Genomic DNA, 72,089 nt, shown 5'->3' with positions numbered 1-72,089 from the left:
TTATTTCACATGACCTTTAACTTCTGGTTGCTAGCGTCGTACATTATAACAGTAAAAATTATACCTGGAAACAATTGCATCAGCAATTTCTTAAATGTAAGCGAGTTTCTTATCTATACAACTCATTTAAGCAATCTTTAGTTGCTAGTAATATCTACTTGGAACCATAGGTAAAATGTTGTTTTAATCTGTTATATCAATATTAATGCTTACAAGAACAGTTGTTAAAAAAACTTAAAGAATAGAGTATCAAATGAAATTAATATGATGATACCTTACTTTAAGGTTAAGTTTTGTACAATAGCTCAAATCATTTCTGCGTCACTAAAAACCCCAATTTAAAGTCAAAACTGTCACAGACAAGAAAAATATGTGTGCACTACTGCATTACAGAGCTTCATTGACGACATTGCTTTTGAATTAATTAAACGTTAGTAGTAGAGAATAGCCTGCTATGCAAAGTATGATCTATCTTAAAATATGGAATGATATTTTCATAGCAGAAACTTGACGCAGACAACTTTTAAAAGTAATACTTTAGAAGCGAAGCAATCTAAGAGTTAGGATTTTTTTACAATATGAGACGATAGTACATTTTAGAGACCCAAGCCTCTTCCTCATTTTCTGTATAGCGGATAATAATTCTATTTCTATTATAAAATACGAAGATAAAAAGATAATACCTATTGAATAGCTTTAGTAGTTATGAAGATACTACAATAGATATTACGGCAATTTAAAATTGAGATTGTCGAGATTAGCATACTGACTCATCATAGTAGCCAGTGCATAGACTATTTCTGAATGCATTGATGAAGGAAAAAATAAAACAATTGTTAATAGTATCACAGTTAATTTAATGTCTACTTTGCCATTAACATATTTTTTATCATATTTTAATCTATATTGTATATCTGAATAATATATACATGTTTGGTTATAGCGACTAAAGCAGTAAGACCATCTTGTAACTGATGTCAGCTCATACTTCTAATTAATAATTGAAACTAATCTTAATTATTTATCCTTCGAAGATGAAAGCTAATCTTGATAGATTGAATCAACGACATTAAAGTTTAGCCAGTTAATATTGAATATAATTGTTATTTTATCATAAATATCAATTTTATAGCAATTCAACTTTCTAAAATAACAAGTACTTTCCTTAATTCTATACTACTTGATCAGTTCAACAGATAAGTCAGTTAATACCCTTTTCATTTTAGTTATTCAAGTGTAATTTTTCTTATTCACGTCATTTAGCAGTAGCTGTAAATAGAGCCATATCACTTCCAGTTTTCAAATAGGAATAGAGGAAATGTAATGTCCTGATGATTAGATGAAAGAAAAATTCTTCTTAACACAGCTAAACGATAAATTATAACTAAGAAATTTGTACCATGAGCTGAAGTAACGATGATAAACGTATGGCAAAGCAAGTCTAATTAGGGAATTCTAACAGAAAATTGAATTTCCCCTCGGAGGTTCCTGATCTAACATACATTCCATTTACCAAGCACTGTAGATTAACCAATAACATGGACTGTACTACAATAAACCACATCAATAAAGGTAAATACTAACATAAAGGCTTTTACGTCGAAGAATTGTCCTAACTGTAGGCCATTTTTAGTACACATTTTAAGAGCATTTCATACATCTAAACCTGATCAAGTATCGCGCATGGTCAACAATAATTAATCACCCATGCAGTAAAAGAGGCCATGTTTAACGTAAACATTAATTTTTCATCCTTTCTATTGACCAAAGTACTGACTAAGCTATAAAATAGAGGGAAAAATAAGACTTATTCGTGAAGTATACAATCAAAGATTTTTTCTTTTATATCAATATTTGTGATTTCAATTCTATAGAATCGAAGCAACATGATTTCCAAGAAAGCTTATCAATCTCAGCTGAATAAATAAGCCACCGAAGTAAATGCAAGATCTTCAGTAGCAAGTTAGTAAGGTTAAAGTTATTGATTCTAACGATAACAATAACGTTAAATAGTTTCAATTGAAGTTAGATCAATATAAAAAATTTAATGTCGTAACTATAACAGTATCTAGCTTCGATAGCGACGGTGCTATTGTGACATTAAATTAAATTTGATATGAAAGTAATAGCTGCTATTCTGCTTATTTAGTAATAAAATCATGCTTTCATACGGTGTCAATCCCTTTGGTGCTGTAAATTATGAAACTAAAATAGACCTTAATTATTTAGAATACTGTGATAACGACAATCCTTTTATTGTATCTGTGAACGAAAAAGTTCACAAGAAACAAAATCTCCATGGTATCTCCATTGATGTTAATGTCGGTAGTTTTATTCATTCAATACTAATATTTAATCATAAACCATCTATGTCTTCGTACTATTATTAAAATTCTTGTGTTAATAACAGTCTTATAATTAATGAATAATGATAGCTAGAATTGTAGTTGCGGTAACACTGAAGGTAGACCCACAATTTAATTAAATCTTTGATATTGGATAAGCAAATGTTTTCTCAGTAAATTTATCTCTTGCTAATAATATTATGCTTGATAACTTATATCTCGTTGTTACAATACCGTTAGTATTATAAAGTATAAACTTTATAACTTTGGGGTATTAAAATGCACATAAGTAAGAATAGGTCTTAAAATAGGATATTTATGTTTTTATAAGATCCTTATGCATTTGCTGATATACCGATACCTTACTGATACTAAATTTAGTAAAACTATTATTAGAGTATTTTGATATCATGATTACGATTGCATGGTTAATATTATAGTCGCCGAACGTTGTTCTAGACAAGAGTTCTAGAAAAAGTGGGATACGATAGGAAAATGTGTTTATATATTTACTAGGGTGATGAACACTAAATTAAGAGATAGAGATGGCAATAATAACATTTTTGCGCATAGATGCTTTCTATATAACCAGAGTTTCTCTTAAAATAAAGATAACTGTTGTTAACGACTTTCGTTCAAAAACTTGACTTTGTGTCTTAAGATGACTTGTATTTTTCTTATTCCAACTAGTGAGTTGTGACACTCGTCTATATAGAACGGCATTTATGCAACTGGTATGATTATAGCCTATCATTGAAAATCATTAGAAATAATTGTATTCCATTTAAATTTATTCAGCTGGGGCTAGATTAGTCAAAAGCAATCATTTCGCAATTAATGATATTAAATATTAGTATAAGAATTCAAACGCTAATTTAACACCATAATTTAATCTACGAAACACACTGTTTACACTTATACTTTACAGGCAATTATAAAGGCAGAACCTAAGAGCGAAAATGTTGGAAAGTACCGTTGTAATTATTTCAGCTAATTAAAGTAGTATAGTAGGTGGGTGGCTAATAGGATGAGACGGCACACTTGTACAGTGTCTACTATAAGACTGTCACATTAGGGAATTACTCAATTTTTGTTAATTTAAATTTTAGGTTACGTTAGTGAACCTATAGTAATAGCAGGAGACTGTTACTCGGTCATTACAACCGTATTTAATCATATTCATTTCTGACATTACTTAGGTACTTATACTTCTATTGAAATATTTTGATCGTGTCTAGTTGAATTTACAGTTTAAATTATAATTACAGATACCATTTACTTAGTGAATCTAATTGTGCTCAACACCTACGTTATTAATGGCTCAATATTGAACGTAATCAGAATGTAGTCCAAAAGAAATCAGCTTTAGTATAGATACAGGTGTATAAATGCCCTTCTTCCGTTATTCACAGGGCTTAATGATGACGATGAATTCGGATAATAATGAATTTATATACGCCCAATCTAGATAATAAAAATTAATTACTGCTGCCTAGCACGATATTTACTTAATTCATACTTAAACTCACAGGTGGATTCCTGATGTATGTACTCGTATAAAGTTATAAACTTGCTCCGCTATAGACGATATTAATACTGAGGTAAAGATTTTCATCATAATAAGATACACATTTTCGATTCTATGATACGGAAATAATAGCTAGAACTGAAACTATGTGCTCACTAAAATTACGATACTTCTTCGGATGCTAGCCGTTTAAATAACCAAGGCATTAAAAGATATGAATAAATTCTAAGCATGATCATAAAATGGAAGTATCGCTACTATTTATACTGAAATATCTAGCGTTAACAATTCATAACTTACATAATAAGATAAATTTCATCGATCAACGGAAGTTCACAATATTATATATACGATAATTCACATGATAATCCTATATAATCTAGAGATTAAAGTAAGTTATAAATCAAATTTAGCACACAATTTGGAAACTTAAGGAAAATTGCTCCTTTAGAATACCACATTGATTGACAGCTAATCTACTCATAAGACGTGGGATAATTCTAAAACTTGTAATCTGAACTGCAATAACTCAAATTTCTGAAATTGAAATGACACAATTTTTTATACAATCAAGGAAGGAACTATCAAATACACTTACAACACATAATAGTGAAGGTCTAAAACTGAAGAATGTTACCTCCATAACTCATGACAGACACAATTTTAATATTATGTAGCGGGCACGATGACTGCATATCTAATTTTAAAGTATTGGTAGTTAAGGCTTGGCTATCAAGAGTGGCGGTTGATCAATAATTATGTCGTGTTTATTTTGCCAGATGTATTCGTTCCACTATGAATAATTTTATTGCCATTACCATTGGAGACGGCACCAGCACTCATTGTCAATAAGAGGATTGGATTAACTGCAGCATTTAAGTACAGTAGAATAACCAGTGTTGGAAACAACTGGCCGGAGTTGAAGCCAGGAATATAACGACCAAGTATAGAAATTAGTGTGATTGGTAGGTACGTGAAAACATTAGTAAATACCACGGACGCCAAAATAATGCTAATTCGCTTCTCAATACGATTAGATGAATCGGATCTAAACTGTTTTGATTGCTTTAATTTGACACATATTATGATATATAATATCATTGCTGTAACATACATGCTACACCCAAGAAATAACTCGAAAAAAGTAATTACAAAAACAACAAAACTTCGACTTGAATCGGTAAGGCAAAGTTGAGCAAGAATATCACGTCGAGTCCTAGGGCGGGATGCCACACTTTCCAATGAATAAGCAATGGCCACGATAGCGATAACTAGTGCAAACAGCCAACAGACAAGAGAAATAATGCGCGCACCTTTAACTGTTATCTTGCGACGACTGTGCGGATAAACAACTAAAATAAATCGATCAACAGCAACCACAAAAGTCATCAGTATTGATATCAGTAGGGCAATCTGACTGAGAATTCTTTCGAAAGTGCAAGTAGAACTAAGAACCCAATCGTTGGTGATGTTAGAATAATCAGGGTATAATCCGTATTTGTTTCGATAATAATCAGTGTAATAAACGTCGCTAAAGGCTAAGATTAGTAGATATAAACTACTGACAAGATCGCTTAGAGTTAAATTAAACAGCAAAAAGATAGATGGATTACGACTAATAGCAAATCGATGATGACGGAGAGAAAAAGCCGATTTTTTAGAAGTCGTTTTAGAATATCGATAATTAAAATAGAGCAATCGAATAATAACAATAAGGTTGCATGGCATACTGATGATGGCTAAAGACCAACATACTCCACGAACTATATCCTGATCAAGAAATGTCGAATAAGAACTGTAATTAGACATTTTTGTTTCTTCGTCGATGGATATAAGAATTAACACCGTGACGATACAGTAAGAAGTAAAAAAAGCAGAAGCGCTTGATTTAATATCTTCGTATTTCTCACGCTATTCTCTTATAGTAGTCTTTCTTTAATGGGCGGGAAGTACGATGCGCTCTTAACCGTCAATTGCAATAAATTAAAGTCAAAATATAACTTGAACTCTTAAATAATTTATTTTATTCAAATGTCTCAAAGGCTTAGAATGCACAGTAGATGAAGTGTTGAGATGTTCTTATGTAACTTAGACTTCACGACTAGAAATAAATCGATGAAAATAAACAGCTCGTCGGATAATCAAGAAATTTAAAGGATTCTATTTGCTAGTGAGGCAGTCAAGACCGACCAATAGAATTGGTGCTATTCAACTTTATGCAACGAATTGAAGACAAATCTAGAGTTACCATATTACAAAACTCATCTAGATAGAACAATAACTTCAATTAATTAAGGTATTCGACCGATCTAAAACTAATATTGTTATCAAAATAAAAAATTGTTTTGCACTTAAACAATTAAAATCTAATCGATGAATTTACTCATCACTTATTTAGATTCTATCTTTAGCTATTGATTATTAAAATTTAGCCGATCAAAAGCAAAAGTGACGGCAAACATAAATTAAATTAAATAATGGCAACCGAAAAGCTGTCGAAGAGTGCATTGTTTTCATGTACCGTTGAGCTCTTTAGCCATGTTTCAATCACAGAAATCCAAAATTAAACTTATTTACTTTTACCGGTTATTTGATCTCGATTTTCTTTCACTGATTACAATGAAACTTATGAATAATACGTTGATGAATCAGTAATTCTCTCGCCCTGATGGTAGAATTATGTGTCATAAAACAATATAATGATATGCTTAGATTAAATCGATTATTCTATTTACACTATAAACAGACCATCCAGCTTGAAATATAAAATGTTTCTTAATTATTTTATTCTTATTTCTATCCTTAATGATTCATATTCTGATTCTACAGTTACAGTACTAGGAAAATGTGTTAACAATAAAGTGGCCGTCAAATATACTTAATTTTAGGTGCTTCTGTTTCATATTTGCCAAACCAATTACGTATGATACCGAGATTAGATCGCATCAATTTTCTGTTTTAAAATTAATATTTGGACTTTCAAATCAGAATTTTCATTATATCAATATAATCATCTCAGTAATAGCAACGCAATCAAATTAATATTTTATAACTCTTTATCGATGCAAATTTAATTTAAGACATGCAAATAAGAAAGTCTGGCTATCAAATACAATCTATTCTAAAAATGCGATTAAACAGGGAAGCTAATCTGACCAATAATAATATACTATATCACTTGAGATCCAACTAAACTATTTGTTAATTTAATATTGTAGCTGATATTGTTAAATTTCAATTAATTACTGCATTGGTACTAGTATGTCAGTTAAGTAGCAATAGTATATTATAATAATCTGTCTTTTTAATACGGTAAGTTCGTTTCTTATTTGATACATAACTTCCCTTTAATTTATAAAAGCGATAAATAATAAAATGAACGCTTTAAATGATCTTGCTGTTTATATCAATACATATATAAGTTTGCGCGCTTTATTCTTTTATTTTATTTCATTTATAACCTCAATTTCAGTTTATTATAAGGATGGGTAAATAATAAAATTGACTTCTTAATTAACCGATAATTCTGGTCAGTAAAATTATGCATTGTGACAAATAGCCCAATACACCAAATTAATCAGAAACGACTAAAATATGAGAACGTAATGAAGCTTTCATTCGTACAAGCTACGAAAATCATATTGCTAATCTTTTAGCTAGAAGTTATATTAGCTTCGTAGCAAATTTTTATCAATTTCTACCTATTTTATCCGCTTATTATTTTGATCCATAACGCCTTCTATTCCCATAAAAATGCGTATACTGTACAATCAAATTGCTTAATAAATGCATGTCCATTTTGATAGTTTAATTGTACTATATACTATAATGATATGTATGCTGATTTAGATCTTATTGAATAGGCTGCTAAATGTAATCTAAGAGATGAATATTTGCGATTTTTAAGTTTATTAATAAACGAATATGCCAGTTTAAAAGCATATAAATAGCAGATAGAACTTGAATGCTCTTCTGCTCTGGAAAATGAAATTGCCTTGCATTCTGTTACCAAACTGCAATGCTAACTCTAAGTTATTAACAAGGTCTAAACTACTAAAATGTTTTTATCTTTTCAAAATATGTCCATGATGATCACATTGATATAGCATCAGTATGTAATAAAAAGTGATAAAATTGCGCTTTTCATATTTAGCTTGGCACGCGCCAGCATAGGAAGAGTCTAAGTTATTCCAATCTTAGAGATAACAAGAAGATCAATAGTTCATGCAGTCATTAATGCAATCGATGAATTAAGTAGTGGAAAAATCTTTCATGTTGAAAAAGAATAAGCAAATTACACACGTACGCATATAGATTTAATTCTATAACTCTTTCAAAGGATAATCTTACAAGAAAAGATATTTTCAAGAATCACATCAGTTGCAAAGCGGCGGATAACACGGCTACGGATTTCTATTGTTGCAGCTAAATTTAGGAAGGAAATGAAGAAATAATGAAGTTTATGACATAAAAGTAATCCATCTAGTGAATGTGAAGTTGATATATAAATCGATTGACGATTATAATAAAAAATCATATTGTTTCTTTTAGCAAATTTCAACGTAGTATAATAATGTACACTCTCTTAATAAATAACAAAAATGTAAACTAAATCGACTACTGGTACCACGAATTGCGCTACTAAGATACTATGGAGCAGATACAATGAGGCAAAAGCTTAGGTTTAATTGATGATTAGTCGTTCTTGACCTTGTTTTTACAGCAATAGGCACAAGTAACTACATTTATACTTATAAATACGATTATACTGTATCGTTGATCAGTAGTGCATGGTATTTTTCATGATGAATACTGAAAATTTTGTAGCTATGACGTGGACAGTCGAATAAGTGCTAAGTAAAAAATATTTTTAATAAGTGATTGTCCTGAAAAAAAGTTCTTCATTTAATTCTGTGAGATGAAATTACTAAGCAGATTGAATTTCACGGATTACACAATAGGGAGATCAGATGAAATACTATATAATAATTTAATGAGAATATCCTTTTAATTTAGTATGCGATACAATACGGTAATTAGCAGAAGGCTTAATTTTAAAATAATTTTCTGTTGTTGCTCCATTCGTAAATAAAGTATTAATTTCATGAGAATTCCTCACGAAGGAAATTGGATTCCTTTTAGATCACAATAAATAGTCGCTCGAATACTTGCTAGTTGGTAAAAAATTTCAATACTAAAGTATAACGGAAGTTCCTTTTCAATTACTGTGGTGATCGATTTGACCTTAATAAAACTTGTGTAAATAAAAAAAGTTTATTACACGACGCTATTGAATCTCGAAAGTAATTCAAGTTTTAGAGATCAACGTCACACACGTATGTTTTAAATTTATCTATATAATACCTAAATATACTTGTGACGCCAATTGAATAAAATGATCATATTGCGATATCAATATATGTAATTCCAAATAATCATAACTAATCCCAAGTTAATGTGGTCAAGTCCATAACGATTACTTGAGCTACCATAGGATGGCATTATTAGCAATTTAAGATATTTAATGTTGAAAATGAAATAAATTAAAGGTATTAAAGCGCACTTTGTGAAGCTATCGATTATAAACCAGGTATCACCGTAGATACCATACCATTAAAAATCACTGATATACACTACCTTAGTGAAAAATTCACGATAACGAGATTAAGTTCTCTGATTAACTATAACGCGTATTCATCTATAGGAAATAAGCACACTTATGAATTGAAACGACATTTGAGATCATATTATATTTACTCCCTGAAGTTAGGATCGAATTACTTAATGTACTGTACTAAAAAATTTATGGCATAAGGCTTAAGTATGATATTTTAGGCTAATTTAAATGCACTGCAATATCTTACATTTCTACCTTACCTAAGATATACTAGTATATTGCGCCTAATACTTCACAGCGGATATCTTTTACTTAGTCTAAATTAAAGCAAGCTAGAACAATTAATTACGTATTGAGCGATTACATTAATGTGGCTAACTGTAGATTTTAGGATTGTTGGGTGTTGTTCTCTCTATATATATAAGAAATTCGTGTGCAAAATTTAAACCTGAAAGAAGTCGGGGAAATTGTTAATATAAGACTCCTCTCAAGTATTTTATGGTGTTTGAATATTGAGATACCAAAAAAATCTCAGCGGACGCACAAGAATACATGAATTTATCGAATCAGTATTTTCATGTAAGCGCCGTATCGTATTATATTATATTATATTATCAATACTTGGTAATTATAGATAAAAGTGTTATTTCTTTTCCGAAATTCTTTTGCTCTAAGACAAATCGTAAAATTAGCGAAAATGTAATATCTAACTATAACAGAAATAGTCACACAATTTTGTGAAGAAGACGGTATCATATCAACTCAAAAGAGTATTAATAATACGTAGTATATGTGCGTGAAAATACTGACAAACAAACCCCATTGCAAGGTTTTCTACAATACCTTAGTATACGTTGTAATTCTGTCATTAATTTTGGAGTCGGTTGACCTCTTTTAGAATATATGGCCTGTTACAATTCGGCAGCAATTTAGAATTCAACCGTAAAAAGATATGAAATAGATCTACTTCAGAGAGTGTTACTGAATGATATCTGCATTTTACAGTTTATTCTAATGCTTTGTATTTGATTTACTACTACTGTTGATACGTTATATCTCTAATTAATTCTAGGCACCAAGACCTACAAGGAAAATATGCGCATTGGTTAAATACGGTACATAGGATCACGTCAAAAGTGTAGCTAAGAATTTCTATTTAAATAATTTTCTAGGTCAAATCCGAGTAACCTTTGGAAATATTACTCTAAAAGGTTCAATTAAATTTCTGAAGAGATAGTCGTTAAGTATGTAATAAATACACTTCACAGGATTGTTAGAAACGATCACGTTATCTTAGCGTTTCATTTTAGCCTATTTAGCTTATTACTGTCTGTGTATTAAGCCCCTACTCTATGGGCCATGGCTAGCATCAGATTGGCATTTGCACTTATTTGTATACTCTTCTACGATATAGCTTAGATCAACAGTAGCATTTTTATAGTAGCATTTTTATATACTACTACCTGAATTATGGTAGATGGATATAGTTAATTAATACGCTCTTTTTATCGATGACCCTTCCCATGAAAAGTTGTTCGCATGATATCAGCTTAAAAGAGATAATGAACTTTGGCTTACAGCGTTTTATATTTAAATTGTCGTATCAAGCAATTGAGTAATATCGCCGGCTCCTTATTAAGTAAACATTAGAATAGTTCCATTTCGCCCCTTTCCTTTGATCTTCACGAAGATATCGGTACCATGCCGTAAGCCGATATAAAATGAAGGCGAATTATTGTTAATGCTCCTTTAGATTTAGTTGAAGTCGATTGGAGTAAATAAACATATGATATACCACTTGTACATCGATCGACAACTAGAATACACTAAGCAATTTAAGGATAAATTATAAAGTCTTGTAAAGGCTAATTTTGAAATTAGTATCGTATATAATTATCTTATCTATCATATCGTTCAATTGAAAATGATAATTTCTAGTTTTTAACAAATTTATTTTGGTATGATGAAAGCCATAAGCGTATCAAATCCGGGCCAATTCATGGCAGAAATTATGCATCAAGCCTGCTAGAAACATTTCATTGAAGTCGGGGCTGAATAATATAATTTAAGACATGCTAATACGAGAGCCATATCAATTATAGGCATATAGATTCCCTTCGTGAAAATACTGTATGTCTATATTAAACCTAGATTTATAACCTTAGATTACAAATAAATAAGAGTGATATTGGCATTATTACGTAAATTTGACGGGAATATAGGCGTTGTTGCATTCTAGATTCTTTACTAGCAGCATACAGGGAGTTCATTTTTATAACGAGTGTTTTTATATTTTTCATGATCTTTTCGATTTTCATATGTAAGCAGACCTAGCAAGAGTGCTGTAATGTTTCAAAGTGGAACTGCGTTATAAAGATTTTTCAGCTTTGGCTTTTCGGAGACGTTTCTTTTATCATTGCAACGTCTACAAACTCGTTGATTACTCAGAAGCGTTTAGTCAGTTTCTTTTATAACTTAATCTACGTGAACATATGATAGTTAGCTAAAGTGTAGTAATGGTGACAACTATATTTCAAGAAGATAGGCCATTAATTATTGATGATGGTTGTATCATCGATCAAAATTATGGCTTAGTTACTTCCAAAAGAGCTTATACAAGTATACGTATAGAAAATCATATTCAAAGGAAATCTCCTTCTGAAGCTGGATTATATTAAATATAAAACTATAACCGTCGAATAAGTGCTAAGTAAAAAATAATTTTTAATTAGTGATTGTCCTGTAAAAAGGTTCTTCATTTATTTTTTGAGATGAAATTACTAGGCAGATTGAATTTCACGGGTTACATAATGGGGAGATCTGATGAAATATTATATAATAGTTTGGAGAGGATATCCTCTTAATTTAGTATGTGATACAATACAGTAACCAGTAGATAGCTAAATTAAAAAATTTTCTGTTGCTCCATTCGTAAATAAAAAATTAATTTCATGAGAATTCCTCACGAAGAAAATTGGATTCCTTTTAGATCATGGTAAATAGCCGTCCGAATGCTTGCTAGTTGGTAAAAAATTTCAATACTATAGTATAACAGAAGTTCCTCTTTTATTGCCGTGGTGACCTATAATGACCTTAGTAAATCTTGTGTAAATAAAAAAGTTTATTACACGATGCTATTGAATCTCGAAAGTAATTCAAGTTTTAGGGATTAAAGTCATATGATCGTATCGTTTATATTTATCAATTTAACACCTAAATAGGAGTATACTTATGATGCCAATTGAATAAAATGATCGTACTGTGATATTGGGATACGTAATTCCTAATAATTGTAATTGATTTAAGTTAAATGTGGTCAAGTCCATTACGATTCATTGCACTAGCTTAGAATGACCTTATTAGCAATTTATGACATTTGATAATGACAGTGAAATAGATAAAAAGCATTAAAGCACATTTTATAAATCAGGTATTACTGTAGATACTATATCATTAATAAAAGCCGCTGTTATACACAACCGTACATTTAAAACTCTCGATAATGAATTGAATAGATAATTAACTATGACACGTATTTGTCTATCGGTAATATACACACTCACGAATGAAAAGGATTTTTGAGATCATATTATACTTACTGTCTAAAGTTAGGATCGAACTACTTAAGGTACTGTTTTAAAAGATCTAAGGCACAAGACTTAAGAATGATGTTTTAATGGTTTTATAAATGCTCTACAATGTCTTAAGTTTCTATCATACCTAAGAATACTCGCATGTTACTCTTAAGTTTCCACAGCAGATATCTTTTACTTATAGTTTAAATTAAAGCAAGGTAAAGCTATTAATTACGAATCAAGCGATAAAATTAATATAGTTAACCGTAATTACAAACATTATTGGGTGCTACACTCTGTAGATTTAAAAGAAATCGAATACAAAACTGAAATCTAAGTGAAATCACGGAAATCATTGATATAATACTTCTCTCAGCAGAATAAAAGGCAAAGTATATTGTATGTCCGAATACTATGAGTACCTTATATATCACCATGTTGATACGATCCTCATGGATTTTGAGAGCTATCTGTGTCGGAAACTTAGTTAGTTAAAGTTTATTTACGACCGCATAATTTGTACTAATGACAAGTTGCTATGGTACGATTCCAGTGAAGATGTGTAATAAAATTTTGGTAACGACTGCAAAGTATTTTCGGGCGTATAGTATCTTACCTTTATGAGTACATTACATTTTAGATTTCAATTAAATACTTTTCATATATATATGCAGGTATCTGAGGAGAATATGTGTCTATAGTATAATTTATTATTGCCGAAGTACAGTTAGTACATGCACATAAACAAACTCGGACAGGCATTTATCCTTAGGTAGTTACGAAGCAATATGACACTTAATTAATGCCATACGACTAAAAATTATCACCAGTGCTCTTAATAGCTACCGTAAGCTATAGATGCTTTCTTTCTTAGTGCTCGTATCAGCAATTAATTTATAGGACAAGATATGAATTTATCCTAGTTTAAATTAAATATTAGTAGTCCACCATGACACACAGTACAGTCAATAAGACTTTAAATTATTGCCATAGAAGATTAAATATTGATCGATGACAACTAATTTGGTAATACAATATGTATGTTTTCACTGGTATTAATAGGCAATAACTGCAATATACGCTAATAAAATAGTTATTCTTAAATAGTTAAAATTAATACTAACCCGACGGTTAGAAAAGTCTATGGCTCGATGATAATTTATTACCTGCCCGTATTTTATATGTGTTTGAATGTACGGACACCAAACAGATATCAGCGGATGAATAAGAATACATGAATTTATGAAATCAGTATTTTAGGCAAGTGCAGTATCATATTATGCTATTTAATTATCAATACTAGGCAATTGTAGATATAATTGTAGATATAAGTGTCGTTTCTTTCGGTATTCTTTTGGTCTTTGGTATATCGTAAAATAGCCGAAAATGCAACATCTAAATATAACAAAAATGCTGGTAGTCCACAGTTTTGAGAAGAAGACAGCATTATACTTATCAACTCAGTAGAATACTAATAATACGTATTATGTGTGCGTTAAAATGCTGAAAACATATTCCATTGTAAGGTTTTTTACTACATCGTAGTATACGTTGTAATTTTGCCATTAATTTTGGAGTAAGCTGACCTCTTTTAGAATTTATGGCCTAAACTGTTAAATTTGGCCGTAATTTAGAATTAAACTGTACAAAGTTATGAAATAGATCTACTTCAGAGAGTGTGTTATATATGGAGCAATTACATATATACGTCGTATATACACCGTTTACCACGAACATAATAGAGTGTTACTGACTGATATATGCATTTTACAGTTTATTCTAATGATTTGCATTTGATTAACTACTGTTGATACGTCTATCTCTAATTATTTCTAGGTGGCTTAGACATTTCTACTTAAATAATTTTCTACGTCAAATTCGAGTAGTCTTTGGAAATATTATTCTGAAAGGTTTTTAATTTCTGAAGAGATAGTCGTTATGTACTAGTATGTAATGGATATTTACGTTTCACTGAGGTTGTAAGAAACGATCATGTTTTCTCAGCGTTTCTTTTAACATATTTAGCTTACTACTATCTGTATATTAAGTCCCTACTCTCTATGAGCCATGGCTAACATCAGATTGACGTTTGTATTTATTTGTATATCCTTCTGCGATGTAGATTAGTTTAACAGCATCATATTTATATCCTGCTACCTGAATTATGGCAAATTGCTTTAATAATCCTCCTCTTGAAAAGTTATTCGCATGATATCTACTTAAAAGATAATGAACTTTGGTTAACAATATTTTATCTTTAATAAACTACCATATCAAGCGATTGAATACGATCGCCGGAGCCTTATTAAGTAAAATCTAATATAATTTCCATTTCATTCTTTCGCTCTGATCTACGGGAAGATACCGGTACCATACTGTAAACCGATACAAAATGAAGACGAATTACTGCTAATGCTCATGTAGATTTAATTGAAATCAATTGGAGTAAACATACATTTGATAGACCATTCATACATTAACTTCTAGAATACACAGAGCGATTTAATGACAAATTATCGAAATATTATAAAGGTTTATTCTAAAACTATTATCTTATCTATTTTATAGTTCAATTGAAAATAGGATAGTTTCTAGTTTTATTAATTTATTATGGTGTAATGAAAGCAATCGGCGTATTAAGGCCGGGCAAGTCCATGACGGAAATTATGCATCAATGCTACTAGAAGCATTTCATTGAAATCGGGGCTGAATAAGATAATTTAAGATCTGCTAATACAAGTGCCATATCAATTACCTACATATAGATTCTCTACGAGAAAATATGTCCATATCACACTCTGATTTATAACTTACGATTTCAAGTAAATAAGACAGGATGGGCATAACTACGTTAAAAAATATCGGGAATATAGGCATTATTTCATTTAAGATCTTTACTACCAGCATACAGAGAATTCATTTTTACAACGAGTGTTTTATATTTTTCATGATCTTTTGATTTTCATCTGTAAGCAGAACTAGCCAGAGTAATGAAATGTTTCAAAGTGAGACTATTTTGCTCAGATTTTTCAGCTTCGGCTTTTCGGAGACGTTTCTTTTATCATTGCAACGTCTACAAACTCGCTGATTACCCTGAAGCGTGTAGTCAATTTCTTTCATAACATGATCTCAAGTAAGTGAGAGCATAAAAAGCTAGCTAAAGTGTAGCAATGGTGATAAACTGTATTTCAAGAGGATAGGTCAATATTGTTAATCGTTGCACCATCGATCAAAATTATGACTTTATTACTTCCAGAAGAGCTTATACAAGTATACATGTCGAAAATCGTATTCAAAGGAAATCTCATTCTGAAGCTGGACTAATAGTAAATTTAAAACTGTTACGCTATTTTATTAGCATGAGAGAGAATATCAATTACCTGCAACAAACTGTAGTCAAAACAATGTTATCAAGCACTCTATCGACTATGACGGCCATAACGTTTGACTCGGTGTACTGTATTGTGCTGCTACGGACTACAAAATATTCCCTTAGTAGTCTATGGAACTACATTTCTAGGCAATTTTACTTATTTACTATATCGAGACTGGCTACGCTATGCCGTCTGAGTTCACAATCTCCTTCTGAAGCTGGATTATAATAAATGTAAAACAGTTACGCTTTTATTATTAGCATGACGGAGAATATCAATTACCTATACTGTAGTCGAAACAATGTTATCAAGCGCTCTATCAATTATGTCGGCGATAACATTCGATTCGGTGTATTGTGCTGCTATGAACTACCAAATATACCCTTAGTAGTCTATGGCTGCATTTCAAGGCAATTTTACTCTTCCACGATATCGAGACTGACTACGTTATGGCGTTTGAGTACTGCAGTGTACGTATCGCAGCAAGCAACATAAATTGCAAACTTCGCCAATAACAAAACCAGTACAACTCGCAAACCTCAGTAAATAACTACTAGAAAAGTATCAGAAAGCTACTGAAAGGCGACTGTCGATGAAAAATATCCTACGCCCATCGACACCGTAAAGACTTATTCCATACGCGCAGACTCAACTTTAGCAAAACTTTGCCTGATCGACACATGGTACTGTACATACACATTGTCATACTGTATCGTAGTGCTAGATATCGTGATTAATTAAGTAGTAAAAGCGTAATAAGATGCGATCAAACCATCAAGTTTAGAAAAAAACATACCAAATCAACAGTAATGGCGGCGTTGCTACTTTAGCGGAATTAGCTTTTAATCTGATCAAGCATCGTGTATACGAATACGTATATATCATATATATATGTATATTACACAGGACAACGTTAACATAGAACGAAAACCTAGCGATGTACAAGAGGTAACAATCCTAAGTCAGGCTATAATGCAAGGTACCATACTTTAGTTTAGAAATAGTATTTCAATATGTAAATAATAAAACAACTCGTTTTCAAAATAACTCCTTCTCCTGGTGAAAGTTACGATGTATTTCTACAACTAACATACGAAATAAAATTCTAGTAACCAATTGCATGGTACAGCACCTTTTTGCCAATTTTACTATACTTTTTCTAGTAATAAACGGTGTTAAGGCACTAAATTTGTAACATTAGCGGATAGAAAATCAAACGCTACTGTAGGCAATTATGACTGCAAATCAATCACGCTATACGCTTACCTACGATCTATGCTTAATAATGAAGAATAATTGTGTTCTCTTATGTATTAGAGACTGAGTAAGAACACTACGTTTCTATAGTCGAAATCTTGACATTGTAAAATAACTTATACAGTACAACAAATAAGCAAGATTACAGGATCAGTAAAGTCAATTTCAAACTATTACAGTACTAACATCGATTTCTTTACTAGTACAGACACTACAACAGACGATTTACAGTATTATCTGTTATGACAATTTTTTGCTTTCTACTCATCAAAATAGGGCTAAAGATTGTTAACAAATCAACGTTCCCAAACCAACCAGTCAATGATCTATCTCAATGGAAATTATCGCTATATGGTAAGGAAGATGTCTATTAGTTATTCATGGCTAAGCAGCAACATAACAAAGCCATACAACAGGCAAGATTACAGCAATCTTCGGCTTCTTGTTGGCGTCGTGCATCATAATCATCGACAACATAGACAGTTTGTTGAGCAGGCGGCTGAACGTAGACCGTTGTATTTTGTGGAGGAGGAGCACCTTGTTGATATTGAGGATAGTATCCAGGTTGTTGGCCGGGCCCATACGCTGGTGGCGGTGGTGGTGCTTGACCGTAAGGTGGTTGGGGTGGATATCCGCTCATTTTGATACTTTTTGGATAGATTTCTCCGACAAGAAAGGCAATTTCTCACTAAGCAACCGACAAACGCAGCTTAGTAATAAGTAAGTCCGTGGTGGCAGGCGTACTGTATTATTACCCAGGATCGGTTTTTTACCGTATTGTACACAGTACAGTACAGTACGGTAGTCGTAGTTGTTCAGAAAAATGCTTTTTCTGAACACTACAGTACACAGTGTACAGTACTGTACTGTACTGTATGATGGCAGTTCTTCATTCTCACAATGACGTCAAAGCTCATTTGCGTTAAAAGGGTCCGCTGTTGAAGATGGAATAATCGTTATACAGTACTGTACTGTAGTGTACTGTACTGTACACTGTACAGTACAGTACAGTATGGATGGCATGGTACCGTCTACAGTGCTAACTATTCAGTGATATACAGTACTGTACTGTAGTGTACAGTACTGTAGTCCATACTGTACAGTACAGTATTTCTTCAACCTTACAAATGCGTATTGTACTGTACATACAGTAAATTAGAAAAATTTGATGATGTCATGTTTTTGATTGAAATAGAAGTTGTGCAAAGCTCATTTGCGTTAAGGGTCCACTGTTGAAGATGGAATAATCGTTACTGTACACTGTACGGTACGGTACTGTACTGTACTGTACAGTACTGTACAGTACATGCGTACAGTACAGTATGGATGGCAATGGTACCGTCTACAGTGCTAACTATTCAGTGATACAGTCCATACTGTACAGTGTACAGTACTGTACAGTACAGTATTTCTTCCAAACGTCTGAAAAGCTGTTACAGTACTGTACATAAATTGGAAAAATTTCATGATGTAATGTTTTTAATTGAAATCCAAGTTGTGCACAGTACAGTACTGTGAGGGTAATTATTGACCGATCGCTAAATGTAAAAAAAGCAGTATTGGATACCGACGGTATAATTTCAATCCTCTGTACTGTAGTACTGTACAGTACAGTTCTTTCCATATTTTCCACGTGCAAAATGAATACACGGTACTGTCCTGTAGTCCCGTGACTGGGTCATGTCATCAAATGACTGAAATGACATGGACAGTACTGTACATTCTTTGAAAGATGACGTACTGTACTGTACAGTAATAATGTTCCAAATCCGCAACATTCAGTCAAAACAATGTTCAACTCGCCCTGTCCTATACACTATATATTGTATTGTACAGTTTAGCATTTTTGACATAATTTGCAGTCCATGTTTACTTGCCGCCTGCCCGCAACAAAACCGAATGAATTGTATTCTAAGCCTGCCTAGTGAAAACATTGATCTACAGTACGAGGATTTTATATGATGAGTTGTACTGTACACTGTACAGTACTGTCGAAAGAGACTGGAGAGAAGTCGTTCAGTTGAAAAGAAATGAACTGCAACCATCCACTATACTGTACTGTCAGGGACTTTGAAGAGCAATTTCTTCTCTTTCATACAGTAAAAATGATACCGTAGTCCTTCAAAAAGTCCCTGCTAACTGCTGTTGATTAGTACCATTACACAGTACAGTATATCCGATATGAACTGGACAACTGTACTGCACACTGCACAGTGTGTCAACAAGAAGCTAGATTGATTTAGTACAGACTGTGCACACTGTACTGTACAGTGTACTGTACACTACAGTGGACACTGAGTGGACAATTTCAATGGTGCAGTACAGTAAAGTAGAATGAGCAGAAAAATAATATGCTTCTGCATGTGGATATCGTATAGTAAACTGTGGTATTACAGTATACTGTCATGGTTGAAAGAAAACAATTTTAGCTATGGTGTAGCCTTGAATTATATCTTTACATTTTTTAAAAATAGACTTTAAATTTGACTCAAATTTCACGCAGGCAGATCAGTCCAACCTTGAGTAATTTGCTCTGGATGTCTCTTTTTATTAATTATTATTATTATTATTATTTTATTGCTGTATTGAGTAGTTTTATTCCTTTCAACTTTCGAATACAAACTATCAGTCACTACTCACTAGTACTGTACACTGTATTGTACACTGTACAGTACATGACATCCGGTCGATTCAACCATTTTTCAACTCACTTGATGTTACGGTGTAATATATTGTACTGCGGTGAAATACTGTACACTGTACACTGTGCTGTACGATACTGTACTGGACGTCAAAGCTGAATTTGAAATCGATCGATTAAAAAAAAAAAAATTTGTGTTTTTGTCCCCAAAACACAAAGTTCAATATGACTTCTAGTAGCCAAGACTTTGGAAATAGATGGACACCAATTAATGATGATGGTAACGATGATGTTCATTCCGAGCGATCGTTAAGCGATCCTCTATTACAATCCAAGATCGTGCAGGATAGTGCTTCTGGCTTAGAAGACAGAGTCAACTCCAAATCCATTTTAACAACGACAAATGGCGTAACCATGAGTTATGATGATATTCTGCAAGCCATCGGCTATGGTAAATTCCATTATATTCTACTGCTAGTTTGCGGTTTAGCTGTAGCAGCAGATGCTGTAGAAATTCAAGCCATTAGCTTTGTTCTACCCTCTGCTTGCGACTTAAAACTCAACGATATCGAAAAAGGCTGGTTAACAGCTATTATCTTTATTGGCATGATGGTTGGTGGTTACGTTTGGGGCGGCTTAGCCGATGTCCAAGGAAGACGAAATATCTTACGCTATGCTCTCTTTGTCAATGGTTTATTTGGATTAATTTCCGCTTTCTCGCCAAACTTTGGATTCTTTGCTTTTTGTCGATTTATGAGTGGACTAGGGTAACTACACTCCTCCTTTAATTCTGTAACATTACTAAACTCTACCATGCCCTCCTTCCTATGCAACTTGCAATCAAACACTTGACTAATCGTACTCGCTAAGAACAAAAGAAATACCTTTCAATGTTTGATTTTGATAATATCACAGCAGAGAGATTTTATACCCATGCCTAGCATTCATATTTAGTAAAGGATAATTAATACTCCACTTCTTACAGTACTTAGTATTAATACCACGAATACACAAAGCAAAGACCCCTTTTTGCACGAATTCCACGGCAATCAAATTGCCATGAAAATTCTTGAAAGTAGTTAAATTAAAACACCCAAATTCAACCGTCTAGTATTTGCTGTGGATGTTTTATTTACTGCGTTACATATACAGTGTTGCAAAATGACATTTTGGTTAAGTGTCCTTTTATTGTACACTCATAACTGAGTATCCCCGTCATTGCATATAGTATAGTATTTATCCATCAGAATAATTAATTAATTATTGATAGTAATTTCTCTATATCTACTCAGTAATAGCGCTTGTTATATCGCACAGTATTTATCTATCAGACTATTTCCAGTAAGTCTTTGTATATGAGTACCCAGATTCTAATTCTATCCAGTCAATTGTAGTGTGCTAGTAATCATCGACTGCATAATTTAAAGTCTTCACTATGATAGAATCAAGTTTTAAGGCTAAATACCACATATTTTATAATCGAAAATTTTCTCAAAGTCTAGAAAACTATAAATCTAGTCTTTCTTTATAGTTACTTTAGAAATATTGTTATAGAATATATCTTTAGTGAAGCTCAATGAATCATTCAGTTCAATTCACCGAGAAATAATTAGTATTAATCTGTATCGAAATTAAACAAGAAATTATTACATAATGACTACTGTACAGTACTTGTATTCTTTACTCTATCGTAAAGAATTTTAAAGCTGTAACTGCTCCATAGCTCTTTGATGAAATTTTCAATTCTAAGTTATGTAGGTAATAATCTCTTGTACGTATGCTGTCTTATAGTGTTGGTGGCTCGATGCCGGTCGTCTTTTCCTACTTTACAGAATTTCAACCTAGATCTCATCGTGGGTCTATGATAACTATATTGGCCTGTTTTTGGATGCTAGGTACTATTATCGCTGCAGGTTTAGCATGGCTCATTATTCCTCATGATATCGGTGGCCCACTGGGTTCGATTTTCTTCGGTAGTTGGAGGATATTTCTCTGTATAGCTACGTTTCCTTGTTTCACAGTTGCGTTAGCTTTACTTTTCCTTCCTGAAAGTCCAAGATTTTACCTTGAGGTAAATGATAATGAAACTATTTCTTCTAAATTAGGATGATTTTACGGAGATAACTTTCTCGCTCCTTGATAAAATCTAGCTCTGTCCAAACTGTACTTCTGTAAATACTAGAGGGTACACCTCGAATTCTTCGCTCTATGCTTAGGTTGGTGAACGCCGTAAAGCGATCAAGAGTTTGCAAACTGTTGAAAGATTTAATAGGGGTGCTCTTAGATCAACCTTACATGTAAGTCACATTGTTGCCATAAGAGATGGAAAGATAGTATCTACGTATTATACAGTCCTGTAATCATGACGCACAAGAATTTAGAAATAATCCTGATACTAAATTCTTATTTTATAGTTACAAGATCCGTCCACTCCTGAGACCGAGAATACTAATAACAACAACGCTGTTACAAACACAGAAAATAAAATGACTGTACTTTTTCGTGATGGTAAAGCATCTGCAGCAAAGGTTTATTGATAATTTGCATGCATATTATCTTTACGCCAACAGAGAGGCAAACTATTGTAGTACCCGTAAGAATATTTGAAAGTTGCTTACGTATGCTGATAATGTCTTGAATCTTCCAATATCTTTGCTGAATTACTACCTCACACATCCTTTTGTGAATATTATTAGGTTTTACAAGCATCGAAGGAACTTTTTTATCAACCTTACTTAAGAAGAACCCTAATTTTGTTTAATATTTGGTTTACATTTTCATTCGGGTAAATTAAAATCATTTGATCTGTAGTAATCCCAGTAAAATATAGGTTTCGGTAAAAGACTCGTATATGGAATCATGCAACGCTCTAATTTAATATACCTGACCTATTTATCTATCATTATAGCTATTATGGTCTGTCTTTATGGTTTCCAGAATTGTTCAAAAAATTTGCTGACGGAAGCACCTGTTCAAACCGAATGGTTACTAATCGTAAGTTACTGATTAATCTGTATCTACATTATTTATTTATCCGTATTCTAATGTAAAGCTAATAATACAAATTCTTAGATACAGTCAAGCCACCTTGTGAGCTCAATGCCAACAATACTGAAATTTACTTTGAATCATTTTTGACGTCGATTTCAACTTTACCTGGAAATCTCATAACAGTCCTATTAATAGATAGGATCGGTAGAAAAATTATCTTAGGTATTGCTTTACCTTGAATACAAAGTTCACTCCTATCATTATTGTTACTGTACATGAAGCTATAACACTTTCTTTCTTGTATGGATATATAGCCTGTTCTATGGGTAGCTCTGGAGTAGCAGTTTTTTTTATCTGGTTGGTAAATCGAAAGCAGGATACAGTAATATTGTCATGCGTATTTAGCGGATTATCGATTGGTGGATGGAATGCTCTTGACGTCTTAGGCCCTGAATTATATCCTACACATTTAAGGTATTTTAATTGCATATGATAACCACTGTGATCCCCGTGCTATTATCCCTTATTCTGGAATACGTACACATCTGTCTCACTCTCGTAAGTACACTGAATACCAATTGTATTACCTCTCTAGATCGACAGCATTTGGCCTACAGTCAGTTCTGGGTAGAATAGCGTCCGTTCTAGGAAACTTACTTTTCGCTCAGCTAATCGATGTTGATTGTGCTATACCGATTTTACTGGTTTCAGCTTGCTTGGGTTGGGGAGCTATTTCAGCCATTTGGCTGCCCAACACAACTAAAATGGCGATCAATTAATATTCGTATTAATTAGTTAACTACCATGGTTCTAGTAACTTTATACCTTACGGTTTGGTACGCGTATAAGGTTGCAGCTACTTCGATTCTCATATTTAAAATTACTCAAAGTGCAATAAGATAGATTACATAATCCGAATAATTTCGATTTTTACTATTTCATTAGCTCTGCAGAGAGCACAAAGTATAGTAGGGCATTGCAAGCTGGTTTGCTTGTCTCTTACGCATTGTACTTGCCTACTAGTCTCTTTGGTTTATCAACTATTTTTATCTCAAAAACGTAAGCATTATTCCAAGAACTTGAATAGCCTGCGCTACTATTATGATTACTTTAAGAAATTATAGATATTAATAGCGATACTATAACATGAGAATGCAATTGTAGCGTAATGCCATTATATCTGCTACTCCTAATCAAATAATTTCTATTTGTATAAAATAGCTACTTGACTCGAATTGTACAATATAATTAACCGTTCTCTGATAAATCAGAGCATGTAAAATCATACACAGTAGACTACTTCGTAATGATTTTGACGGAAATGATTGCTTTATCAAATCTTGATTGGATATCGAACGGATCTACAATACTTTTGATGTTCTTATTATGGATTAATTTAAAGGCAAACTTTTTATCGGCAACCGCATCAGCTATTCCAGCGGCATGATGAAATAATGTTAGAAACTAGAAATACAAACACCTGATTGCTGCGGCATTAACGAATGTAACTATTTGAATATTTCTGAGAAACTAGAGTAGAATTCTTGTTAGATTAATTCTGACATCGACGAAACCTCATTTGCCTGTTTTGTCTACAAATTTGCGTTATTGCAATATTGCCAAATAAAAGAATCTGAGATAATATACTCTGACACACATAAAAGCATACGGAATACGCTATCAAAGTCATCAATCTTACTCAATTTATTGCAATATTTAGAAATAGTTAGCCGTCGTATTGGCATAAAGGAATAATTTACAACCATGTTTCAACCAATTTGCTAATCGCAAAGCTTTTACTATTTTAGTAATATATTTGTAATTATTAAGCGATGATTTGACATTCTGCAGTACTTTATAACTACTGTATTCTAGGTAAAGTTAGAATATAATTAGCCCTAAAAGTACTTTCAGCGAGATCTTTGTGAGTAGCATTTCGTCAACATTCTAGCTATCATCACTATTGCATTGTACCGTAAAAGATTTCAAGTTGTCGTATAATTCTCGATGCTACATTCATTCTTATGTCTAATCAATAAAGAGCATGCAAGTAATATTAAATCTGACATTTTTTAGTATATTTCTACTCAATTATTTCATTTTCATTTTATAACATCCGATGTCTATCACATCGTCGTTGATAATTATATATCATCAATTCCTTCCTTCAATGATACTATGTAGTAAAAATTTGTTTATTACACATAGTACATTAATAGAGTGCCTATTTGCAATAGAATGGACGCTGAATTACCATGGCAATGAAACTTATATCGACCATGCAATGCGTTCATTTTCTACATGTCAAAGAATTGAAAATTAGGAACTAAGTTTAATAAGTACGTCGTGGGCATGCAGTTTATTTCGATATAATCACTATCTTACCTATTCGGCTAATAAAATTGACAACTGGCTGATGTAAGCCAACTTTGGCCATTTTTTTAGGAGTATTCCCTTTACATGATTTAGTAAATAGGTCAGCACCTTTTGAATAGAGACTTTTTATACATTGCAAATGTCCATTGCGAGCTGCAAGATGTGCTGGAGTGCATTTATTAACATCGAGTTGATTGACCTTGCTGCCATTTTCTAATAAAAGTAGCAAACATTTGGTATGTCCATTGGAAGCAGCCTTATGAATCGGTGTTGAACCAGTATGATCAAGATGTGCAGGATTCTATAACATGCAGTATAATATTTTAGTCCTGATATATAAGGTGTCATACTGCTTCTAAATCGAATATACAATCTGTAAGAGCAATTTTCTCGTTCCACATAATATTTAAAGATAAAATATTGGCTATAATTTGTATGTTAGAAAGAAAGCGCGACACAGCTGTTTGATTATCGTTCTAGATATGGAAGTTAAAACGCTGAAAGAAATGACCTAACTTGAAATATCACTAAAAAAAATGCAATGGAAATTGAATTTTCTTGACAAATGCCCTAAAAACTGATCAATATTGACGAACCATGATTTCTAAAGCAGATTTATTGGAGATTCATTTCATCTGCAATGGAATCCACCAAAGAAATTGTATCGGTTCTAATAGAACTGACTACCGAAATATCTACGAAAATATATTTGTCAAAATGTATATCCTTAATCTTCTCGTCACTATTGCAATCATTTCTTTGATTATTACGGGAGGTCTGATCAATTCAAGCTAAAATCAAATTTTTCATGTCATGCTTGCACCATAATTAACAAGAAGTAAACCTTGCTTAGACTGAAGATAATGTGCAGATATTGATATACCATCTTGATGCATTCCACGAGTATTTGCCTCAATCGCGTTACTCAATAACTACAAACAGCAATTGCAAACAAAATTACTTTTACTTTCCATTTGGGTGCTTTGTTCATATCGTAAAGTTTTCAAATTTTATATAATATCTCAGTATCATCGGTGATGGAATTAATATCGTTAAAATTAATCAAAACCCAAATAGTTAATTATCAACTCATTTAACTATTTTATTTTATGATAAGATTGGGAGATTGAAGATTTTATAGGTAAATGCTTAGATTCTGATCGGCAGTCATGCAAATTTAATAATAATTCACTGCTTCAATTACGGTAGTTGGTTGTCTTCTAAAACTGATTCTCGTCAATTAAGCAATATAAGCCAAGGATGATTAAAAGAATACAGGGAAAGAGGATCTGTAATAGAAGACAGGAAATCCTATTAAAATTCTCTTTATAACTGCCCTGCAACGTGCTATAGTATAGTGAACGATCTTTAATATAGGTACTAAATAAGATACGAGTTTATGACTTTAAAAGTTGATCATAAACTACTGTAAAATTTCAATTTTCACTACAGAATTTATACGCTTTAACTACGTATCTGTATACCTGTAAGCAGCTTAATCCAAAAAATTACTAGAGAACATTACCAATGATAAGCAATCATAGCTGAACACCGCGGAATGCAACTCCTTTCCGTATATTTTTAATTTCAACTTTTATTCCAAATTAAAGTATTGGATTGAATTTATTTTTAAAATAGGCAGAATTCAAGACAGAGCAAGTTTAGTCATAAAGGGTATGATTTTAGTTACTAATGGTTTGAATTTTTACTACATTAGAAAATGGACAACATATCCTCATTAAAGTGCCAAGTACTAGGTAAAATTACTTTTGGTAAATTTAAAGGGAAGCTGGACAAGTTTATACCTGGAAACAATCTAGTTGCGACTCCACTATGATCAATCGATAATGGTACCACACTGATTATAATCTAAATATTTCACCTGCAGTATTAACTCGTCGAAGTAAGAAAGAAATGATTCATTCCTTTTCCAACAAATTAAAGAAATCAAAGAAAAATATTATGAAAAAGGTGAAAATGTTATGATTAACTTTAAGTAATTAGTACTCATATTTTATATGTTAAGGGTCGCTATCTTAATTAAAGCTTGAAATGGACTAACAATCGAATAGGAATGACTAAACGATATATTATATATATTATGAATCGCATGATTCTATCACCCATTCCAAAAAAAGGAAATAAACAGCGAACAAGCGGGTGTGGTAATTAGTGTAATAATAAAATCTGATTCAATGCTAACTAACCTGTCCTTCTTCTAAGGCTTTCCTTAAAGCCTTGTAATCGCCAGCAAATGCTAAGGAAAAAATCGAAGAAAACTAAATTATAATAAAAATATCAACCGATTTCTTGATCCAAAAAACATGTTATCTAGGATAAAGATTATTTTTAATGCTGCTACTTATTAAAATTTAATATCGCCAGTAGAAAAAATAAAACTAGATCACAATTGAAAACATAATAAACTGACATGATACCACATCATAGTCTGATGAAAATCTACAGTGATCATTCGAGTTTTAAGAGTTTTATGGACTAAAAATAAATGAATACAATCAGACGAACAGTTACCGATTAAGCTATCGCCAATTTCCTAGTAAATATCGATTATACATGATTAAAAAGTTATTTAAGAAGATCATCTGATTATTCTCGTCTTAACTACCAACTCTTGAGATGTAATCGGTTAATTCAACTTTTAAGATCATTTGTCGGTTTCAGTTAAATTTTAGTTATTCAAATTACCTATTCCCTAGAAAGTAAAGATAGGACTAACTTACCAGCTTCGTGGATGTTTAGTTGGCGAATCATGACGTGAAAGTCAACTTCTACAGCCAAAAAAAGGCAGCTAATAGCCCGGACAAGGTTAATTTCGACTTTTAATTACTAAATCAATAGCCTATCTTCGTTGAGAAAGTGACAGCCTATCCAAGAATTATCAAAACGTTCTTAGAGACAGGCATGAGCGTATTAATCGGCTTGGAGAAGATCAAAGGTATTCCTCAGTCGCTACTATAAAATCTATGCTTTTTGTCTGATAATGTCCTGTATATGCTTTATTACTAATAAATTTTAGAACAGTAAAACCTACTAATTCCTTACGCTGGCTACTAACAAGTACTAATTTTTAGTTCCGTTAATTACTTTCTTCTTCACTCACTAAATAAATAGCAATAATTGTAAGGTCATGTTAACTTTAAGGATAGTTCAAATAAATTATTCCTTACCTTGAATATTTCTCTTGTAATAAGTTGCAGCCATTGACTATAACTTAGATTATGATTATTAGCAGATTCAACTATATTACTTAATATTTAGAACGAGAAGTTATTATTTTCATTCTGTTAATATCATATAGGGAAACGAATAAATATAATTATCTATTAAAAGGAGTAGTTACTAATAGAAAGATGATGATTATTGTTACTATAGCAACTTCGCTAATTTTCTCATTGAATTTTGTCCGTTTAATAAATATCAGCCCTCACCCTCATTCTATTAATAAAAATTGTCTTAAAAAATAATACTCTAATCTCGGTCGATAATATTATAGACCAGTAGAATTTCACGTTGTCATCCTAAAGTGTTATTTAAAGTTCATCTATGACGAATAAATTGATTGATTGTCATGGATAAAAAATTAAATATAGATTTGACTGTCATCATCCATTGAATGAACCATCTAATTTATATCCGCCTCTATTCGAAGGATAATAACAATCAACGCTATTATTCTTGATTTCTCTACTATATCCACAATTGCACATATTCAAATAGAATGATGAATTTACTGCAAAATTTATAGAATACATGCAAAAAATCTAATTTCAGTGTATGTACAATTGTGAAAAGTAAGACAAAAACATACAGAATATATAGATAAGTTTCAGTGCAACATTAATGCAGCCTAAATTAAAATTAGATACACCAATTAAGTAATAGAAATTTTGACGGTCTTTACATTATTTATCATTTATGTGCTTAGGCTGAACATTGAAGGGTCTAATTATTGTTATACAAATAAAAATTTTAGGTTTTCAACACTAGAATTATATGAAATGAGATTGACATAATAGAGAACAAATGTTTTTCGTATTATACGTCGGATATATTGTTTCACTATATAAAAAATGATTCCATCTAGCAATAAGAATGGCAATTACTATTGAATATAATTTTCGATCTGGTTCCAAGAGTCGCAGTATAATTCGGGATAGAATCAAAGTAAAGTCACTTTTAGTTAGTTTGACGCTATATGTTTCTAAGCATGTTTGTGTATGATTGGATAACCTTCGTTAAGTGCTTATACTTCTTAAAAATAATTCATTCAAGCTCGACATAACTTTCATCTATTATCATATATCACGCTCCTTATTGACGACTTCCAAGCAAGTATAGTAACTGCTATCGTATAAGACATATTAATTGGACATTACTACATCTTATAATAATTCTATCGGTTTGCAAGTTAGCAAGTGATACTAAATTGAGCTTGACAGGATATATCAAGCTAAACTTTAAAGATTCTATTCACTCATTAACTTCCGATGTAACAAAACAAGATAGATTTGGCCCTTTTATGTGAATTTAGCACTAGTATGCAGCCTCAGCAATATTTATAGACGTCCTAAATACGTATTTATTAAAATAATGATTTATCTCATTATTTATATTCGTACACCGAAGGATATGTATTGTCCATGTGGTAAAATGACGGCTAAATTTCGCCATGCAAGTACAAAATACTGTAATTACCTTATTATTTAGTTATGATTACTATATATTGCATTTATTTTATTATCTATTTCTAAATCATGCATTTAGTTAATGAATTTGTATATAATAATATGTTCGCAGTCTACAGTATTTCCAGTGGTACGTCTTTTAGCACATGCGCATAACCTTCCATAACAGTGAGAATCTGCGGTTTAAGATTAAGTACTCAAGATTATCCAAAATCAAATGCTCTTAATCCTAAATGTCCTCGTTAAAAGCTATTTGTGATAGTTTCTGAATTTAAACGTTTAATATTTTGTACTATGGACTAGTTACATTCACAGTAAATTGAGAGCAATTGAAATACAAGCATGTTCACAAACACATTTGCATTATAGCAACCTTTTATTTTATAATTACCTTTTTTCTTAAAATAGTAAAATATCCATGGTAATTTAAACCAAAATGTATTACTAACCAAGACTGGATCTGGAAAGTATATGCAGGCTAAAGAAGACACAGTAGAATAATATCAAATATATTCGGAATTATTCTCCAATTTACATCCTATTTACTGCAATTCATCTACATACTTATCTAACAGAAGCAAAGTCAATAAAAAAATTCGTCTATCTTGAGTCATCAAAGACTTTTTAACTGCACTAGTGATAACGTAATTTTAAGTCAATATATCAATCTGTAAGTTGCAACAGAAAAATAATCCATCAATTCAAGATAATAAAAGGCTACAATTTCAAGGTTGATATACTCTCATCTTATCTGTGTATTGATTTTCTACATAATATGTGAGTATTTTAAGTTCTATCGAACTCAGTTATGATAAATTATATCTACTTATAGCTGAAACTTAATTTTTAGTCTATGTGTATAGATTACAATCTAATGTACATTATGTAAGGCAATAGCCCAAGCCCATTCTGTACTTAATCTATCTGCACTAACACTACTAAGATCTAACAAAACTCCAGAATTGGATCCCGAATTGGCTTTAAATGGAACATTTCCCTCAAAGCCCAACAATTTTACTGAAGTTTTTGGCGTTACTTTAGGATCTGTCAAGGCCAACTTATTACTAGCAGGCCAACTATAAAAGAAAGCATAGACAGTTCCTTGTCGTTCAGTGTACCTATACGAAATTAAAAATTAATACAATGAAAGTTTTAATATGGTTGTACTCAATATTAAATTATGTATCAAACAACTAACCAAACGTCATTTGTAATGGTATCATTTTGGACTCTCCAGGGTATGGAATTATATATTCCTTCACCATTCACCTTTAGCCAGCTACCAAGTTGTGTCAACCTCTCCTGAAATATTGGAAGTATTCTACCATCTGACGTTGGCCCAATATTAATGAGAATATTGCCGCCACAACTAAACGTATAAAAGTAATTTAGTATTCATAATCCTAGTATAACACCATCATAACAGAAAGGTATCAGTCAAAATTACATATTTATAACGTTGGCAATACCGCAAATGTTAGTGAACAAGCACATCTATCAGCAGATAGATTATGTAGTATGCTTTGCAACAATAATACATAACAGTCGTAATCTTATCAATGAAGCGCATTTATGGCTTCTACAGCGAGTGACCGCCTCAACTTTACGAAATTGTTTAAAATTTTTACATTTTAAAAAAGTTTATGATAATTCAATAATTTAGATTTATTCAGATTATACCAAAATAAAATTTATTGCAAACCTGACTGTTCTAATAAGCACTTTCGTTAATTCTTCCATGGAAAGATAATTTTTTAATCCTGAGGATCGATCAAAACCCCATGAAGTAAGATCTAAAGACATAGCATTCTCCCACTTATGTTTCTGTAAGACTCCTGGATCAAATCGATCTTGACAAGTATAATAACCACCATGATGACAAATGCTCCCTCTTCCCCATCTGTCATTAGTAATTATGGTTTCCTTGACAGGACTTTACGAAAAATAAAGTGTAGAAATTTAGAAAAGGCATTATGGCCTGCTTAATAAGTAATAAATCTGCTATACACTAATTTCCTATAATATAAAGTTGCTGTTCTACTAGATGACTAACACATCATTATCATGAAGTTCTTTAATAAATAAATCATTGGCGTTGAATACTGCGATTAGCAGTATACGCGTAAGTAACAATTGCTAAGTTCACCTATCATTGTATAGCCACGCTAAAAATTCTTGGCTTTGCCAATATGTATCGGGTGCTTCCCAATCACCATCAGACCATAAAAGATCAGGCTTGTACTGATTAATCACATAGTGCAACTCTGGCATTAATGTCTCCTTAAAATATATAATATATCACACATATAGTATCCAAATGAGAAGTTTTACAAACTGTATGGCTTCTTTCTACGCGTATTACCATGTATTACCATGAATAGTAATACTACTGGAGTATGAGATTTACCGTGATAAACTTTTTCGTTTTGAAACTATTCTTTTTGTCGAAAAGATACAAGGGATTAAACCATTCATACAATGAATGATATAAACCAAGGGTGACATTGGTTCGTTTGCGTACGGCGTTAGAAATTTCAGCTGTATAAAAAAGTTACCAAAAGTCTAGTTAAAGAATATCTATGTTTTATTTTAATTTTAATATTCTATCCTTTTAAGCGGTTATTTCGTATTACTATATTTATGTCGATATTATTCTTATTGATAATATTTCAAGCAGAACTGAGTAATAGCAGTATCTTGGTGTTAACTCTACGATAGTATAATTCTTTGCTTTAAATTTGCACCGTGTGAGAGTAATACTGAAGTCGTGCTCATATCGAGAGCTAACACACAACGCGTAAATAACTCCCATGCAACACAGAATATTCCATGTAGCACCTTTACGTAAGCAAAAAAAGAGCTTGCAAAGCAACAATTGATGGTCATGCTGTACTTAAGGTTAAAGTTTAATTTTTTAAAGGTACTATGTTGAAGAGTAGTATAAGGATAGTAATCCATTCTACTGTTTCGCTGGAAGATGACTATTGCCTTAGTACTGTAAGTATGCTCCGTAAGTAAATAGAGCTGGTTCTCATTTGACGGGGCTCATAAGATTGATCCTATTTTCGTCTCCTGATTTCTTCATTTATCCACTAGGGATCTATTCTTTTTAACGTTATCCTATGTGCGTATAATACTGTAGGACTAGCGATTAGAGTTCGCCAGCTTCGAGATAATGTTACGGGGACTACTGTACTGGATAGAAACTTGAGAGCAGTCCTTGCGTGTCAACATGTCCCCAATAGAACTATTCTACTGGTAAGTTTATTTTGCTAAGTGGATCTATCGTGATGACTCTTGTTCAATCTAGAATACAAGTGAGGCAATACTTACGACTTTAAAAGTCAGCACCTTTTATATAAGTTTAACTTGCCTGTTAAGTCGCGATGTGGCCCATTATCGACCGAATTCCAATTCCAAGAAACATGGCTCTTATAATTAGTCCAACCTTCATGGTGTTTGGTTGTAAATACCACATACCTATTATCAAAGAAGCCAATTTTAGCGATCAACAGTGAACATTATGCAACTTCTTAGTTCTCTTCATGAAGTGGATATTCCTCATGAGAGATGAGCTTGTAACTACTTGTTTCTTCTACCATGACATGACGAATCAAGTCGAGTATAATCGACTTGCTCCGATATGACTACTGTAAGTAGTCATCTTACTTCACTTTATTCATCACTACGGCAACAAATACAATTTCATTTCTATTATCATCATCATCTAGTATCAGTCATAGACCATTATCAAGTTGTTCGATCTTACTTTGCACCCGAATTTTCAATTAAATGGGCCCATGCATCAGCATCGAAAAATTCAGCGGTGAATGATGGTGCAAATTCTGGATAAGAAAATCCAGATGGATAATTTTGTTGCATAAATTGGTTATCTTTACTGCTATTTAGTCCTTTCCAATGCCACCAAAACCATTCACTATCGAAGCTTGGAACAGAGAAAACGCCCCAATGGACGAAGATACCCACCTTGGCTTTATCGTACCATGACGGCAATGGACGAGCATCTAATGATTTCCAGTTAGGTTGATATTTCTTTCCACTCGTATAAAAGTGAAACCACCCGAAGCCATGATTGTTGCTCTCTACCTCGGTCTGATGGATAATTCTCAGCATGATAATCATCAAGACAACGATCATCAATAGGCAATATCGTCGTTTGCCCAGATAGGCAGTATTTGACCAAGGAAAGAGTCGATTTGCATGATGCTCGTATGATTTAGTCATGGCAAGCCAGGAAATGAAAATTTCTCCCTTTAGCAAAGTCCAACTTTTCCTGTCTGTTTATATCACTAGGATAGAATCGACGACCCTGACAGCACCAAGACAATGTTCTCCAAGCACAATTTTACTATAATAGCGATGACAATTGCCAGTGTTATTGTTGGCAGTCCCAAGGCAGGATCCCCCCGACTAAGGTCTCTACTGTATGTACTGTACACTGTACACTGTAGTATGGACTTCTGTATAGAATGAGTGAGTGGATAGTACTGTACAGTACGTCAACAAGATGTTATTGATATTTAGACCACTAGCAACGCATGATTTGTATAAGAAATTTCCAACCAATCCTACAATAACTGCAGTAGAAATGAATCAAGACATCGACAGTAGTGTTAAGGTCATCAAGAGCCCATTGATCAAGGTTGTTATCATCTTTTTATGTGAAATTTGAGCTAAAAGGAATGAAAATGCCTTGAACATTGAAAGATCGAAGTACAGTAAGGCATGCTTTAATCTTCAATCGTGGGTTACTCAATATTACACTACGTTACTGTACTGTAGTCCATGATTGTACCAGGGACTACAGTAATGTCGTGAAGAGAGAAGACATAATCACTGTTAGATCGACTGAATTACTATGCTTATGGTGAATATCGCACATGATTTGCATTAAAGTCCCTTCCATAGAGACTCTAATTTGCATATTATTCTTTTTTGTAGGGAATTTTATTTATTTTCTATTTCGATCGATTTGATGTCTTCTCTCTGCAGTACAGTGTACAGTGTACAATACAAAGTTAGTGCAGCTACTGTACACTGTACACTAATAAATCAGTACTGGATGGATGGGTCTGATGGACAGACTTTCAATACCAACCTTCGACAGGTGTAACTGTACTGTACTTAGTATGGATGTTCAGCAGTCTGTCTTGCGCAATCACGTTTCGACTCATTCAAGGGCTTGAATCAAGCCCATGGCGAATCATGGCGTTGTAGAATTGCTCCCTAGTTGAACTTGGTAAAATAGAATCGAGATCAACGGAATGGTACTGAATTTAGAAAAATAAGCAAATTACACTATCGATCATCCACATCATAATATTATAACCAATAGAAAAAGCTTAACTATATAGTACAGTCATAGGCCACTAGAAATATACCTAGATATTCTTCCGCTGGTCCATGTACTGTACAGTAAGTACGACATACTTATTCATGGAAATAGGGCAGATTATTTGTCGTAAAGGTCTGTGAACATGCTGTTTCACTCCCAAGTTGATTTTGCTCTGGGCACTAACCGTCTTCCTACGTGAATACGCTCTTTTAGATACATAAATAGTAGGCCATCGACTCATCAACAGTGCACAAAAGTATCTACCTTTTTAACTAGACCTGAATGGAAAAATTGCAAAACTTGATAACAACATGGGGAGTATGGCGAGTTCAGCGATGGATATACGTACAGTATACAGACAGCTGAACGTCGCAGAATATGGCCGTTTCCGATATTACAATTTTCCAGAACATGATTTTACTGTATACAAAATTTGAAAAATAAAGTCTGGACACATTTTTAATACAGAACTAACTAAGATGTGTCCAGACTTGCCGTGACGTATTGTACTACAGAATTACCTTCATTAAGTTAATGTCTGTCATCGAATGACAAATTTACCTACTGTACAAAGTAAAATATGTGCTCAACAGTGGGGTAAATTAACCCCGCATATATTATACACGTATACATTGACTCAACTACTATATAATGCAATTGTGTATATCTAAAAGAAGGTAAGGCATCAAGTTTTTCTTTTTAGAGAGAAATTGCTGATTTGCCGCTGTATAATTTCATATTTACCAATATGCCATTGCAAATTTCAGTATAAATTATATTATATATGCAGATTACATAATGATGTAATCTGTGATAGGATAGCAGTACAGTGGCATAAATTTTTTTTTTTGGGGGGGGGGGGGGAATTATTCAACCTAACACGCTAGAAAAAATCAGATTATCACGTTGTAATGATCCTAAAGAGTCCAAGGACATTGTACTGCATGATGACTGCATTCATGATGCATCATCATTCATGAAGTTAATGAGAATTTAGTAGAATAGAAAAGAGTTGGTTGGTCGAACAATTCAATTCGTAGTATAGCACAACTTAGAATACTGCAGCAATTTTCCACTATACACCTACGACAATGGATTGTAGTGGATGGCGAAAATTCTAATCAAGAAATTCATTGATAAACACTCGTACAATCTAGTCTATGATCGCTACCTTACCATTTACTCAAACCAACTACTGTACAGCATCGGCAATATGGAGAAGCTTATACAGTGCGAACGAGTATACTGTCTTGCCATGGACAACAAGATATATTTAGATGTATCTCATCGTTGATGCCATTACAAATAAAGTACTGTATTTTCAGCATACTAAATTGTACAGTAGCCAGGAGTAGGGGGAAAACAAATAGACTTGCACAGGTGTAACATGTTTTAACGATCCAAAAGTAAAAAGTACATCCAGATTGTAGAACAAGTGTGGCTTCTACAAGCAATGATAACTTACAGTAGTACCAGACATATCTCATAGTTTATGCCATTGCAAGCAAAAGTACTACCAGACGCATCTCGTAGTGTATGCCATTGCAAATAAAGTATTACCAGACGTATCTCGTAGTGTATGCCATTGCAAATAAAGTACTGTATTTTCAGCATACTAAATTGTACAGTAGCCAGGAGTAGGGGAAAAACAAATAGACTTGCACAGGTCAATATGTTTTAACGATCCAAAAGTAAAAAGTACATCCAGATTGTAGAACAAGTGTGGCTTCTACAAGCAATGATAACTTACAGTAGTACCAGACATATCTCGTAGTTTATGTCATAGCAAACAAAATACTACCAGACGGATCTCGTAGTTTATGTCATTGCAAACAAAGTAGTGTATTTTCAACATACTAACTTCTGTTTTAAACGATCCAAAAGTAAAAAGGACATCCAGATTGTAGAACAAGTGTGGGTTCTACAAGCAATGATAACTTAAAGTAGCACCAGACATATCTCGTAGTTTATGTCATAGCAAACAAAATACTACCAGACGGATCTCGTAGTTTATGTCATTGCAAACAAAGTAGTGTATTTTCAACATACGAACTTGTACTAAATTGTACAGGAGTAGGGGAAAAACAAATTGACTTGCACAAGTCAACATGTTTTAAACGATCCAAAAGTAAAAAGTACATCCAGATTGTAAAACAAGTGGTGGGTTCTACAAGCAATTACAACTTCAAGTAGCACCAGACATATCTCGTAGTTTATGTCATAGCAAACAAAGTACTACTAGACGTATCGCGTAGTGTATGCCATTGCAAATAAAGTAGCGTATTTTCGGCATACTAAATTGTACAGTAGCCAGGAGTAGGGAACAAACAAATAGACTTGCACAAATCAACATGTTTTAACGATCCAAAAATAAAAAGTATATCCAGATTAGTAGAAAGTACAACAAGCGTGGGTTGTACAAGAAATTATAATTTAGTACCAGCAGTAAAGCGACGACCGACGGGTGTTTCAGCTAGTACAGTACTGCAATAGAAATAACTACCAACTCATACCAGAGTACAGTAAGGTAGTAGACAGTAGGCATATCCCAAAGGAATACTCAATCGTAGGCAGACACAACGCTTGGCAAAAGACAAAATTGATCTAAAAGCTTGAAAATTGTTTCGCTAATCCGCTCTACTACAAGTTGGTCTTCCAAGTTAAAGCCAGGGCAAGCATTTTTCTAACCCTAGTTGAAGACTTGGTCGTTACTTCTTGATTTTCACCGCTGACGATGCTATAGACTGGTTGGCCAATTGGATTGGAATACTAAATTAGCAAAATGGACAGGTACATACTGTAATCCATGGATTCCCTTCCAAAATATCAATGAATGTTTGTTCACATTAACTTGACAACTGCTTGTCCAAGTACTAGCATGCATACAGTTCAAGTAGAATGTTGAACTTGATCGTATGGGTCTAAAAATTGTCAATTCAAAAAAAAAAAAGCAATAGCATAACCAAGTTCTCCCTTTCTCTACATCAGTACATCGGAGAATCGAATCATTGACCGTTTAGCTATGAATGGCTAGCCTTCTGGTGGAAGTAGACAACAGTTCTAATTATAGACTAGCTTTGAACTTGATGCCCTCTAGTGATACTGGACGTACGCCATTTTCCTTATATTGAAAATGCCATCTACTGTACTGTAGTAAGCGGCAATTATGAACTTGGTCGTCGTAAATTGCTTCTAAAAATCACCATGTCATGCCAACATACGTAATCTTGAATCATGAGAACTACATGCTTATTTAAACCAAACTTCTCGTCAGAAATTTCTTAAAAGCAATATTGATACGCCAGTTTTAAGCAACAAAGTGTATATTGTCGCTGACTGCCGCATACTTTGGGGCTGTTGTCAGCTTGCAGAGCAAACTTTTTGTCCTATCATAAGATTCGGCTATCTGATATCGAATCATGATGGCCATGTTGTAATAGACAACCATGATATAAAACACTGTAGTGCTGTCTTAGTGTTACTGCACTCGTTCAAACATCGTTGAAATGCTTACCTACGCTAAGAGACTATAGCACATCTAATCAACTTTTTAATGCATCATGTAATTGATAAGTTAGTTGTGTATTATCGACGTAGAACTTTCCTACTGCAGATAGACCATACAAGCCATGCAATGCAGAATATCAAACACCCAAATGGCTATAAAAAGTAGATTGTTTTTCTTTTCCAATCTTATAGCAACTCAAGTTTAATAAACTATACATGTCGTCCATTTCTCAACGAAGGACCAGCGATTTGGTCTCAATATCCAGCTGCGGTAAGGAAAACTGCTTCAATTGTAAAAATACCTAGACTTTGATTCATGCTAATCAAGATATTGGATTAAGCAAAGGACATATTCCATTCTAGTGGTAAAAATTACAGTATCGTTGTACAGTACAGTACAAAATGTGTGATTTACACTTTATTGCAAGATGCTATTTTATCAACAGTAGAACAGTAATGGGCATTTCTTAACGCTGTGCTATGTAGTCATATACAATGAAAAAAATACTTGAAGCAAGTGATCTCATTATTTCACCAAGTTATAAGGTGTAAAACTGTTCAGTAGAACATAACATTCAATCAAGTTTTACTCATTTTTCATTAAATCAGTCATTATTACAGACGTCCACGCTTTCATATGATGTAATGTTGGTAATTCATTCACGCTGTAGTTAGGTTTCATACCTTTATTTCCAGGTTGCTATCATAGCTATCCTATCGCTAATGCAAAGGAGAAAATATATGCACAAGTATTGCAATGGTTATCCAGGATGGATATTGTATGTGGATAATTTGCTATATTTTAACTATTACGTCGATCGTATACCGTTGCTTATATAATGCTTCAATGTAAACGATATTAAATGATTTTTCTTTAAAGTATGACAATTTTGATAACTATTATACTGTATGCATAAATTTAATCCATAGCCCAGTCAACTTGTTAGAAGTTGGCGAAAACCGCTTTGGTTATGCAATGGCCTTTGGAGCATCGACTACCGCTGTGTTAGCTCTGTTTACTAATCAAACCTTCGACAGAAATTACTGGGTTTCAGGTAAAATAATGGCGATTAAAAAACAACAACGCCAATTCAAGCTTTGATTGCAACATTGAGAGTCAATTCCATACAAAATAACTGTTCATAATGTCGACAAGGAAAGGTTAATTTATTTTTAACTTCCATTCCATTGCTAGTACTACTCGGTATCTTTATCGTCTTCCGAGTGTCCGTTGTTTACTATCCACTGTTCGCTTGCCTGTCGTCCAAATTTCGACTTTTAGGAGCGGTTCTAGGTTTCCTTCATTCGGCGGACATGTAAGTTATCACCGTATTTTCTACCTTTTGAGTTCATCCATGTTAAGTCCTATGAACTGCTAATAAACCTTTGTCCTCATACGGTCTCTTTAACCTATAGAGCGGCTATCCATCTCCTAGGTGTTATTTACTGCCCTTCATTTCAGGTAATTGGTGAATCTAAGGATATATTTGCACTACAACTTTATATTCTTGATATTCTGTGCTATACCTTCTTACCCTGGTGTCGATATATCGAGTTTGCTGTTATAACTATACATAATAATATTCTTTATTTAATTTCTTCCTTTCCTGCGTTACTCTGTATCGTATGTACATCAACAGTCTTTGGGACCTTATTCCAACGTTGTATTAAATATTCCAATATTTATATGCTTGGCGTGGTTGGAGTGTCATTTTGGATATTTGATCATTCTTGCAATCTATAATCACGTCAAAGGAATTACGCAGAAAGAAGTAAGTTATATTTGCTAAGATATCGATAGCAACATTCTCATACGCTATTAGTGAAGTGCTACACTGTAGCTGCTTAGATATGACGTTTAATAGCGATAATCTATTACAGTTAACATGATATATATATATATATTGTTAAAATTCTCTTATTTAAAATTGGTTTGTCTAATTTTACAGAAACTCCGTCCTTTCGTTCATTTACAAAACTATCAATTCATTCACGTGAAGCTTCTTTTGAAAGCCGCTGAAGAATCCGATTTGTACGTGTGCCATAAGTTGTTATGGCAGACCTGCAGCATTAATATACTTGCACGCAAATACAATTATACAATGTTTCATAATTGTTGAATTTATAACCTAGGTACAGCTTACGCTAAAGTATACGATAATATTAATAGATTGTAATCATTTATTACACATAGCGAAACGGAAGAAGAAAAAAAGCCTAATTCCGTAAGGGCTTTCCTTACCAAGTACTTATATAAACCTAAGCCGCGTAAGTCAAATGAAAGTCAATTGGCATATTATTGGTGTAGTTATTGTTATGAAGTCTTTCAATCACACGATGTCAATCAAATATGCTGCTTTAATTATTGCTAATAGACTTTAAATACCCACCGAGGATTTTGTGTACCTTCGTCGTTGCAGCTATTGCCTTATATGAGGTTCAACATTGTCATTAAAATTAATAAACAGAAGCTACATGAGTTAAATTATTCCTATGACTGCGCCTCATTGGAAATGTTAACCATATTATGACTACTGTCAATTAGATTACAGTGATGTACTATTACCTTGCTTCGAACATTTTCAATCCTTTCGAAAACTGGGTAATGCAATATTCAGAATACCTAACTATTGTGCTAAATGCGTCAAAGAAGGATAACTTACAATTTGTTTACAACTGCAGGGGTGAGAAACTTTAAGACTGTAATTAAAAAATATCTTCTGATGAAGGATTTTAGTAATAAATTACCCTTAACTTAATATACGTGTATTTATCAAATTAACTTTTAGATACCTGGATAGTCGTAACTGTTATTGCCAGCAGTTTAAACGCGTTATACCTATCCCATATGCTCATCCTCTATCGGTACATTGTAGATACTATTTCTTAATTTGCTTGTAAATATTAAGAAAAATTGCAATAGTGTTTCGATTTTAACCTTTATTATAAGCATGTTACTTTATTTGGTAAATCGATGAACTAAATTTCTTATTCACTATTTGGTTAGTATTAACAAATTCAAACTGTACCGTGGTGAAAAATCTGAACTTCCTATTGATAAATATACCTCATTTGGCTCCGTTATAGTAAGACATGACTGAAATATTCATACTCTATACTCTAATTGTCGTCATGAGATTGACACATAATACTAATCCTAACAGAAAAAGTGTTAATTCTTGGTACTAAGTGATAACTTTACCTTTTAAATATAGCAATCAAGTATCTGCTACGCTGGATATCAGATCTCATATATGCTATGGGGTATCTATGAAATTTGAAGATAAATTTTCGTTATAAAAATTCTAGCCAAGTCCTTGCCGATTTAATAATATAATCATTCTGTTTGTTTTTTATAAAATAATAGCCTTCGTCGCTATTCATTTCATATTGTGTCTGGGCATCTTATTCGTAATATACTGCATCATTTATCCATTAGAAGGAGTTGGTAGTACCTGGTTTTTAGACTTTGTCATGTAAGATACAGTATTTTTGTTCTCACTTTATCTAATAATGACATCAGTACTAATGCATTATTACTACTCAATGACAGACCCATCGCGACGTGCACTATTTTAATAAATATCTGGCAGTTTTTGGTTAGTAAGTACTTTTTTTGTCAAGAGCATGGGAATATTAATGCTTTAGACAACAGGTATATCTTTTTTATCCTAAGGTGATTGATACACAATCTTATGAAACTTACGACAACTTTATTATAATTTGTAGGCGATTGTATCACAATTTTGACTACTTCATCTTCTTCTATAATGTCATGTGTGGTTTTTTCTCGTGCTTATTTCGTATTGGTAAGTCAATCATACTTGGGCTATTACTGCTATCAAGAATGGATTGCAGTTTACTGATGAGTCCTTTCGAAATGTTTGATTCAGGTAATTATAGTCTCAAGTAACCTTAGTTTATGTAAAAAATTCATAAAACTAACATGACTGTAACACAAATCATAAATAGCGATATTCCGTAAAGTAGATTGATCTACACTTATTTTGCGTGTATTTCATAGCAAGATCTGTAGTGTTTGCAAAATGTACTGATGGTAGAAATTCCAAATTATGAGCTTTATTGCTGTTTCGCAGCTTAGTTGAAAACAATTACCGAATCTTAATTATCATCTGTGCCTGATTGCAAATATCTAGGATTTGATGGTTACTTGGGATTCTTGTATGTAGAACACATACATTGTCATCCAGTACTGGTAACCTTTTGTGAGATTTTGCTTAATAAGGATTTTATAAAATCAAGTCATGATATGAAAGTCGCTTATTATGGTACGAAATAGCCGATTTTATTGTTATTGAAAATACTAAAATTTATGACCACATGTAAATCGGTAGGTTTACTGCTGTGCACGTTTATGTAACCAGTTATTATTATAACATTATAAATAGGGGGATCGGATGACGAAAAATGGGGTAATCCTAGAGAATCAGAATTCAAAATACGAAATATACAAGCTTACAACCGCTGGCGAGTGGCTGTCCTTCTCATTCGGAACAAAACGTTACGTAAACTACGTAAAGGGTATCTGGAAGAATTGAGAGAAATAGAAAAGCTAGAAGAAGAACATCATGAGGATCAGGCTGCTATAAGAAGAAGAAAATTATCAGTTAATTCACTATTAGATAATGTCCGTCGAAGTAATTATGACATTGCCAATAGTGTCCCAGCCGAAGCTAATATCTCGAATGATGTTATTCATAATACTATGGAAGGGTCTAACGAATCATTGGCTACCGCTAAAGAAAGCAGTCGGCAAAACAGCCAAATAATCTCAAATGTTAAAACAGCAGTAGCACCACTTTCACCAACTGGTAGTAGTCATGGACAAAGTAACGATGAAATAGAGACAGTGCGACAAAATATAGTCTTAGAGGTCGTAGATAAAAAAGCTCAATTTTCATCCTTAAGTAATAGCATGGGTGAATTATCAGGTGGAGTCAAAACTAATACCGATTCCCCAAAAGATGAAAACGCTGCACGAAGACGGCCTCCGTATCCTGGTGTAAAATCTCGACATGCTTCAAATAGTACTGGTAACATTGCAAGAGATCATGAGGGCAAGGAGGCACGTGAATATTTGTTGTAAAAGGCATACTTCAAATTAAAAATGCAACAGCAGCTAAATAATTTAATCTCAACTAATTGGTGGAGATAGTACCATGGTTTCCACAAACATTTTTTCATATACTATTTGCTTCACCAAGTAGCCATAAAGGCATTTCTTAGCTCATATCACAGAATTGAAATGATTTCATACTTATTACCGATCTAATGGAATTTATTAAGATATGATCATGACTAAGCTGTAATCTAGGTTTTTTCATATCTATCCCAATGCTTAAAATTAAGATCATAAATGCGCTCTTTTCCGTTAAAATTTTAACTTAAGTATTTTTCTGTATCTTTAAAAATTAAGAAAACAACGGTTGTTTCCTTCCTAAACGCAGATTCTTATAGGAAATTATTTAAAACCAAATACCTCAAGATGTAACCAAACACTATTAAAAAATAGAGGACAGTTCAAGTACTAGTCTTTAATGAAGTAAATGAGATAGTAGCTATATACCTTCTCATAACTAGTCTTATGCAATTTAGCATAAACCAATACAATATAATTACAGCATTAATAACCTTCAATCAAATCAATATAGCATCATTATTATCCTATCAATATTCAATTGCGGTAGAAAATAACTTAAATTTGAATCCAAGACGTTCAACTACTAAAATCTCCAAACATGCTGCCATATTCATTTCAGCATAGCTCTGATTTAAGTTTAAAGCTAACCATTTGATAATGATTTAAGTTGTCCGGGTTATATAATTTTCATACTGTTATAACTTTTCAAGCTTAAATTTACCTTTACTTCATCATAAGTTTATATCTTTACGGCTGATGTCATTTTAATTGAGATTTTACCTTTTAAACATTGAAGTGGTTATTTGGTGTGTTACAGGTATGTCATAAATAATTCTAAAACGGTTATAATATTTATAATACTGCAGTGAAAAACTTTTTACATACGAGTAATATCTAAGCTTTGTTTATGTACGCCTATATCATGTATGATCTTCATTTTCGGCCGCAATTCACTCAGTTATATCTAGTACATATTAGAAGGCCTTAGTAGTACAGTTATTCATAATTTAAATTTTACTATGTTCTTGATCTTATAAAAGTAGCGAATGAATATTTCTAATTGATGGATTAAAATAAATAATACTTATCATAATTGCAACAATTGATTTTATTTCATAAATTTACCTTATCTATGGTTTCTTGCCGACACCCTAAATTACTCAGCAGTAACAATATTACTAGCTAGCCATATTTTTCAAACGAAGACGTCATTTCACAGCTTTAAATGATGTAATAGCGAGTTTCAAGGGTACAATGCTGCATTTCTTATATTATGCTACGGACTTTTCGAAAAATTTCAATCAATTTTCCAGAAGTCCCTGACTATGCTTTTACAAGGCTTCAATAGCATAAAATGATGTACAAAATAAAAATATCTACGGCTGACTAATAATGGTTACTGATGATATACTGTAGTGCGTAAGATCATGAATAGGGAATTTTAAGTTTAGGCAAGTTTACTTCAGACCAATACGGTAGCCCCGATCGATTATGTAATATTTTGGCATTGATAGCCTAGTGTCATGTATTCTTATATTATGCTAGAGTCTTTTCGGAAAATCTTAATTTTCCAAAAGTCCCTGACTATGCATTTATATGCTTCAAATAACGTAAGATGATATGCAGCAGAAAAATAAAATATTTTACGGCTAGTTAATAACGCTTACTGATGATATACTGTACGGTGTAAGGCCATGAATAAGGAATTTTAACGTTAAGACATGATCGCTTCAAATCAATACGATAGTCCGGTTCACTAGGGAATCTATGCGAGTAGTAGTAATGCTCACAATGAGAGCTGCATGCGTGATGGCAAATATTGAATAAGCATTCAAATGTTCAAGATAGCCTTCGAAATCTTTCTAATCTGAGGTATTGCAGTAAAACTCGCCAATAATATCGGAATTACTCGCATTTGTTAAAATTGGATACGTAATACTGCCTTGTTGCAGTCTGAGATCGAAACGATGGTTGAAGTTTATCATCATGTTTACAATAATGGTACAAATAGAGCTGCCTACAAGGCAATATAATAATAGTGACAGTAAATATATTATGTCCTAGAACTAAATATGCACTGTGCGTCTACATCACAGTAAGAGCTCTAGTACATACAGCTTTCATTAACCTTATTAAGGTTATACACTACGCTTTCATGCTACAAAAAAAATTGAGCTGATTCCATCGAATCAGACAAAAAATTAGGTATCATCCTGGATGCATGATGATGCTACCTTCCTAAAGAGACTCTACTTCAGTATTTTTAGTACTTAGTAATCAAGTTATGATTGCTGTAGTAGTGTATCGCTAATGCGATGTGTAGCTCTGCAGCTGCCACATTCCCAGTTTATTAATGTTAATTGTACTTTTAATATTAATTTTACTAAGTATAACAATTATTATATTATCAACTATACTTGTATAACATATTTATAATCATTAAACGCCAAAGCATTCGATAGTTTATAAATAGATCTAAAAAACATTCTCATATACACAAAGTAGTAGTAACGCGATAGCCCATAGCTCCATGCTGTTTCTTTATGAAATGCAGATACTGAGTAAGGTAAGTTAGCACTCTAGCTTTCCCTTATCTCTATGGTCTATATGTAAGACAAATAGTCTATATATAACAACTTGATAAGATTTACGGAAACTTTTGAAAAGATAATACCTTAGAAAGATCTATGCTGGCTGGAATAATAACATACTATCAAGTAGTATACGATCGATATATAAATCAATATTGACGAAAAAATACAGCCAGACTTGAGACAGTAGGGCCTTATTATATATGCGCAGACTAGCGATGAAAAGATGTAATGGGACAGTGAACAATGTCATCAATATGAATAGAAATAATTGAGCTATTTACTTAAGTAATTTTACTGCAGAAGCCTACAGGCATTTGATTATTAGCAAGGTTTGAACTATAGTTAGCCCACGCCTTGATTATCTATTCAATTTTTTTTTATAATAATAGAAAACGACCGCCTGAGGATCAAGATACGGAAATTAACATAATCGATTGGGCTGCAGTCGGTAGAAGCCATTGGGCATCGCTGCTGTACTACTGCCATAAGCCTGCTTGGCGATGTGTATTATTTATAAACTTCAAGTTACAAAAACTACAGTAATCGACTAATTAGTAGATGATATTTGATTCCAATCTTATTTCCTTATATTCTAGTAGCTAAATCTCATTTTATACTTAAGTTAACTATTGCCACAGCCTTTTCAAATTCGTATTCAACGTTTCAGGAAATCCAGTTTACGAAGAAACCCGCTTCGCCATGAATAGGTTTTCAGCGATCAATCTTTCCTTAAAACTTAAATCTAATCGAATCGAATCAATTAAGATTGCTAATATAGTCATTTCTTTTGGAAGATAATAGAATAGTCTGGTTAATATTATTAACTTTATGTGCTAAATCAGAGCACTTAATGACTGGCTGAGAATTGTATTGGTTACGGCCATGACATTTAATTACGTTATACCGCCATATAATGACGATATGTTTGAAAAGATATTAGAGCTAGAGCCGTAATCATTCACTATTTTATCATTCCATGTTACCCTACTAATCCTATGATTCAAGATGGACTAAGAAATTAACTCATAGCTCGATTAAAATAAGAGACGGCGATACTTCTGTGCTTTATTCACTCGTAATACTAGGAGGCAAATCGACCATCATTTGGAGTAGTTGCTGATTTAATTAGTTATAGCTTTATTTAGGATATGAAAGTTAGTGAATTTTCTTCACTAATAGAGCGTTTCATATTGTTTCTCTTGCAGTTCATCGAACTTCACGTGTAGCAATTATCTCAATGACACCGTGATAATATCAGCGCAAACTACAGTAGCGGTAAGTTGAAGTAGAATGTATAATAAATTAGAAATGTAATGATCTACTAAATTTAGACTACTACAGTTTTTCTCTTACTCTAAAGACTAATACTAGGAATTTTTACGAAAGATATATTTAAAATAAAAATGTAGCAATTACTTGAACGATTTATAAGGGATATTTTGAAGGCATAATTTTATCCACAGGCCTAGTACTACTATAGCATTTAAATGACAGATCAATCAAATAATTATATTGTAATGAATGGTTTAATACCTATATCAAAGTGTATAATCAGCTTGAAATAAATTCGGCACTATTTTTAAGTTCATTGATGATTAAATTCTAGTAAAGCAATTCTTATGAGCTGATTGATATTCTAAATTTTTGGCATCAACAATAATCTCAATAACCGTTTGATAGTGATGGTTATTAGCACTTTCTTCAGGGATCATATCTGATTATGCCCTCTGGATAAGCAACATCGTAATAGTTAATATATTTATAAATACTCTCTTGATATCAATTAAACATCTATTCTTAACGTCTAAAATATCAAATATCTCTCTGCATCCATGACCCTCTAAATGTACTAGTCTTAGAAACAGCAACGAAACAATTTTAATCTACTATTGTTATCAATATTTTTATCTTTAATATTTATCAATTAGATATTTTTAAATATTTAATATACTTGTACTCTATCTAAAAATTTAAATAAACTAGTGTGTTATAATACTTTCTGGCCCTTTATAATTTCGTTTACAGGCTTCAATCGTCCTTGTACTAACCTTGTTGCATAAGAGAAAATATATGAGAAAATATTGTCATGGTTATCCTGGTTTGATATAGTACGTTCATGATGATAATGTGGGAAAAATCCTTAACTTAAAATATGTCCGTTCCATGTTAATTTATCGTTCTGTAAAGTTTTTTAGCCTATATATGAGTTATAAGACTGATGAAAACTTTTCTACATTGAAGTCCAGTAAACTTACTGGAAGTAGGTAAAAATCGCTTCGGCTACGCGATGGCTTTCGGCGTATCCACAACAGCAATATTAACACTCTTCAGTAATCAAACATTTCATCCAAGTCGTTGGGTCTCAGGTATAACTCAGATTTAAATCAAATGCAGTAGCTTCTATTTCATGGTATTTAAATTATATAAGCTTGTTATTTACATAGATAGCACAACAGCAGACTACTGTACTATTAGCAATGATACCGAATTAATCGTCATAATCAAGGCATGATAATTCTAATGACAACATCTTTGGATGCCTTATAGTCTTAATTGGTATCTTTGTGGTCATCCGCGCTACCCTAATTTATTATCCACTTTTTGCCTGTTTAACGACGGATTTTCGATTGTTAGGATCCTTTCTGGGCTTCGCTTACAACACTCAAATGTAATGATAGCATATCATGTTATCTAGCTCCTTAAATAGTTTACATATCCGTCTATCAATATTCTTATTAAGGCTGATATTGATTTAAACAAATCAATTTACTAATTATCACTTTTCGATTGATATAATGCAGATTTACCTTCCATGTAATAGCTGTATACGAATGCCCATCATTTAAGGTAATCCCAAGCTAAAGCAGCAGATTATATATAATTCTCTATAGTGTATAATTCATTCCAACGTTACATTTCTCAGCGAATACTGTGATGATTACACCTTTTTTTTATAATTTTTAACGGCTGTAATTTGCATATATTCGTATAGTTTCTAGGAGATTACTCGAATATACTGTTCAATGTGCCAATTTTTATATGCTTGACATGGCTGCAATGTCGCTTTGGATATTTATTGGGTATTGAAATTTATGCCCGAAGTAAAAGAAAGCAAAGCAATTCGGTAGAAAGCCTGACTTATCTAATTAATTTCCTACTATTATAGTCAAAGCTAGGTTTAGAGTGCTAGTCTGATAAAGTTTAATTATTCAGATTTAGTAAACGTGAGCTCGTAATGAACAAATATTTTAAAATTATTCTTGCTTAATACTTCTTATAAGGAGCCCTATCCACCTATTTTACTACAAAAGTTTCAGTATAAGCATGTTAAACACTTGTTTAATAATCGAAAAAGGTAATTTTATAGCAGTGCTAATCATAATCATACCATTACTTCCATGTCGCCTAAATTCAATATTACTGCAGAGAAGACCTCGTTATATTGAAATAATTAAACTACATAATTGCCGCATGCGGCCTTCATGTATTTAATTTAGTAATAAGGAACCTGAACAAACACAGAAGCCTAACTCCGTAAAAACTTTTTGCAATAGATTCCTTTATAAATCAATTCCACGTAAGTTAATCCAGATGAAAAATTGATCTATACTGCTCTTTGTCTAGTTTACAATTGCTGCAGTTTAGAAATGAATAATATTACGGCAATCTATTATTATTTCTTCTGCATTTAGTATACTCAAGATGATAAATAGAGCTAGAAAATGTTTGTATTAATACATATAATATACTTTCAACTAATAATAGATTTCAAATATCCACCCAAGATAATCTGTACTTTCGTTGTTACTGCAATCGCTCTTTATGAGGTTGGATAGTTTTTCTAATCAGACGATGTATTACTTGCTGATAATACTGTCGTAATTTTTAGGCAAATAATTAAAACTAACATTTTGTAAATGATTCAGCTTACAATGGTTTATAGTTACATAACAACAAATATTTTTGGTTCCATGGAACTTTGGGTTCGAAGAAATGCACGTGGCCTAAGACTGCTTCTTAATGTCTCCGACGCAAGCAGCCTACAGTTTGTATATAACGGCAAACGTAAGATGCTAAGTTATTATACGTATACATTTAATGAATTAATAATTCTTTCCAGTCGTTAACTATATATAAATCATATTTATTTTAAATATAGATGCATGGATAGTAGGGATTATTCTGTCCTGCTGTTTAAATACTATTTATTTGATTTCCATGTTTATACGCTACAGGTAAAGTAATATCCTCCATATACAGAATACTGTAAAAGTCAATTTGAAATTATAGCTATGAAAAATATTAATATTTGACACTGAAACTATTGTAATACGTCCTTTTCTTTAAGAATTAAAACTGACTATTGCTATTCATAATTTGTGAGCGCTTTTTATGTTCACATTTAATTTTTATACTTCAAACAGAACGAATAAACTGAAATTATATCGAGGTGATAAAACAATGCTTCCAGTAGACACTTTTACTTCTTTCGGCAGTATTCTTGTAAGTTTATGACATCTTTCTACATTCAACATCGCTTATTGATTAATTTCTTGTCTAGTAAATAGAATTGAAGTCTACAATATTTATATTCCGATTTATTCTTTATCTAATAATAGCATTTAAGTCTGTAACTTTTATATTACGATCGTTTAGAGATCAAGTATTTGCTACTGTGGCTATCAAATTTCCTATATGATATGGGGTAAATATTGTTGATCTATAATTTTTTTATAATCACGATGCGATAAGGTTGGAAGACTAAAATTTACTTTATACATCTTTAGCATTCGCCATCATCCAAATAATTATTTTCCTTACAATCATGTTTGTCATTTATTGCATCATTCATCCACTGGCGGGAACTGCTAGTACTTGGTTTCTCGAATTTGTAATGTTAGGCAAAGAATTCATTACCTTATTAATTATCATTAGAGCAATATCGTTACTAATCTTACTAAAACGATTGCTAACTTTCATTTCACAAATTTATAAACAGACCAATTGCTTCTTGTGCGCTTATTGTCAGCTTCAGTCAGCTTTTGGTTAGTAAGTACGCCTTAAGCCTAGAATATGGTAAAGCATATGGTATAAACAACAGGTACTTCATTTCCAATCTCAATTTTTGGCCAAAAAGAGCATATTTGTGAATTCTCATCATATAATCAATCGCTCTTTTCTGTAGGCGACTTTTCCATAACTTTGCCTACTTTATTTTCTTCTACAATGTCATGTGTGGTCTATTTTCCTGCTTATTTCGTATTGGCAAAGCAGCTATACTTGGATTAATATTATTACCAAGAATGGACTACAGTTTATTGATGATGCCATTTCAGATGTTTGATTCAGGTTAATAACTCCTTAATTACGAATAAATATAAACATCTTTTGCTAATAGTCTCACGTTCAACTTTAAAATCAATTTAGGATTCAATAGCTATTTAGGATTTTTATATGTTGAACATCTTCATTGCCATCCAGTCCTTATAACATTTTGCGAAATTCTGCTAAACAAGGAATTCGATCAATGTGTTGCTGCTATGGATACTCCTCATTCAGGTGAGACTGCAATCATTTTGTACGAAAAATGATTAAAATATTAAATTAAGTATCGTCTAAAATCTCTAGCAACGGAGATAGAAGATAGATATTCCATGCAAAATCCAAAGCAATCCAATTATAAGATTGAAAATAAGAAGGCTTTTAATCACTGGCATTTAGCAGTACGATTAATTCGTAACAAATATTTGCGCAAATTACGCACTCAGTACTTAGAAGAATTAAAAGAGATAGAAGAATTAGAGAAGAAAGAAGATAGCAAAGCAGCCGTGAGAAAAAAACGACTATCCGTGAATTCTCTGTTAGAGAAAGCTAATCCCAGTAATTTCAATACTATTGATAGTGGACAGAAAGAAAATATGAATATAAACAACCCACAGGCAATGGATTTTGCAGGCTCTGCTGAAGACAAAAATAAGGCTAATCAGTCAGACGATCAAAACCCTGAACAGGAACACTTGACTTCCGCTAAAATCGAAATTGATCATAGCAGCATTGAAAACTATAGAACATCCCCTGATAGTTCCGTCTTAATAGAAAAGCACGATGACAAACAGCAGCAAAACCATGGCCAGAAGGCTGATGAAATACCAGTTACTATCCAAACCTCTAACAAAGATATCGAGCTAGATCACAAAACCTCAGTTCTAGAACCTAGTAATGTTAGTGATGAAATATCGAATAATAATTCACTTGATATAGAAATAAGTAGCGGAGAAAAGCTGCAGCGGGATGAAGTAGTGTATATGCTGTAAAGGTATTTATTACTTAGAAATAGAATATGAGTGCTCATAGTACGCTTTTATTCGCTAATGTAGACAAAAAATAAATTATCAGGTTTTAAGTTTAATAAGACATTGTTTTGATGTTCATAGTGTAAATAATTCCTAGAGTTTAAAAAATTATAAGAACGGAGAGATAGCATGCTCATGCTAGTAAAGATTCACAGTAATAGTAAGAAAAAATTTCATTGATAAAATGAAACAAGACTATTTCATTGCCACGAATATCAATAGTATAAATACGAATAGTTATACGCATGTGAAGTTCGTATAACTTAAGGCATAATTTTATTCAGCATATTGAGTATTGTAATAGACATATTAACAGGTTTTAATACTATTTACTACCTCAAATGTAGAACCAAATAATATAGATAATAATCTGAAATAAAATTGCGGTCAAGAAAGACAATATAGCTGCTATATTCATGTTTAAAGCTACTGGAAAAACTGTTAACCTTTCCCTACATTAGTGGGATAGATTATAGTACTCAAGATAGGGTGCGATCCTTATCTTGCACCGCACAATCTGTAATAGCTCTAAGCTTTGGCAGTCACCATCTTAGTTATTTACGTGATACGGTTAGCTTAATTAATCGATTACTTTACTAATTAATCAAAGCCAGGATAAGAATCAATAATACCAGGTACTACCCAATCAAAATTGTACAACCCTCTGCATAAAATGTTGTCCATTCTGCCCTACATTTAAGTGATTTGTTGCTTTTACTACTCGGCATGAATATTAGCATTTGTCATGATAGCTTCGCTGCTACATTCGTATTTAAGACTTACATGTACTGCCCTTATATCTCCTATACTGTGCAAAAGCACGATATCATATATGTGATCAACTATTTCACTACCACTAACTAACCTGAGGGTAGATTAAAATCTAGAATAATAACCTAGCTGTAATGCATATATTCAACGTTGAGGAATGCGATCACACTTACTGTATATTCTAACAGTTCGGAATACTACTAAATTTCGGGTTGCCCATAATATTTAACCTTACGAGTACATTATACAACTTTTCTAACTGTATAGCTTGCAACGAATATTCTTATAGCAATTTAATACTAAGAACATTTGGTTATTGCTGCGATACATTGTATCTCAGTTGTATGGCTATTTTTTATTACTTTTTAATGAGTACAGAGGGAAGTAAGTGTCTAGATACACACTAAATTGAGTGTGATTAAATTATAAAGTGTCATGTAGCACAAAACAATGCCAATATTTCTATTCTAAAGCTCAAAATATTCTCCAATTCGTAAAACATATTCTAACTGTATAAGCCGTGACGAATACTTTACAACGTTAAAGTGCTTAGAACATTTAGATATTACCATGATAGATTATATCTCAATTGTTTAGCAATTTGCCAATACTTCTTTAAAGAGTACGGAGGCAAGGAAGTATCCAGATACGCACTGAATCGAGTATAGTCACAGTATAAAGTAAAGTATTATATAGTACCAAACGAAACCAATATTCCCGTTTTAAAGCTCTAGATAATCCTCCTATTCGTAAAACTTATTCTAACTATATAGGCTGTAGCGAATACTTTTATAGCATTATAGTACTCAGAACATTTAGTTATCGCCACAATATATCATATCGCAGCTATATAGCAATTTGCTAATTCTTCTTGAACGAGTACGGAGGCAAGAAAGTATCCAGATACGTACTGAATCGAGTACAGTCATAGTATAAAGTTTTATATAGTACTAAACAATGCCAATGTTCCTATTTTAAAGCTTAAGATAATCCTATTAGTAAAACTTATTCTAACCATATAGGCCGCTACAAATACTTTTATAAAATTGTAGTACTTAGAACATTTAGTTTTTACCGCAATATACTAATTATATCGCAGCTATATAGCAATTTTTTGATACTTCGTTAACGAATACGGAGGCAAGAAAGTGCCAAGATACACCTTAAATCGAGTATAATTATAGTATAAGGCATCATATAGCACTAAATAATGCCAATATTTCTATTCCTATTCTAAAGCTCAAGGTAATCCTCCAACTTGTACAGTATAAATAAACAATAGATGAGAACTTTGCGCGGGTAATTAACTAGGCTTAAGACACGTGACTAAGTACCTAAATACTATAGCAACGGTTGACTTAGCTTGGGCCAATCGTTAAAGTTTAAATGATTCAAATATGGCTGCTGCCGATGGAAATAGCAGCGATGAACTATCTTCTAGCGTTCTACTACCAGAAGATAGTGCTGGAAGTTCTGTTTCTTCGCGCTTACAAGAAGAATATGATGAACTATTGCGCTATGCTGTTGTTACCCCTAATGTACCGTTAGTTCATAAAAGCAACGGATTAATGTATGCTAGATAGGATACTAGCTGTCTTTTTGTATATTCAAATATCAACAAGTTTATCATCTCTACTCCGTAGTAATTTGTTATATGCTGTACGATTTCAATTATTATCGTGGCAATGCAGTTTTACCCTATGATAAATGAATGGTAGATATTATGTTCAAGTGATGATTAACCACATAATTTTTATTGGCTAGCGATGATAAGCAAGAAGACAAGAGTAATCTTGCAGAAAAGATGACAAATATACGGTATCATACATCACCAAAAGAAACTGTTATTCGCCACTTCGTAGATCCTGAAGATGAAGACGAGGGTAAAAATCAAGCTTATTTTAAAATTACCCCATTTAAAAAATGGATCGATAGCAACATACAGGAAATTGTCAATAACATTTGCGAAGAATGTAAGCCTGAGGAATATTATTTCTATTGCTTCTAGAACAAAATTTACGTGTTAAAAAGAGTTTCGTCACAGTAATCAGCGATGAAGATAGCGAAAATAGTCAGAATTCGATACTATCTAATCTAAGTCAAGCGCAATCACCATCAATTGATGCAGATTTAGCTAGATTAGAAAATCAAATGAATTCTTGGAGTCTTGACTTTAAAAGAAATATATTGGTACGAATATTAATAGGCTATCATACTGATCTTATAAATCATTTAAGCTAGAGCATATTTCATTAAGTCTACCTAGTAAATTCTAAGATTTTTACCTATCTTTCCAGGCTGAATTCACTCAATCTAAACTAGGACTTATAAGTAAGTATAAAGAGTTGATCAAAGAGGAAAAAGAAAGGTATATAACGTTCATGATACGTAGTTTAATCGTACAATTAAGTATAAAATAATTTCTCTAGTTAAAGTTAACTAATATAATAATCTGAATTACAAACAGACATGTGATTGAAATAGAAAAATATAACAGCGAGATTGAAAGTTTAAAAGAATTATTATCCACATACGAACACTCAATACAGAGAAAAGACTGTGTTGTATCCGATCTAACCAAGGCATTAGAGAAACAGGTCAGTAAGAATAAAAATTATAGCCTTAGTAAAATTTATCAAATTGTGGCATGACTTCAGCAATCAAAGAATATGTAGTAGACACTATAAGTATAGATCGTACATAGAACTATCACCGCAAAAATAAATATCTATTAAAACAATTTCCTTTCTCTCATCTCACAGCGTGAACGCTTAGCATTATCTCAACAATTTTGCAAATGGAAATTGCACTTATTTGATAAAAAGCGCGAAGCATTTGCTACTAAGTTAGCTACTAAACATTATCGTCGAACTATCGCGGGACGTGCATGGGTTGCATGGCATGGAGTTGTAGAAGCTAAATGGAGACAGCGAGTAGAAAAGTCTTGCCAGGTACTTATAACTGAAGTAGATCTCAGTATTTATATTGTTAATAAATCACCGACATATTCAAATACATCGTTCATTTATAAATTCAATACTAATGTAATCGACAGGCTAGGGCACAAGAAGTATGTATGGCTTTAACAGAAGAATATGAACAAAAGTTAGCCGCAGTAAGACCAATGTCCATCGATGTAGCCTGATTTTATCAATCATGCAGATGTATCGCAAGTAAAAAGAGATTTCACGTCAAATTTTTCAATATTACATTTATTTATTTTAGCTATCTAGGAAATATGAAGACTCTAGAGCTGAAATTGCTCGAATGCAAAAGGAAAGACAACATTATGAAGAAACGATGAAAAAAGCTTTTATGCGTGGCGTTTGTGCATTAAATTTAGAGGCAATGACCATGTTCCAAGAAGCAGCTATGGCTTCAGAAGAAGAAGCTTCTCCTGATCGTGATAATGTTCAACCTGGTATAGCTATAAGCAAAGAGTTCATGGACAGTGTCTCACAATGGACACAGAATCAGACTTTGCAAATACATCAACCAAACGATGTGCCAGCGCAACCACATTTAGTGACTGACTTAAATAACCGTAGTAAAGAAACTAACAACCAGAATAAAGCGACGATAAAAGCTACGTTAGCGACGCGAAATCAACTACCAAACCCAGCAGCGAAAGTTAAGGTTGAACGCCATAGTGACAGTATACTTACACCACATGGCGACGTATTATCCAAAAAACGTTCAGCTGTATCTAAAAAGGCCCTCGATAGTAAGAGTAGAAAAACAGCTGGAGCTATTAGTAAATCAGCTCATTTGATCAAAGTTGTTGAATAAATCCATTTTAATTCTGCTAAATGTAGAACATCATTGTAAATAGCTACAAAGTAATCCATACGTTGGCAGCAACTGTAGACTAGAAGCATAGTATTTAATCAAATATTTGAATATCTTTAAAACTAAATATGCATCAATTATTTGCTCTATCACATAATAAAAGGAGCATAGCTTTGACATACTATAAATCAATAATCTTTGTGTCTTGCAACGGTATTATGGTATTCTTTAGAAATAGCGATTAATTATTAATATATTTTGTATTATATTACTTTTAAATCAAGCTAACTGCTATTATAAGACTTCTTTAGCAATAAATTTGTTTGCAGCTTATCAGTAAAAAATTGCCTACATCATTGCTTCACGATCTATAATAAATTACTATGAATAGAAGTGAATTTATTGACAATTTAGTTTTCTAGAAGAATATTGATCCTCTTAATTTTTTATTTTATTTATAACATTCTGCATATGTGAATTATCGTAATCATTTGATCTATGTTTTAGTTTCTAATATTGACTTTCACTTCATCTAATCTTTCATTAATTGAGACTCAAATATCGAATTCTGTTGCATAACAGCGCAAATGATATGAATAATGATATTCCTCTTAGACTTTTATTCCATTACTCTCACTTCGTAAAATGCCACCATGATGGATATATCGTAATTTTAAGATCTTAATTATAAGATGTAATCGTCCATAAAGAGCTTGATAGACGTATTTAAAATTCTAAAACCATTGTAGAGCAAATGTTAAGCACAGATACTCATATATTACAGCATAAGCTATATTACATCGCTAATTTAATCAACATTTCATTCAAGACAACTGCAATCGCATTTTACTAGTATCATGATAATTACTATGGTATATTTTTCAATTATGATATTGGTAATATCAAATCATAAGCACCTGGTATCTATATTATATAAAGAGATTTTGTGTGTGTGTTTGTGTGTATGTGCATATTACAGTAGATATTATTAGTAAAAAAGTACAAGTAAGGTACACAAGCAAATTGAGCGATGGGTGCACTAGACATCTTCAGCGGTATTTATATACGCTTGGGTACACTAGTCCTATATAATCAAAAATACACCGATCACATATCATTTTTCAATAATTACACTAACTCACCATTTGTTGCCTATTATGATGCGCAATTTTTTTGCCGTCTTGGTAAGCTACGAACACCCACTGCGTCATTAAAATAGCAAAGCTCACGACGATTGTACTACCAATTAGCAAAAAAACACCTGCCAAATGTTCCACCCCGATAGTCTGGAAACCAGAATTTGAGTTCGAATTAGGTGAAAGACATAATTTTGGGTTAGACCGGTTCCTAGATAACATTAAATTTTATTAGCTAAAAGCACAGCTCGCATATATCTGTAAGAATTTACATTAATATGAAAAAATATCAACTAGTATATGTATATTCTCTCGAAAGTAAAGATATGTCTAAGCAATTTTATGGTACTTAATAAAAATGCAAAATTACTACAGAATTTAAACTACTTAAATTCACTAGCGGCTACATGTACAAATGATCATACTTGAGCCAGATCTTTAATTTATCTTTTATAAAACCATTCATTCGAAGCTTTAATATAGCTTCTGATAGTTGCTTGGTATAAGGTGAATTAAGCGGTAAACCCAAACCATGACCCACGATAAGAGCTTCTGCACCAACAGTCATGATCGAACAATCTCGAGCAACATGATAGCTTAATATAGTTGAATCAGCTATAAAAGCAAATTTACCGTGCTTAACAGCCTTGATTCCCTCAGTAATATTATTAAACAAGTGAAGGTATGGTTTCATATCGGCATAAGGCGAGCTCTTTAATGTGTTAAAATAGTTGTTAGTGCTTCCTTCTTTAAGGACGCCATATTTTATTGTGTACTGCTGAGACAATTGTACTAAAGAGGTAATTTCTAAAACAAAGATAAAGAACGCTATTAATTTAAAATAACGAGAAATTTTAATAAAAATTTATTTTTTAGTTTATGCCATTTTCACGTGTATTTCCACATACAGGATTACCCTATGGTATCAAATTTATTGCTAATGGAAGCCTTTATTCTAATTTCAATAGCTATATAGGTAGAATACTTAACCTAGATAGCTCGATATTTAAAGTGATTACTTACTACAACTATCATGTATCTATCAGAGCAATTAATTTAAGCAATGAATTAATATAATGAATTAAAAAAAAAATTTTAATTGTGGATATATATATATGCAGGTGTTTGCGCCATTACTGCAATCAAATATTCACCTGGAGTTAGTCTATTGATCGTCAGAAATGCTGCTAAATTGGCCGTATAAGTGGATATAATAATGGTGCATGATAGCCACCATACTGCTGTAACTAATCGTGACGGAAAAGACCTTGGTGTAACGTCGCTTCCTTGTTGTAAAAATGCAGCCAGTGAATTCCAAATACTATTGACAAGGTTTAAAGCTTGTAAAACTTCTTTAGAACTATCTTCCCATTGGTGAATGACTTCTTCAGGGGGTAGATGGCTATAGTCAAAGCTTGCAGGTATTAATGAATCTAAATGTTGATTCGTATATTCGGCCGGGTTAAAATAATGTTGAAAAGTAACTGTTACAGATACTAACAGCAACGCGGCCGCGATCATGAACCAAACCATTGGCTTTAAGGGAGTAAAACATTGATCAATCGATATTGGCTGATATTTTGGTTTATTAAGTAATATTTTTATGCCTTTTTCCATAACAGATACTGTAAAATCCATGTGTTCTTGTAGTTCTGCAGTAATCGATAATGGTACAAGCGCAAGATCCACTTCCTAAGTGACATAATTTTTATTACTATTGGAATAAAACATAGCTTATATAGCATTCCCAGTCTATATAGGGTAACGTCATTTTAAGTTATCATAGTGAATTCCTATACGATCAAAGATCTCTACGAACGGCACTAGCAGCTAGAATATTCCGAACGATAGCTATCGCTATAGCACTAAATATAGTTAATTTCAGGCTTTTAACTTACTCTTCGTACTATTTTACCGATCATATGAGTCCCTCGTAAGCCATCAGCAGTCAAATTTGTTCTTCCATATTGACCATCATCTTGGTACTCTATTGTGTACGTAAAGCCTAATTCCAAACTTAACTTTTTCAGTAATTCGATCATAACTCCTACAGGTTTCCCTGTTTCATCATCTATCATGACAAATGGAGGTTCCTAATTGATAAATATTGCAACATTAAATTAAAGTCATTTTAAATTTACATATTATTGATATCAGTTTATAAATTCAGGATCATTCCACGCGTTGATTATCGCACCCTTAGATACCATCTATTATCTAAGCAAAGTTTAATATTACCAATTTCTGTAAGTCGCAATATTAACAGTATCAAAAATAAATTAATATACATACTTTAATTGTTATAACTCGAAGATGTCGTCCCAATAAAGCCGAACCGGTATCAGGTACAACCAGAGGTCGGCCAGGAAAGTAGGTTAGAGTAGCATTCCACTCAAAAGTATTATTCGACCAAGTGCCAACCTACATATAGTAAATAATGTTGCTAGTCATAGAGCTGCAATGGTTTGATGTAAATTACGCCCATATTCTGTAACTATTCAATTACTGCATCAATTAGTTCAAGAAATCAGCATAGTACCTGTATCCAGTCGGCGCCATGACAATTAAATATTTCATATTTCTCAGATGACTGACCCATAATTGTTGAAAAAGGGGAGAGCGTCTTATTCCCGTGGGTACTTGTAACAGGGTCAATTATCTTAAAATAATTATGAATGATATAACATGATTTCAAGACATACCAATGATATTTTCTCAACTTATACTTATGACGTCTATTGCAATTATTACTATGATGAATTATGCTTATGCATTATAAATCTATGCTGTACAAACTTGATCAATCCGTTGTAAAAGAAGCTTCCCATATTGCCATGCTTTTGAAAATTCATGTATGCAAGACATACTTTCAGATTGAATAATGATTCCATCCTTCCTTAAGTAATCTACGGCAGACGCAACTGCCACCACAGCATCAAAGTATTTTAGATAAATCGGCTATATATTGATAACGGAAAGATGAAATAGGAAATTTAAACTTCCTTAGCAGCCTACTATCCATCATTTTGGCCTAATATATGGCTCATCTCGTATGCAAGGTATTAAAATCGTATATGATGTATACCTGAAGATCTGGATATAATTCCGTTAACTCATCAAATAGTCGGCCCTTAGTGGCAGCTATTCCTACAGCTAGTAATCCATCGGTATATTGAGGCGATACAGTAGATAAATCGTTCTATGGGCGGTGATAGATTAAAACTCATTGATATTGCCATGAAAATTAGCTTGATCGATTTTATTACAAGATTATGTTATACTGTAATACGCGATACAGAGCAAGTGAACATACGCTGAAAAGGGTAACCACCTAACAAGTGCAAAATCTAATTACAGTATGTTTATTTCATCAATGAAATCACCTTGTCATTAAGATCAGTGAGCACAATCCATGCCCAGCCCTTTTCAAGCATCGACAGTTTGTTAGCTTTCTCTAAAACAGTTGCACCAAGTTTAATATCGGTGGCTAACACGATTATTCTGGAGCCTGCATTAAATTATTTACAAACAAATCGAAATCATTAGCATCAATTTCTGGCCCTAATCACGAGTGCAATAGAAGAATGAAAAATAGAATTGAAAAGATAATCCATGTAGTACTGTAGATGAGAATAACAGTAAGAAATCAAAAACGCAATGTGATAATGGATAAAGAGACAAAATATAAATCAATCAACGGTAAATAAGATACCATAGATAATACGAATTACCTGAAGTCTTAATCCTCAATAAGTGAGCTTCCAAGTTCATTATAGTTGAATCATGCCTGATTTGAAACAGTTCAAAATTTGATATTTTCCAGCGATTTTTCAAAGCAGAGAGTGTAAATTCTGTCAATGTGTTAACCCCTATACAAATGAAGGCATTATTGATCAACAATACGACAAGTCATTTATTGCTATGTTTTCACACAATAATATTCAGTGGCACACAAGACAGGAATTATTTATGTGATATCTTTGATGTTTGAAGGACTTTAACGAAATCTTACCGAAGTCTGTTTTAGATCCTAGCAAAGCCGCATTTTTCCAGCCGTAGTGATTAAAGATAGATGATACAGCCTTCGACATCTTGTCATTTGATGGTATCAAACGTCTGAGAAAGTCTAATTTCGGATTTCTAACCACGGACACATCCGATGCTAACGGCGCCAAATGAGGTATTTGTAACGCGGAGTAAATCCATTGAAGTGATCTAACGGCATGATAATGTAATGGTCCGACAACTGCAACGACGCCATCCTCCACTAATTTGCATCCTAGTTATTAAAATTGTCATTGCTACAAGTGAACGCAATTATGATATATGATCTTACAAAAGATTATTAAATTAATGTAATTAATAAATAAAAAATAATTTATGACCCCAATTCTGTAATATCCAAAGCAATCAATCAGTAATTAATTATTTATAAGCATTGCGTCTCTAAAATTTATAAAGCTACCTTTCTTCATATTGTCGAAAGGATCACTGAAATTTGCATAGACAATGTTTAAACTGACTTGAGTTTCGATTGGCAGTTTATGACTATTAATGTAATGTTCCGCTGTCTTCAAAGCATTCTCAACTCTGCTAATTTCTTTCGACAGTATCACACCTGTATAAAAATTTAACATTTAAATATTCCTACAAGTTGGTCAATACAGGAAGTATTGATTATATAGTGTAATTTTAGGCAATTTGTTATGTATCACAATTATTACATACAGTAAAGACTCCGCAACTACTAGCTAGAAAGTTTAAAATATGGAAGTTATAAAAACAAGTTTGTCTTCCGATCAATGTAAATACTATAAAATGACGATGGCATGCGAATATGGACTACAAATTGTAGTCTACAATACATATTCCCTGCAATACACGTTTCAACAATTTTTGAATTTATATTCCTTGAAAATCTTCTTTATATCACCTAAGGTAGCTGGTATTGGTAATATTTAAAGCTATCGAATGTAAATTTAATATCCAATGCAATAACATCCTTTAATAACAGATTCAATATAGCATAAACGTAGAAGCTTGAACCAAAAGCGGCAACAAACTTTAAAGAAACTACAAGAATGTTAAAATGTTAATTTTATCGCACAATAGCAAATCAAGAAATTTAAATTGCTCACCTATTTTTATCTTCATTTTAGAGTCTGCTTCAGTTGCTGTCCATACAGCAGCAGCAATCATAATGATAAACGTTAAGCTGGAAGCCATATTATTAAAGATTAGGTTTCAAGCGATATAAAGCGTCAAAAATCATCAATAAGTTTTTGCAAACAAATGAAATATGATCTAGCCAAATTCAATATTCTATCGAAAATTATATTGAACGGAAAAATCAAAGTTGAAAGTTCTAATCAACTAAGAATGTTTCCTATTTATAGAAAGAGAGAGAAACAACCATTAGTACAATAGCATCTTACGTAATTGCCAAGGCGAGGATTTGTTCACACAACTTTCATAAATCCAGCTTTCCGTTGTATTGATTTAATGTAATGTAATTATCTAGCTCCAATCAGCTCGATTGCAAATCCATTATCCTTTAGCAAGTAGGATGATTAAATTAATAGCACTTTATAACTTTTGTACCCTATTGTTTACTTCAAAAGCCCTTGCTTCAAGACCAGTATTGGAGTCTACACCCAAACTTACGTAATATGGCTTAACAGTAAATACAAATGCGGAAGTACATCATCATTTTTTCTTATCTTTGATCTTTTAACTTGCTCTATTACACAAATGATAATAGTAACGAAATATTACTGGGGCGTAACTTTATGATTTGTAATGGCAGGATTGCGTAAGTTACGCTGAACCTTTCCTATATCTAAGTGATTAATATTGACGGATTATGTAGCCTACAATAATGGCTTGTAAGGTTATATAAAATTGAAAGGAAGTGATTATTAAGTCAGCTTTTGTATAAAAAAAATATTCTTCAAAAATGTGCCGTCAATCTAATATGACACTGACAGGATCTAAGTTTACTGTATATTACTATAATTATACGTCTGAAAATTATCGCTATTTTGGTAACTAAGCAAATTAAACTTAGGTAGTCACTTCATAAATGCTATCATACTGCTAAAAACAGTAATAACATCTCGTAAACGGAGCCTACTTGAAATTTAACAATACTTGGTTATCAAAGCTCGATTTAGTCACTTCATAATTATTAATATTACGCCCTGATACCATCTAATTCAGATACAAACGTACAGGTAAGAGCTTGTACGACTCATGCATTGATATTATTCATAGTATTTCACTGCGGTGGTTAAAGTATAAGCCATTATTCTTAATTTATCACTAATATGATATTCAGGTGATCAAACTAAAAAGGAATTACGCTTTACATTATCAGATAAATGTTTGATATCCAAAACGATTGGACTTTTATTCTAAGCCTCACGATAGCAGTGACACTCTTACAAAGCCTGACAATTAATGCCAATATTATCTTTTCGTGATTTTGAATTAAGCATTATAATCACTTGATGAATAACAGTTTCACGCTGTTATAACTCAATAAATAAGGTGCCTTGAAGGGTAAGTGATAACGTGTTTTTAAAACATTATAGAAAAAAATTCAGTGTCTAGTAAAAATTTCACTTTCTCGCATAAAACCGTTTCTTTAACAAATTCTAATTTGCACTATTTTTGTACAATTTATAACCTTAACCTTAAGCTGATTGGGGACTGCGCTACGATAATAGATTTCATTGCAAACATTAATTGTATTATAAAAAGTTAGTTATGTACAATTACGTAACTGAAGTTAAACGTGCTTCTATTATTAATTCTTCTGTCAAGTATTTTATTAATTATCTATTAACAATGTGACATGCCACACTAAATTATCATACCCTTTACACAAATAGAGCACAAATCTTAATTTCTGTATCTTAAGAGATCGTCCGATATCCTAAAATTACGATAGCAACAAATGCAAAATCAGAAGTTTCTGTTTCCTGATTCCTTAACAATGTTGTGTCTAGTAAACAAGTAAGTGATCTTGTCACCCTGTAACTAAAATTGAAATAAATTGAATCACTTCAGACTTCCACTGCCGTTTGCTTTTTGGTAACAACGCTATCCGAGGCATTCATTAATCTTAAAATAAGTAATATTAGGTCAAATCTTCTACGCGAAGCCTCTAAAATGTTCTTCGATTTCTATAAAAATTTATATAAAATCCTAAAATTAGTTTTAGTAATGTAATTTGCTAACATGATAGTACAAGCAAATTTTAAAATATCGATATATATTATAAAATTAATTATGAGATCAATATTAATATCAGAGTGTAGCAAGTGACTTTGTACTAGTTTTTAAATTAAATACCAAACTTATGGACCAATTAATTTAAATTACTCGCGGTATAGACATCATCTTAGTCACGTATCAACCTACCATATGTTCCATATTACCCTTGGATTTACTTCTGAAATTGCGGTATGCAGCGATATACCATTGTATAACTAAAATTATCCAACTTATAACTATTCCACAGAGAATTATTAAGAAGACACCAGCCAAATGTTCAACTCCAATTGTTTGATAATTTGCTTTGGGTGACTGATCAGCATTTTGACATCTTTTTGATCCGTACCTGAACAAAAAATTACATTAAAACCAGCTTACACATCGCAAATAAAATAAAAATATGAAGTTTCTATAATATCTATTTCAATAAAGTAATTCTCTGTTAATGAGCTCAATTTAAATGTAAGACTGACAACATTCACCAGAATTGATAATTCATAATATACACCGTACTCACCAACGTTCAAGCCCTTTTGTAATAAATCCATTTACTCGAAGATTTAATATGCCCAATGTAATCTCCGTGGTATAGCGAGAGTTTGGTGGTAAGCCTAGAGCATGGCTCGACTTGATAAATTCCTGACCAGTGGTTATCAGAGAGCAATCTTGAGTAACAAGATAATTTAACGTAGAAGCATCATAAAGAAAAACGAAACCACCCTTCTTGGCAGCTTTGATTCCTTCATTAGTATTATTGACTAACTTCAAATGTGGTCTCATCTCTGGATAAGGTGTATAATTTAAAGTTCTAAAGTGATTATGTATACTTCCTCCTGCAGGTAAACCATATTTGATTTTATGTTGCTGCGATAGCTGAAGTAAAGATGTAATTTCTGAAAAAAAAAGAATGAGAAGATCTTTATGTAAGGAAATACAAATTTAACGGTTTGCTTTCGAAGAAGCGACGAGTTTATTTAAACTGAAATTATGGAATCTGCTGGAGGAGTCTGTAATCAGTTATCCATGGTCCTGCGATTAAAACCTCGAAATGTTACGCAATATTACCTATAGCAGTCAGTAAATTACTTTATTTTCAACCATCTATTATCACAACGTATCTCATACAAGATCAACTGCCTTTTATATTTACAATGTTGCAACATTGCTGGCTATTAACGATGAAAAATTCGCATTCATGAATGAAATTGCATGTTTTAAATATATTTACCTGGATCTAGTCTATTAACCGTCAGGAACGCGGCTAAGTTGGCGGTATAAGTGGATATAATAATTGTGCATGCTAACCACCAAATTGCAGTAATGAAGCGCAACGGTAGTGATCTTGGATTGTAATTAGTGCCTTGCTGTAAAAATGCGCTTAACGTAGACCAAACACTATTACTAAGATTTAATGCCTTTATGTCTGCCTTGTTGTCCTCGACCCAATTTCGAATATCTTGTTCAGAAGGTAAGCCACCGTACTGATAATTCGGTAATAAATGTAACTGCTCATTGACGTAATCTTTCGGGCCAAAGTAATGAATGCAAGTTACTGTTACGGAAATTAATAATATCGCGATCGCTATCATCAACCAAACCAACGGTCTTAATGGAGCAAAACATTGAAAGACTGACGGAGAATGATACTCAGGTCTTTTCATTAACATTTTATAACCATTCTCCAAGTACGGCATTGTAAAATCAATGACCAATTCACGTTCCTTGGTAATTGACAAAGGAGCTACTGCTAAATCTACTTCCTACCATTTCAACATAATAATGATTATCAAAAATACTCTTACAAGTAAGCGTAGTGATATTAACGTTTTGTAGCAAAGCTGCTCGCTCAGTTCTTAGTTGCTGCTGTATACATGTTCATATATAGTACTTTACATTAAGTATTTCTGCTCTTTAAATATAATTATCTATCTATTATTAATTGTAATTAGTGAAAGTATTAGTCTTATGAGCTTACCCGCCGCATTAATGAGCCAACCATTCCACTCCATTTTACACCGTCAGAGGTCAATTCTGGAATACCGTATTGGCCATCTTCTTGAAATTGTAAAGTGTAAGTGAAACCAAGATCTAAACTTAACTGTTCAAGTAGCTCGACCAAAAATCCTGAAAGTTTTCCTGTTTTGTTGTTTTTCATCATAAATGGTTCCTCCTATATGCAACGATGTAAAGTAAGGGAACAAGCACATATAGCGGTATTGATAAAAAAATAATATGACATACTATAACTGTGGTCACGATTAGATGTTTTCCAAATATAGCAGATCCGCTATCTGATATAATCGAGGACTGACCCAAAAATCGTGTATTATTCTTGTCTAGAAATAATCTTTGAACGTTTGTCCATTTACCAACCTACAGCGATGGTAATCATTAATATATGTATTATATGGAAAATAGTTTAAATTATGACATGCTTTGAGTTCTTATGTAGTCATCATATTGCCCAAAGCTAGCACCTTTATCCAGTTCGGATAGTGAAAATTAAATATCTCATAAGCCGCATTTGGTGGATATAGACTACTTGCGAACGGAAATTTAGACACGCTATCATAAGTGATCTCATTACCAGCGCTCAAGACCTTGAGAAATAAAACGAAAGATATCAATCAATATTTGAGAGAAACCTCATATGGCATAACTAACAGGTAAATTAGTCAGAAGTTTCATCTAACTATATAAAATTTTTAAGCCGATGCATTTGATACAAACGTAATTAATGCGTTTTAAGAGAATTTTGCCATGCTGCCACGGATCAACGGATTCTCTTATACAATTCATCCCTTCAGGTTGGATGATTACTCCATCGTCGAGTAGGTTATTGACCGCATAAGCAATAGCTAATGCAGCATCAAAGTATTTCAAAAGGATCGGCTATAGAAATAAGAAAGCTGTACTAATTCTAAATTTTATGGTTCGGTACTTAATTTTTTAAATTATACGACACTATGCTTCGTTCCTTATGCTTATGGTAACAAATAAAAAAGTACTTGTAGCAGATTTGCTTAACAAATGCAGCATTCTGAACTTGTTACCTACACTACCTGTAAATTTGGATAGCGACCAATGACATCATCGTATAGTTGCCCCTTACCAGCCGTCTGTGTTACTACCAATAATCCATCACTGTATACAGGGAAAGCTAGCTTGAAACCATCCTAATATTAACACCGTAATATGAATGCAAATCAAAAAGCACTATAAGGTATACTTACTATGGCACTAACATTGTTAAAGTACTATCTTATAAAGATCATTAAGAGCATAAAATTGTAACAATTTGGACGTTACAATATCACTCACTACCTTATCAGCGACGTCAACTAAAAGAATCCAAGCCCATCCACTTTCAAGCATAGATAATTTGTTAGCCTTATTTATAACATTCATTGCTTGTCGAGAATCCGCTGCTAATATTACAATTCTTGCTCCTATTTTTTTAATTAATGTATTAATTTGCTAAACTGAGAATTAAAAGGAACCAGTCTGAAAGACTATCATCGAGACATATAGTTGGGTAACACCGTACATCCTCTAGTATCTACACAAAATAAGATATGACTGAACACCCAAGTTGGAGTTAATACCTGAAGTTTTAATTCTTTTTAGCCGATCATCCAACGTAACATCTGTTGAAGTATTGCTCATGATACTAAATAGCTCAAAATTTAATATTTTCCAACGGTTTTTCAAAGCAAGGATTGTAAATTCCGTCAACGATTTGATGCCTAAGCAATTTACAGTCAATCTGAACATTTAGCGACTGATAATTATAATTACAGTTAACTATCACAATTTCTTCAGCTCTTAATCATCTTGCATAGTTAATTCTACATTTACATTTAAGATCACTCAGCTCTACTATATGGCTTTTCTAGAGAAATACATATTAAAAGTAATGGATACTGTCGATAAATGTTTACCAAAATTTGTGTCTGATCCAAGTAGAGCAGCTTTATTCCAGCCATAACTAGTGAAAATAGACGCTACAGCTTCTACCATCACACTGTGTGGAGGTACTAAACGTATAAGATATTGAAAATTGGAACTTCTAGAATTGGACACGTCTGATGCTAACGGCGCAATATTGGGTATGTGTACAGAGGAGAAAATCCATTGAAGTTGTTCCACCATGTTATCAGCTAGCGGTCCAATTACTGCTATGACACCATCTTGCATTACTTTACACCCTAAATATGGAAATATAGTTTATAAACCCTGTCAGACAACTATATTCAAAGCGTGAACTTCTACATGGATTTCAAGGATATCCATTATGGTATGATACGATTAGTAGTTATAAGTATAAGATTATAGTACAGTTATGGTTAATGTCCAATTTATTGATCGAGTATGTTATTGGCACACGAATCTAACGTATTATAGTGCTAATTAGAATAGCATACCTTTCACAACATTATCCACAGGGTCCGAGATATTTGCATAGACAATTGAATAGCTTACATTAATTTTATCGGCAAATAAGATGCGATTGATATAATCTTCAGCAGATTTCATAGTATCTCCGATCTCGACGGCTTCATATGGCACTATTAAACCTATCAGTTGGCCATCAATTGAAAGTAAGGGTAACACTATTTTTACTCAATGATCTATTGCAATATAATCATCGTAATAGTACAAATATCACTATCTTCGATTAAACAGATTCGTATCTTAAGCAAATAAGCGGTCAGGACCATTAAGAAATTAAAGACCAGATAACGAGTCTAATTCATAATAGCAAGCACTGTGCTCTAAATGATTTCGATTCAAAATAAGTGTATTTCACCTAATATATTGTAAATCGTTTTACAATAATTTTAGCAAAGTCTTTCTATATGCTGATTGCTGTTTAAATTCGTATATCATGTGCAATTACAATTAAACTATGATCTTACCAATTTTTACTCTCAACAACGTATTTGCCAAAGGTAAAGCCATCAAATAAGTAATTCCAATAAATACGAGGTATATTAATCTTTGCCTAGCCATCCTGTGATATATTAGTGTATTGCGGCTGCCAAGAAGTGAATAAACAAGTAAATAAATAATTTTTGGGTTGGTTAACAGAAAACTTTACGTGCTGCTAAGGGTGAGTACATAAATATACTACACGATATTTAGGAAATGTTTCTGTTACGTAAGGCAACCCACTTCTCTAACCGTATCGTACACAATTTTCATCACAAAAGTTTCGGAATACGCGTGTAACGGATTTTACTATGGATGTATATTTAAAATAGGTTACGAGTAGTAGATGGACTATAGCAAACAAAACTATCTACTTCAGCAAATTAATCATAACGAATTTTGTTACATGTACTGTATGGTATGTCCAATTGAATCACCAATAGTAAACGGCCTGGCAGCGAAGCTACTTACGTACATTCTATGTTTACGACCTAGCGATCATACAACAAGAACTTTTTGTTCCCATCTTAGGAGAGCGCATAATTACTACATTCCTGTATGAAATTCAATCAACGTATTATACCCTGCCATAACTATAACTTATAAATGCATATTGTTGGCAACTTAAATCAAATTATTCTTATATCTAATTTGGCTTCCACAAAACATGTTGACCACGATAATCAAAACTATAATCTATTTTAGTAGCTTTATTTCACACCTACTTCTAATTGCAATAAAGGATGGCTACAGAACTTTAAGTAAACTTGACTGTGTGCATCTTAACCCGGTATATTTTACA

The 72,089-nt window shown here is 32.6% G+C and overlaps 8 protein-coding genes across 8 annotated transcripts; 4 read left to right on the top strand and 4 right to left on the bottom strand.

Annotated features, from left to right (window-relative positions):
* Positions 1 to 4,629: 4,629 nt before the first annotated feature.
* TRIADDRAFT_60310 (uncharacterized protein) lies at positions 4,630 to 5,682 on the bottom strand (the record flags this gene model as incomplete). Its single annotated transcript, XM_002116190.1, has 1 exon — positions 4,630 to 5,682. One exon carries the CDS (start codon positions 5,680 to 5,682, stop codon positions 4,630 to 4,632), a length of 1,053 nt encoding a protein of 350 aa, XP_002116226.1.
* A 15,069-nt stretch (positions 5,683 to 20,751) lies between these two features.
* On the top strand, positions 20,752 to 24,086 carry TRIADDRAFT_36521 (uncharacterized protein; the record flags this gene model as incomplete). The annotated part of the gene is made up of 8 exons (XM_002116292.1): positions 20,752 to 21,104; positions 22,129 to 22,408; positions 22,554 to 22,688; positions 23,034 to 23,122; positions 23,246 to 23,321; positions 23,433 to 23,550; positions 23,643 to 23,802; positions 23,924 to 24,086. Coding segments are annotated over 8 exons (1,374 nt in total), but the record flags the coding sequence as incomplete, so codon positions are not given.
* A 7,195-nt stretch (positions 24,087 to 31,281) lies between these two features.
* TRIADDRAFT_30613 (uncharacterized protein) lies at positions 31,282 to 34,544 on the bottom strand (the record flags this gene model as incomplete). The annotated part of the gene is made up of 8 exons (XM_002116189.1): positions 31,282 to 31,528; positions 31,609 to 31,779; positions 32,113 to 32,343; positions 32,557 to 32,690; positions 32,818 to 32,948; positions 33,599 to 33,600; positions 33,780 to 33,890; positions 34,180 to 34,544. 8 exons carry the CDS (start codon positions 34,542 to 34,544, stop codon positions 31,282 to 31,284), a joined length of 1,392 nt encoding a protein of 463 aa, XP_002116225.1.
* Positions 34,545 to 40,249: 5,705 nt separating this feature from the next.
* TRIADDRAFT_60305 (uncharacterized protein) lies at positions 40,250 to 44,380 on the top strand (the record flags this gene model as incomplete). Its single annotated transcript, XM_002116291.1, has 11 exons — positions 40,250 to 40,328; positions 40,469 to 40,589; positions 40,690 to 40,735; positions 40,914 to 41,045; positions 41,223 to 41,305; positions 41,468 to 41,541; positions 42,641 to 42,749; positions 42,827 to 42,928; positions 43,003 to 43,082; positions 43,431 to 43,562; positions 43,683 to 44,380. The coding sequence occupies 11 exons, from the start codon at positions 40,250 to 40,252 to the stop codon at positions 44,378 to 44,380; spliced, it is 1,656 nt and encodes a 551-aa protein (XP_002116327.1).
* A 4,935-nt stretch (positions 44,381 to 49,315) lies between these two features.
* Positions 49,316 to 53,342, top strand: TRIADDRAFT_60304 (uncharacterized protein; the record flags this gene model as incomplete). Its single annotated transcript, XM_002116290.1, has 12 exons — positions 49,316 to 49,394; positions 49,576 to 49,696; positions 49,830 to 49,875; positions 50,310 to 50,383; positions 50,526 to 50,605; positions 50,794 to 50,855; positions 50,955 to 51,093; positions 51,188 to 51,263; positions 52,028 to 52,129; positions 52,214 to 52,377; positions 52,456 to 52,587; positions 52,657 to 53,342. 12 exons carry the CDS (start codon positions 49,316 to 49,318, stop codon positions 53,340 to 53,342), a joined length of 1,761 nt encoding a protein of 586 aa, XP_002116326.1.
* Positions 53,343 to 55,549: 2,207 nt separating this feature from the next.
* On the top strand, positions 55,550 to 57,941 carry TRIADDRAFT_60303 (uncharacterized protein; the record flags this gene model as incomplete). Its single annotated transcript, XM_002116289.1, has 8 exons — positions 55,550 to 55,722; positions 55,917 to 56,035; positions 56,161 to 56,342; positions 56,450 to 56,520; positions 56,620 to 56,749; positions 56,915 to 57,103; positions 57,208 to 57,267; positions 57,378 to 57,941. The coding sequence occupies 8 exons, from the start codon at positions 55,550 to 55,552 to the stop codon at positions 57,939 to 57,941; spliced, it is 1,488 nt and encodes a 495-aa protein (XP_002116325.1).
* Positions 57,942 to 59,480: 1,539 nt separating this feature from the next.
* Positions 59,481 to 61,155, bottom strand: TRIADDRAFT_30612 (uncharacterized protein; the record flags this gene model as incomplete). The annotated part of the gene is made up of 3 exons (XM_002116188.1): positions 59,481 to 59,884; positions 60,232 to 60,769; positions 60,976 to 61,155. The coding sequence occupies 3 exons, from the start codon at positions 61,153 to 61,155 to the stop codon at positions 59,481 to 59,483; spliced, it is 1,122 nt and encodes a 373-aa protein (XP_002116224.1).
* Positions 61,156 to 66,868: 5,713 nt separating this feature from the next.
* On the bottom strand, positions 66,869 to 68,525 carry TRIADDRAFT_30609 (uncharacterized protein; the record flags this gene model as incomplete). Its single annotated transcript, XM_002116187.1, has 4 exons — positions 66,869 to 67,248; positions 67,584 to 67,836; positions 67,873 to 68,115; positions 68,331 to 68,525. Coding segments are annotated over 4 exons (1,071 nt in total), but the record flags the coding sequence as incomplete, so codon positions are not given.
* Positions 68,526 to 72,089: the final 3,564 nt, after the last annotated feature.

This window comes from Trichoplax adhaerens, genomic scaffold, assembly GCF_000150275.1.
Source record: "Trichoplax adhaerens TRIADscaffold_14 genomic scaffold, whole genome shotgun sequence".
Classification (NCBI taxonomy): domain Eukaryota; kingdom Metazoa; phylum Placozoa; class Uniplacotomia; order Trichoplacea; family Trichoplacidae; genus Trichoplax; species Trichoplax adhaerens.
This window is presented reverse-complemented; position numbering and strand designations above follow the sequence as displayed.